At 57.4% G+C, this 53417-nt stretch overlaps 2 protein-coding genes across 4 annotated transcripts; one reads left to right on the forward strand and one right to left on the reverse strand.

The window, feature by feature from the left end:
• Nucleotides 1-493: 493 nt before the first annotated feature.
• ADGRD2 (adhesion G protein-coupled receptor D2) lies at nucleotides 494-28011 on the forward strand. 2 transcript variants are annotated; one of them, XM_040531315.1, is made up of 26 exons: nucleotides 494-531; nucleotides 1644-1817; nucleotides 1904-1967; nucleotides 2843-3073; nucleotides 3819-4472; nucleotides 5103-5201; nucleotides 5690-5775; nucleotides 6133-6411; nucleotides 7662-7773; nucleotides 8352-8486; nucleotides 8623-8743; nucleotides 9302-9407; nucleotides 9687-9742; nucleotides 10848-10974; nucleotides 11087-11190; nucleotides 11377-11479; nucleotides 11746-11899; nucleotides 12693-12826; nucleotides 13466-13581; nucleotides 14934-15054; nucleotides 19780-19821; nucleotides 20035-20088; nucleotides 20455-20599; nucleotides 20897-20955; nucleotides 23622-23652; nucleotides 27217-28011. In XM_040531315.1, the coding sequence occupies exons 2-26, from the start codon at nucleotides 1770-1772 to the stop codon at nucleotides 27222-27224; spliced, it is 3189 nt and encodes a 1062-aa protein (XP_040387249.1). In that variant the 5' UTR covers nucleotides 494-531; nucleotides 1644-1769; the 3' UTR covers nucleotides 27225-28011. The 2 variants fall into 2 exon arrangements, with proteins under 2 accessions (XP_040387249.1, XP_040387248.1); XM_040531314.1 differs by lacking the exon at nucleotides 27217-28011 and having other exon boundaries at nucleotides 23622-23960.
• A 790-nt stretch (nucleotides 28012-28801) lies between these two features.
• Nucleotides 28802-49670, reverse strand: NR5A1 (nuclear receptor subfamily 5 group A member 1). 2 transcript variants are annotated; one of them, XM_040531337.1, is made up of 7 exons: nucleotides 49457-49670; nucleotides 47071-47186; nucleotides 46661-46802; nucleotides 42782-43419; nucleotides 35483-35602; nucleotides 34853-35000; nucleotides 28802-31006 (listed from the first exon to the last, which is right to left on the reverse strand). In XM_040531337.1, exons 2-7 carry the CDS (start codon nucleotides 47170-47172, stop codon nucleotides 30759-30761), a joined length of 1398 nt encoding a protein of 465 aa, XP_040387271.1. In that variant the 5' UTR covers nucleotides 47173-47186; nucleotides 49457-49670; the 3' UTR covers nucleotides 28802-30758. The 2 variants fall into 2 exon arrangements, with proteins under 2 accessions (XP_040387271.1, XP_040387270.1); XM_040531336.1 differs by having other exon boundaries at nucleotides 47071-47189; nucleotides 49457-49669.
• Nucleotides 49671-53417: the final 3747 nt, after the last annotated feature.

Below are 53417 nucleotides of genomic sequence, written 5' to 3' on the forward strand. Positions count from 1 at the left end.
TCCCCCATCACGCAGCGAGGCAGGACCCAGTTTTGGCAGAACTGCAGGGAGCTGCAGGGCCCGGCCGGGAGCTGCCCCGCCGCTTGGCGAGCCCCGGGCGCTGCGTGTGCGCCAGGGCCGCCCCCCAGCTGGCGGCGGTCACCAAGCAGCCCCGAGCAGCTGCCTCCAAGGTCCATTCTTCGGAGGGAGATTTATTGCAGCGAGCAGAGGCACCGGGATGCGATAATTGCCTTCATTCCCGGACGAAGACCCCGGAGAACAAAAGCCAGTTGCCCGTGAATCCGTGGCGTGATTCAAGCATCCGCCGGGAGGGAGGAGTGGGAGCCGAGCGCGGTCGCTGCAGCCCAAGCGACGAAGCGAAGGGGCGCTCGGCAGAGGGCGGCTCAGCCCCGGGGGAGCGCTGCCGGCCCCTGGAGGTGGCCCCGGCCTCCAGCCCCGCCGGCCGCCCCCGGCCCTGGGGGTGCCCGGCCCGCCCGGTGCCGGGGCGGGGGAGCCGCGGAGCGGGGCGGAGGAGACCTGCGGCGGAGCGGGGTGCGGAGCGCGGGGTGCGGGGAGAGGGATGTGGGATGTGGGATGTGAGTTGTGGGATGTAGGGCGCGGGATGAGGGCTGTGGAACGTGGGATGCGGGATGAGGGACGCGGAACGTGGGATGCGAGATGCGGGATGCGTGGCGCGGTGGCCCCGCGGGAGCTTTGCCCCGCAGCTCGCCCGGCTGGCGGCTCGTCCCCCGGCACGGCTCTGCCGGAGCTGGCCGCCTGCATTCCCAGGCTGCTGGCTGCTCCCCCTGCCCCCCTGCCCGGCCCCTGCCCCATTCCCTGCACCTGGGGCTCAGCTCCGCCGAGAAGCGCCCGCCCGTCTGCCCCCGGCGCCCGGTGCCTTCTGCCGGCCGCGGCTCCCTGCAGGCAGCGGCCGGGCGGATGGGAGCCGAGCACTCCCCCAGGGCCTGGAGCTGTGTTCGCTCTTTGTAAAGTCGCTGCTGAGCTTTGGAAGACCCCATTGAGAACGTATTTTGAGTCAGGGCTTCGGAACCCATCTCCTTAGCCCCTTAGCACCCAGTGCTTTGGGATGCACTTTTACTGTCCGCACAGTTTAGGAGTCCCACTGAGAGCACCGGGACTTCTTGCAGCCAGCAGTGTCACTGCCGAGAGATGGCTTTAGGACTTGTTTGCACTGGAGAGCACATTGCCAGTTTCCATGTCTCTTTACATATCCTTATCGATGTCCCCACCAGCTCGTACATGGCTGTACCCTCCAGCTCTCCACCTCATTGCCCCGGCCTGGCGCTGTGGGCTGCTGCGCGGTGTGCTCGGGCGCTGACTGGGCATGCTGGGCTTACTGGTCCGCAGGACCTCTGCTGGTGCTGTGTTCCCTTGGACTTTAAGAGAAATGAGAAAAGCTACCCACGAGTTGGCACTGTTTCACGCTGAAATTTATGATGGCTCTTTTATTAGCTAATGCAGATAAAGAGGCTAACTTGCCTATTAATATCACACATCCATATATGTTTTATGATTAGTTATTCTGTATCCTGGAAACAAATGTTAAATGAGACCTCCAGTTCTTTAAGAACTGAGGCTTGTTTCGGTAGGATAATAGCCAGGATAGGTGATTCAGAGAGCCCTTTTCTCATTTTTGATTTCAGACTTAATGAGGAAAGCAGCCTTGCTCTGAGGACTAGCTTTCTGCAGAATGTTTCTGTCTCTGCAGTGCATCTCTAGTAATATTTTGTTTATTCTAGCAAGGGGTGAAAGCTTACCAGTTGGTCAGCATGTTTAGGAGAGACTCAAGATCTGATTCTTGGTTCTTCAGCTTTCTGGTGAGTTTTACAGCAATTTTAAAAATTTGAATATTTCAGATAATATTAATACTTTGTATGAGTGTTAAAAACCTCTTCTCCGACAGGTTGGTAGTCTGTCCAGGAGTTTCTTAGTCTTTGCAGCCCCTGCTGAGAATCAGACTTCTAAAGGTTAGTGTTCTTATCGGCACTTCTATATTTTTAGTCTATATTGGTTTTAATCTATGTTGTTTTTACAAGCAATATTCAGCACAGAGAAACAATGCATAAAAGGGTGTCCCACTGCAGAAGCAAAAGTAAAGAAACCTTTTCTGATCTCATTTTTTGTGGCTGTTGTATCCGTACAGTAAGTTCTTGCTTGGTTAATGATGAAGTTACTGTCTAAAATCACGAGAGTGCTGCCCAGCTGCTTGCCTTTTCTGCTGTAGCTGCAAACAAGACAGAGATCATCTTGTGCTTGCAAGTTGTATCTGCAAATGTAGAAGCTGGTAGGAGCGGGGAATGGAAAAAAAAAAAAAAAAAAGAGAGAGAGAGAAAATTTGCTTGTCCATATCTGCTTTGAACAAACTACCCAACTACCTTAAGGGCAATCCCTGGGCATACCACAGTGAGGTTTTTCTTTGGAGTTTGGCATGGCTTTGGGTGTCTGGCTGAGCTGCAACTCTAGGCCAGTGATTCAGTTTGTGAGCAGACCCACGGATGTCCTGCATTTTCATTCCAAGATAGTCTGGACGTTTCTGTCACGCTGTGCCCACTGAACATCCCAGGGGCTGAACACAGAAACAAGCACCCGCTTTCCTCTCCCCCGGGGTGCACAGGGTTTGTAAATGCTTTGGGGTGCTGCAAGAAGCTGACCCCTGCCTCGTGTTCAGCGTGGAAGTGGGATGGCAGGGGCTGTGCTGGAGGACGCTGGGTGCTGGTGGGCAAGCCAGCCGGGGAGGGGGCAGCCCGAGAGCTGAAGTGCTGCTTTCTGGAAATTGCTGTGTGTCCTGCAGGCTGGGTGTTGCCCGAGGTACACGCCCTATGCTGTGTGTGTCTTTCTTCAGGCTTTGCTCCTGTCACGATAGAGACCTCAAGACACATGTACGAATATGTGGCCACTGCTTTGGACTGGTGGCATGCAGACAGATACTGTGACCAGCACTTTGCCCAGTTGCTTTTTGAACCCCCAGACAGTGAGCAAGCTTCCTTCAGCCAGCTGCTGCAGTCCCACCACATCAAAGGTTCCCTCTGGCTGAACGACAGGGATGGTGTCCTGCACAAGCCAAAACGGAGACGTGAGTATAAGTGGGTGTGGACTACTTGGAGACATGCTCACTGCTGGATCTTTTTCATCCTGGAAAAGTAATCTGACTGGAAATGTTGCCAGTTGTTTTTTTATTGTCACTGTGGTGATGCCTCCCGTCACAAGCGGGAACTGGCAGCAGGAACACCAGTGACCTGGTACATCAGCAGCCCAGCCACTGTCAAGATTTCGCAATGCGTTGCAACCAAAGGGAGTGGTAAAGGGGCTCATCTGCTCTGTCCTTCTATGCCATCTCCCTGTAAAACAGCTCTGGCTTTGCTCAGCCTTGCCATTTGTGGTCTTCAGTTCTGCAGAGCAGTGATGGTCCTGGAGAGACAGGACCAGGAGAATGGGGTTCCCCAGTAGCAAGGCTCTGCATGGCAGATACCTCAAAGGTCTTATCTGACTGTGCTCCTGGTTGCTATAGCATGGGATGCTTGGGGACATGCAGTTCCTTCCGGATTCATTGTTTGCAGTCCTGTTTACTAGAAACCTACATTTCTGGAAATTATACTTGCTGTAATAACACAACCTTGGCTTTCCTGCCTTCCTGATTCCCTCCAGGCACAGGGGAAGCTGAAGCCTTGCTGCATACACGCAGGATGTTCTCGTGTGCAGGGGCCATGAGTCCTTAGCTCGGGTAGCAGTCCAATGAGAAGGATAGTTTTATTGCAGTGGAAGATGAGCAAGCTTTGGCCATGCTTCTTCTTTATGCTGGCTGAAATTTCTCCTTCTAGGGGACCATGTCGTACCAGTCCTGATGTTCAAAGACAAAACAGACACAAAATACGTGAAGGTGTTTTCTGACTTCCCAGAACTGGCTGCTGTCACAGCCTGTGCCCACCTCCAGTGGGACACCAGGAGCCAGGAGATCGCCACCGTCTTCTCCTATGCCGTGCCAGCTTTTATTAATGAATTCCAGCTCCGTGGCTTTGTCGATGAGGAAGGCTTTGTTCGATTTGCTCTCATTGTCCACGGGCACCATTCCCCATACCTGCCTGTGTTCCGTGCTGATGGACAGTGGCATCACTTCTGCGTGACCTGGCAGCAGGAAAATGGGACCTGGGCCATCTACGCCGATGGCAAAAGGAGGGCGTCTGCCAGCGGTCTGTGTGCTGCGGGGCTGGCTGCCCCCCAGGCCATCTACGGCCAGGGCACTTTCATAATCGGTCAGGATCAAGATTCCCTGGGGGGCACCTTCAGGGCAAAAGAGTCCTTCAGTGGGAACATCACAGACTTGCACATCTGGCAGAAAGTCCTGAGCGCGGAGCAGATTGAGAAAGTTCGGTCGTGCTGGATGGTAGAACAAGAGCTTGTATTTGGGTGGAGCTCAAATGCTCTGGAGGTTGAAAGCACCGTCCAGGAGGTGACCGCACAGTTTCTTTGCCCAGGTAAGTCCTGTGCCCCTTGCTGCTGCAGCTCCCTTCCGCGGTGGGAGGTCAGCACGCAGGGATGGCCCAAGAAACAAGTCCCATCCTCAGCGAGGGAGTTTTGCACGGTTGGTGGGAAGGACCATCTCCTTGTGCGAGAAGATCCAGAGGTGGGCTGGGCAACTTCCAAATCGTATTAGAACCACAGTTGTCACTAAACCCTTGGTCATGGAAGACGCTTACAATGACACTAGCAAAGATAGCTGTTCAGATGCCTGGGGCTAGTGAGACTTTCTCTTCTACCAGGAGAAATGTCTTGTCAGTGATGCTGCTCCCTGGGTTTTGCACACCCAGAGCTTCTGTGCCCTGCTGGGAGGCAGATGCTGCCCCTCAGCCAGGTCGGCTTGGCAATGCTGATAAAACACAAACTCAGGACCTGGCATTGCCACCTCCTCCGATGTTTTCCTGGATGTTGGAAGCAGTCAGAGCCCGGCACAAGCTCTGCTCTGACTGAGCAGTGGGGCTGCTTACAGAGCAGTCTGCAGCTTTTGTCCTCAACAGAGTTCGTGGGTTGCTTGCAGGAAATGAGACCTGTTTGGGCACGGCATGTCCCTGGGGAATGGCGGGCCTTCTCTTTGTGTGTTTCCACAGGGCCTGTTGAGGAATGCCGAGTTTTTGAAGTTGGCAGCAGTGGATTCCGCTACATGCCTTGTTTGCAGTCTTTGCCTTTTATCTGTCGCTACAGAAAGGGTACAGCATCTGTTATTTATTTATTCGTTGGTTCCACAGCTTTCACTCCTGGGGGTCCTAGCTGGGATCACGGTCAGTGATGGGGAGGCCTGGTGTCAGCTCTGAAGAGATGGCATGCAAAATGTGCTGTAGCAGCGACTGCTTCATTTGTATGTGCTCTGATGGGTTATTTTGTTACTCTCTAGTGAAGCTGTGCTTGTACACACCACATGGCTCCTGGATGCAACGCTGAAGGGGGCGTCTCAGTCCAGGCACCTCCAAACTCACTGGCAGGGGGACATGGGGAGGAGGCAGAGAAGAAGGGTTAGACTGTCTCTCCAGATGGGATCTTGTACTAGAAATAAAACACAGCTGCGAGGTCTCCTTGTCCTGACTGTCCTATAAACTCACTCAGCATCCGAGGAGCATTCCCCAGGCTTTGAACAGGGCATATGTTAACCATGCTGCTAGACACCACAGCCATAGATACGCTTTTGTTTTATTCCCAGATGCATATCAGCAACTGAAAAAAGCTCAGCTGGAATCCAGCCACTCGCTTGTCAGCCGTGTGAACGCGCTTGCAGAGAGGACTGTGGTGAGTCCTGCAGGCCCAGCTGCAGCAGCTAGTTGCCCCGGGGCGCTGGCAGCAGCGGGAGCTGTTGGGGTGGGCTTGCTGGCTTCTGCTGGTGTTTGATGTCACTTTGCCAGAAATTATGCCTGTAGCCTCTTCTGGGATGCTGTTGGAGAGTGTGGCCTCAGGTTGTCACCAAGACTGAGGCTGGACAAGAAGTTCAAAATGTCCAGGCAGACCTTCCCCTGAAGGGTGGCTGCCCAGGCAGGTGTCTGCACAGCAGTGAGCAGGGCCTTGCTCACGTCCCCAGCACACTGCGTAGCTGATGAGCAGGCAGAGGTCATGGCTATACACTGACTTAAAATATATTTTCCATGGCAGATCCCTGAGAACATCTTCAGGAGTGATGTCCGAGACATGAACCTCTCTGTCGCTCTTGGTACTCTTGATGTCCTGGCAGCTGTTCTGAGGGAAGGAGAGGCACCGGTGGAGCCCTCAGACCTGCTTGCGGTGCTTCTGTTACTAAAGCAAGTTTCCAATGTGGAAGTCCAGGAGGGAGAGGAGCTGAAGCTATTGGAGCAACTAAGCCAATATTATGTGGAAGTGACGGAGTTAATCCTGGAAGAGCACAATATTGAAACGTGGTCATCAGTCAGCCAGGTAACATGCCACCAGCAGTCTGGCCAGCCCTGTGCCATGTTGGTTCATCTTGCTGTGTGTGCAGTTCCTTGGCCTACAGCACGACCATGGGCTGAAGACCTCTCCTTGCATGGTCCGTGTAGCCTTTCTGGCCATATTCTGGAGCTCAAGTATTTGCAGTGAGCATGGGCACGGAGCCTTTTTGCCAGCTCAGAGAAGGGCTGGCTCCCATGGTCATCTCCACTTTCTTTGAGCTTCTCCACTTTGTGGAGCCTTGGTTTGCAGGACTGCACACAGTCTGCAGATTCCCGTTGCTTAGTAGATTCCTCGCTCCCACGTCCCACTGTCTGGCAGGGCAATGCCTTTCATTTCCAGTTTGTTGCATTTTATGTAGGTGGGCTGCCAAGAAGTTGTCTGTCATCAGACCCCACGCTGTTCAAAACACCGTCAGGCTTTATGTGAGGAATTTTCATTATCCCACCCCCGTTAAGATTTTCCCCACTGCCTTCCTCCCTTCTCACATGGGTCTTTTATGTCTTTTGTACGACCCAAACTCTCCACCTGTCTCGGAAAAATGTGACAGAGTCTGGCCTGGCCAGTGCTCCAGGAACTGAGCCAGGGACATCCAGAGATGAAAGGATGCTGAATAGTTCAGAGTTTACCTCGTCACTTAGAGTGGCTAAACTAAGTAATTGTGGTCTCTGTGGCCACAATTACTCACAGCTTCCTGATGATGGCATAAAAACAGCCTTGGCTCAGATTAGCTGGTGCAGGAGGTGTATCTGCAGAAGGAGAAGGGATTTGTTTTGTTTCCAGGAGGTTTTCGTGGCTGTGTTGTGTACAGGGGTGACACCTGTGCTGCCCAGCACACGCAGGACCTGGAGTGATTGGGCCAGTCACCTGCTACACCTCCAACAGGGAAAACTTTTCCAGGTTGTTCTACAGCTTTGAAAAAATCAGGAGCCAGGCCTAAAATGCATTTTTTTTTTCCAGAAGATTGTTTTATTTGTTGATTTATTTATTTGCTTGCTATTTTAATGACTATTTATAAAGACCATCAAGTTTCCCTTTTTGCCAGTCTCTCCACCGCTGCTGAAGGAACTGGGAACATTTTTCTTTGAAGAAGACAGAGAAAAGCAAAGCAAAAGCATTGAGTCCCAACATCTCTTTTTCTGCCAAACATTAAGCATATAAGAAAACTCCTGTGAGCTGTGAGCAGTGCGAGTTGGCAGTACAGGTGCTGATTCCTCTTGTTCTCTGCACATTTCCAGATTATCAGAGGGCCTATGGCTGTTGTTGAGCTCTGTGACAGAATGGTGTCACTCCTAGCCCCGCTGCTGACCGCAGGGAGGACAAAGATCACAATTCAGCACAGGAATGTTGGTGAGTGGCACTGGTGAACAGCAGGGCAGAGGCAGGCATCTCACAGGGACCCAGCTTAGTCATCCCTCCTGGTTTCCAGCTCATCCCTTGCTAACCCTTACGGCCTCCTCCCCCTTTCCTTTGTGCAGAAGTGTCGCAGTGTGGGAGGCACCTCTCCAACCCCCGTTTTAGTTCAGGACTTCTCTCCTGGGTGTGCCTGAGTCAGTGATGGCTCAGGTTGGACGGATCCCAGCTCCTTTCCGTTCAGCACATGGCATCACTGGCTGCCTACCAGGCATCCTTTTCTTCTGTATCGGGATGGAGGGGAGGCACCTACTGTGTTCCCCTCTCAGTCCACTTCTGCAGGCTTTTATCTGTAAGAACAGAACTTGGGCCACTGTGAGAAAACAAGTGGGTTAAAAGGACTGTAAGGAACCTTTGGGTACAAGAGACAAACTGAGCCCAGATGCAGATGAAAGGGATTTATCTGCTGCTTCTGTCTTGGCTGGGGCTGTAATGTCCTGGTGGCATTGTGCTGTGCAATAGCCCTGGAGGAAGGCTGAACCTTGCTTCAAAACCTGATCTTGCCCCTGCCACAGGGATGGAGGTCAGGAAGCTGGAACTGAGTAGGCCAGAGCTGAGCAGTGAGGCATACCTGATCCAGAGCCCCGAAAAAGACAGGCCTGACCTCATTGAAGTTCCCGAGGAAGAGATGCAAAGGCTGAAAGCCAAAGGTAGGCTGCGAAGCCCATCCCTGGTTGTCCCTGTGGCACTTCCACAACACCTTTAATGAGAGGAAGGGTCCTCACCGTGCCCACTGGCAGTCCGGAGGAGTGCTTGCACCCGTCCCACAGGGCTCTCTCTGCCCAGGTCTCCGCAGGGTCACGGTGAAGAACATGTGGTTTGGCTACGGCTCCCTCCAGCGCTGCCTGACCAGCCACGGCAGCGCCACAGCCTTCCAGGACATGGCTGCCTCCGACAGAGGACAGAAGTGAGTGAAGCAGAACCCCCGTGCCCCGGGCTGGGGTGTTCATTTCGGAGTCCATGCCGAGCCTCTCAGTGCCTCTGCTCTGGGGTCACCTCCACCCTGCTCCATCCCACCCCATTTCCCCTTGCCCCCTGCTCTCCAGGGCGGCCGGACAGCAGCGGGGGGCTCAGCGGTCGGTGCTCTGTGCAAGCAGACACCTGGGCACACCGGGCAGTGCAGTGCTGGGCTCTGCCCGTGTCCCGCGGGCACCGCACCACCTCCCGCTGCCGGGGGCGAGCCGGGGGCTGCGGGGGGCTGCAGCGGGGCTCCGGCCGGCAGAACCGGTGGCTGCCGGAGCCGGGCAGCAGGAGCCGGGCAGCAGAGCCCCGCTGCGCCCCGCGCCCGCTAGGTGGGGGTGGCCGCCCGCACACCGCTGCTCGCTCGGTGCTCGGGGGTCTCCCCTGCCCCGTACCTCTGGAGCAGTGGCCCTGGAGGTCCCCGCCTGCCTTGTGTGTGCCCGGTGTGGTCCTGCCCCCGAGCGTGGCTGTGGCGGGTCCCCGAGCAGCACGCTTTGCCTCGCAGGTACCTGCGCACCGCGGTGGGCACCGCCGTCATTTCGTCCGCTCTGCTCAGCGACGACCAGGAGATAAGCACGTCTGTGCGCTACCGCCTGCAGCACCGCATCGAGGTACCCGGGATAGGGGGCTGGGGAGCCCCGGGGAACCCCCTCCCAGGCCAGTTGTAAAGCCCGAGCCCCCCAGGCCCTGCGGAGACTTTGCCCAAGGGCCCCGGAGCTCTTGGACTAATGCGTGTCCCGTGCCCGGCTCTCACCTTGACTCCTGTTTCCCCACGGAGGCGTTGTCTGGGGCTGACAGCCCGTGCTCTGGTACATTGCAGCCCAGGGAGCGATGTCCATGTGATGTACGTGTAGGGCTGCATAACCTCCTCTTGTCCATCTCTCCTGCAGGATCTGCCCGATAAGCTGCCGGGGCCCATCTGTGCCTTCTGGAACTTCAGCCTCAGGTGCCTTGTTTCTCTTCAGGTCCCCAGATTTACAAACTTTTATTTCCACTGTAAACCAAACATAACAATACAAATATAATGGTAAAAGTAGGGACCTGTAATTCTTTGCATGCTTTGCATGCTGACATCCTCCATCTGATGGAACAGAGCTCTCTCCTGGGAAGATTTCCTTTGGAAAAGTCACTCAAAAGCAAGTGACTTTTAATGAAGTATGTACAACTAAAAAGGAAAGCCTGTTAATTGTGATTGTTGTCTGCAACAAAGAAGGGCTGGGCCGAGATATATAGCACAACAAACACTCAGGGCTCCCATGCCTCATAAATACTGCTTGGCGTTGAGACATGTTTTTGCTGAATGTCACCACAGTGAGAGCACTGAGACTGTGATATATTATGGATTTGCAATTAAGTCATTCAACTGCAAAAGACCTCTTTGGAGTCACAGTCTTGTAATAGGCATGGCTGTGTTTGGGGAAGGTGAGCAGAGCGTGTTTTCGGAGGGAGCTGCTTGCTGCACAAACAGTTCCACCAGCCCTGGTCTGAATGTGATCTTGCCTTGGTACCACACACTCAGAAGGGCAGTGCTGCCCAGTGAGAACAAGCTGAGCCAGTGCAGCCTTGGTCCCTGCATAGGAAATTCAAATCTGGAGCTTTGCTAGCTGCCTGGGCAGCGCCGAGCAGCTGGCCGGCTGCAGACAGGCTGTCCTGCCTTGGAAATCAAGACTCCAGTGGAACTGTGCAGGGTACGTGGCAGCCAAGCTGATGGAGAGGGTTAGACGTCTGGTCCAGGGATGCTGTCAGTGAATGTGCTTAGAAGAAGCTCTTCCCAGAGCTGTGCAGTTACTGAGCTTTGTTTAAAGCAGCAGTGGCTGAACTGTACTTTGTATTACGCACACAGATGCTAGATCTGTTTTCTGATGGATAAGGTAAATAAATGTGCTGAGACAGACCAAACCAAAGTCCACATGAAGACCTGGCTCTGACATCCTCTTGTTCCTCATTTCAACTCTGCTTCTTCTGGGACAATGAACTTCCCTTAGCACCTTGTCTTTGCGTCTTGTGGATGGCAATTTCCACGTGTTTCTTTGTCTTTCGCTGCATGTTAGCCCAGATGCTGGTGGGATGTGGTCGACAGCTGGCTGCTCTGTGGTGACTTCTCTCCCGGACTCCACTGCCTGTTTCTGCAACCACACCACAAACTTTGCAGTGCTGCTGCAAGTGTACGAGATGCAGGTAAGTGAGCAGCCTTTCTCTACTGCTCTGTGGGGTGGGTGCAAGAACTGCAAGCAGCATGTGGCTAATTTGTGGGGGTTTTGTGTCTTTTGTTGCTTCATGATTGGAGCAGAGGACCACCAAGGAGGAGATCACACTACAGACCTTGACTTTTATTGGATGTGGAGTTTCCTTCTGTGCCCTGATTGCTACCTTTATTTTATTCTTGGCAGTTGGGTAAGAAAACTCCAGACACTTGTTGCCTTCTCTGTATTTTTTGTTTGACGTTTTGCTTCCAAACAAGGACACAAACAAGGTACGGTTATGTAGGTGGGTGGGAAGAAGCTGCCCAGTAAGCACTAGGCAGAACTTGTGCACCCTTTAATGTGACTGCAGCTGAGGGCTTCGTGTCTCCTTCCTCAGTGTCCCCAAGAGTGAGCGAACAACTGTGCACAAGAACCTCATCTTTGCCTTAGCTGCAGCAGAAGCTCTGCTCATGTTCAGTGAACTGGCAAAGACCAACCAGGTACGCTCACTGAAAGTATCCCATTTACCCAGCAGGACCAGTTCTGCTAAGTGTTATTGTAAGAGCAAATAGAACAGAAGTTTAATTCCTTCTAATAACATTTTGTTAATTATCTGTAACTTTAAGTAACTTGTAAATGTAAGCAGTTATATCCTGCCCACCCCGCAGCACAATTTGCAGGTTCCTGTCTTCTTCCTGACCACGCTCTGAGAAGTTTCCAGAGGACTACCATTCCTGTAACAGCATGCAATTTCTTTTCTCTCCAGGTGGTGTGTTTCATGGTCACTGCCTTCCTTCATCTCTTCTTCATGGCAGCCTTCTCGTGGATGCTGGTAGAGGGACTTCTCCTGTGGAGCAAAGTGGTAGCAGTCAACATGAGTGAAGACAGGAGAATGAAGTTCTACTATTTGACAGGCTGGGGTATCTACAGCTTCCTCTGCATTAGGAACTCAAAAAAAGTGTCAATTTTTTCTCTAGCAAAAGTTTCAATAGGAGAGATTCCCCCGATAGCGATGCTGAGCCAGACAAATGTTTGGTTCAATTCAATATGAGAGCTGGGAGCCACTGTTCTGTAGAGGCTTTTTTACCCTTATGTGTCAAACTGCCAGTCTTAGAGTGTAAGTTAAAAACATTTCTGTTATTTTTCTAAAACCAAGGGTTCAATTCAAAGAACTAGAGGAGGAAGTTTATGGTAAGTTCTTGTTCTTGGAGATAATTACTACTGTGATGGTAATTAATGTATAAACACGTTGACTAAGCAGCCTTTATTCTGAGTGAGTCCTTTGGGGATGTAGAATAAGCAGAGTTTTGTATCAGAGGAGCCTCTTTAGGTCAGGCCTCTTTTGCTCCTTGCAAAACGCATACCTAGTTGGATGGTGGACAACTGGTCCCAATATTTTGCATTGTTTTACGTCTTTGATTGTTAAAAAAGCATTGTGAGGAGTAAATTGCTTTGATCAGGGCTCAGGACTAGGAATGCTTTATACCTAAGAGAATGATGCTGACAGCATATAAATCTGGTCCTGTAGAGCTGGGACAGATTTCAGCTGCAGTAAATTGATGTTGCACATGGGGTTTAAGAGGCTAAGCTGCCTCATGCTGGAGCGTGTCTGGTCATGGGGGTTTTGAAGCAATTGTCTAGAGCACAGCCGATCTGCCTGGGTCATTCTTGGTTTTCCTGGGTTCTGATTTCCTTTTGTGTGTGTGGTTGCAGGCCTTCCAGCCGTTATCGTGGCTGTGACCCTCGCGACTTCCTTTAACAAGTACGTGGCAGACAGCCGCTGCTGGCTGAACGTTCAGACCAACGTCATCTGGGCCTTTGTCGGGCCGGTTCTCTTCATCCTGGCAGTAAGTGCCGAAACCTTCCTGCAAGGTGTGATTCCCGCATGTCTGGTTTTGGGAAAGCATCGCAGGGTCAGCGGTGGCAGCACTTCTGTAGCTAAGGTGCTTGCTCGCTGGCCCCATTGTCCTCGCTGCTTTTATGGGGGAATTTTTGTTATGCTTTATACATGCTAGCACAATGCAATTACATCTTTTTAACCAAAGCAGCTTTTTGATAGAAAAAAGTGTTTTAAGAAAATTATGCTGCCCTGTTCTTGTATTGGCTGTTGGACTAGGAATGTAGGTAAATGTGTAGGTTGACTGTGACATTGCCTTAATTAAAGGTCTGCTTGTTGTATGGGAACAGCTACCTCCCTGAAGTAGGATCAGTATCACTCCAGAACAGCACAGTAGCAGAAAAAGGTGAAATGCATAAGGGGACTAGAGCTGACACTCAACAATACATTCTGTGGGAGAGGTTTTGAGATAAGTTTTATAGATTTGATACTTGTGCAGATAGCTCTATAAAGTATTTTACTTAAAGCTTTGTCAGGAGTGATGCGTTCTCCCTATGTTCCGAAACTAGTTATTGACTTCCCAGCAGAAAAGGCTCACCACACTGAAGCTCGCAATAGCTCATGGGGTCCACTGGCTCTTTTCTGACAGGTGAATACTTTTGTGCTTTTCCGGGTGGTGATGGTGACTGTTTCCAGCGCTCGCAGGAGATCAAAGATGCTGACGCCCAACAGCAGCCTGGAAAACCAGATCGGAATACAGATTTGGTGAGCAGGGCAGCGGCTGGGTATCCCCACACTGGGTGGTCTGAGCATGAAATGGTGGAATTACTGTTAAGCTGAGCATCTTTGCCTTGGGGGATGCAATGAAAAGCAGTCAGGACAGAAAGGATTTTCTCCTCCACAGTACCTGTGCATCACCCAAAGGCAGTCTCTGCTAGAACAACTACATCACTGAGAACATTAGGCCTCTGAGCTGCCGAGCAGCTTGTTGGCAGACACACAGACATCCTGTAAAACAGAAGCATAGGGAAGTGAGGTGGCAATCTGGGGCATTTCCAGGAACCAAATGACATTAGGTGCCCGGTCTCCTGGAATTTTCTAGAGCTCTGAGCCACAGAAGTGAGTCTTCTCCACTTCACAGAGCACTGCAGTTCAAACTCATCCCTTACTTAGTGCATGCCCATCAGAAGGATGCCAGATGAACCAAGCGCGGGGCGGTCAGGCTGTTTACCATAATAAGAAGCATTTTCTGTATGTGTTTGGGACTTGGTGGATCAAAAGGAGCCCTGGTGGGGGCTACATACATGGGGAAGGAGAAGCAGCATGGACTTCTGTAATCAGTTAATGTAGGGAGACCTCTAAAAAACTGCTGCTTGAGTCACTACTTTATCATCCTCTGTGAATTTTTATTGTTGTTAGCTGGCGCCGGATACCCCTGCTAGACACGCATTGTTCCCCTCTATCATAAATAAATTTTCCCAAATTTACAGAAGCAGAAAGATAGGGCAATGCAGGAGGGCAGGGTGACATCCATATGCTAATAAAACAATTGCAGAAGCCCTGCTTGTAGCAGCGACTTGGGAGAAATAGCTGTCTTCTCATGGCTAATGACGTCAAAGAGCTCCCTTCTTGCTAACTCCCAATGATAAAAATGAGCAGGGCTAGCACATGGGGGGCCAGGAGGTGAAGCGTTTGGTTTTTCTCCTCTAATTTTGTTTGCAAAGAAGTTTGTTTCATAGCTGCCATGTTGGGTGCTGCTTGCACAACACACTGTCTGGTAGGCACTTGCTGGGGGCACAGAGCCGTTTCCCGCATGGAGACAAGGAAAGCTGTCTTCTAACCTGCACGGTGCAGAGCAGAGTGCTCTAAACCCCGCAGTGCTCTGCAACCTCGTGCAGAGCCCCAGGCAGATGGCAGCAAGCCCCTGGCAGTGGTTGCAGGGCCAGGGTGGACACTTGGAAGGCTGGGGCACTTTGCCAGGAGGTGCTGAGCTCGAGCGCACGGGGCACGGCTGAGACCCTGGTGGTGGCTGGGAGAGGGGTGCCAATGGGGTGCCAGTGCGTAGCATTTCGGCTTGGAAATATGCCTAAGTAACTCTGAGCTCTTCTTTGTGACAGGGCCACAGCCAAGCCCATCTTGGTGCTGCTGCCTGTGCTGGGGCTGACATGGGTGTGTGGGGTCCTTGTCCACCTCAGCATCGTCTGGGCCTATGTCTTCATCGTGCTCAACTCCCTCCAGGTGAGTCCTGTGCCATCGGGAGCCTCGCCTCACAGCCAAGCAGGTACCTGCAGCTCCTTGCGCTTCAGTGTAACCCATCTCTCCTGCTAGTTAGGAGTATTTGGCAGTCTTGTGTCTTCCGGTGTGACTCCTGAATGTTGGCATATGTAAGAGTCACTGTTGTTAATACATTCATATTGATAGGGATCTCTGTAGGACAGAAAGTAAGCCTGGTGTGTAAAGCAGTACTTAATATTTGCTTCCAACTTTACTGGTTTCTTCAAAGAGCTTAAAACTTTAAGCAGCCTGTATGTGGTTAAGAGAGCAAAGCAAATGGTAATAGTTACTACAGCCAGGAGCAGTCAGCTCTGCACTGAGGTAGAGCTGTTCCCATGGCCTCAGAATAGGTGAAACTCAGGGACACGGGGTGACAAAATGTCGTAAGGACTTGCTGAAGTCCCAGAACTTGTGCTTGCCACCTGCATTCAAAAGCATCATCCACCTGGTCGGTGAAAGCTTCCAAACCTCGAGAGAAAGCAGCTGTAGATGGAGCTAGAGAAGCACTAAACAGCACTGCTCCTGACATTTGCAGGAGAGACAAATGTCCCCAGGCAGAAGGCAGACTTCTCTGCGGACAGGTAGTTACAGTCAGCAGAGAGCCATGCAGAGGAGAACATGCATGGACGCAGTCCAGCTCCCAGTGCTAAGCCAGCACTGATACAAAAACCATCTGGGTGTACCCACGCAGTCAGTCCTGGGCCTTTCTACCAGATATTCACAGACACATTTTTCAAAGTCCCTTGCCAGGTGCCTGAGGACAAATCTTACTCCGGGGGATCCAATTCAAGAGAGCAATCAGGCACTATCCTCCAAGCCACTGGGATTCAAAGAGTTCTCCACCCCCATCTCCCTTGCTCCTTTGGCTGCAATAGAAAATGGCCCGTGCAGAAGCTTTCGTCTATGGAGCAGGAGAGTTCCAGTGCTTCCCTCTGGCATACTTGGCAGGCTTCGGTGTAACATTGGCCCAGATCTCCAAGGGTGAAAGGCAGGCGTTATCACCATGTGCACAAGATGTGTGGTTGCTCCAAGGCACATTCTGCCTGTGGCTGGCACTGGTCCAGTGGCTGGGTGCTGCTCATGCACATCTGTCAACTCTTGGATGGGGAAATCCTAAGGCCAAAGGGCTGCCTCTGGACATCTCTGCTATTAAGGATACCAGCAGGGTGGCAGGAAGCCTGTGCTGACTGTACTTAAATACAGCCTCAGTTCTCCTTGCCTCCTCATGCCATGCTTGGATTATCAAGCAGCAGAGAACTCCAAGCTCAGTGCTGTGAAGAGATGCTAAAATGAACAGGGCTGAGGACAGCACCAGCATCTTTTTGTTCACAGCAAAACCATTTCTCAGCACAGGCGAACTCCATCAACATCAGCAGAGACAGGCAGATCAGAGTACAGCTTCCCAGCACTATCCTGTCAGTCATTCTGATGCTGAAAGGTCTCTGCCTTGCTTCAGCTTTCATGCTGTAAAATCATGAGCACATGTATCACAGCAGCGGGGTGCTGCTGAGGGTCTCAGGCTGGTTAGCTCTCAGGAGAGCTGCTTTCCAGCAGCACTCAGGGCTGCTCTTCCCTCTGCAACCTGGCAATGGCAAGAGGAACCCCATGACAAGTTCCCTGGTTCAGCGACTGCTAATGCCTCATGATGCTATCCTGACAGTGTCACTTCCCAGACTGCATCTTCCATGGTTCATTCAGCCTTTGACTCATCACTGATGACAGCAGAGAGGCTATATGATGCAGGTGGTTGTAACATGGATGTGAGGCATATGTTTGTTTGTTTTTTTAGAAGGGCAAGAAATATCTTCTGAAATGAATAAATGTGTTCTCTGGATGATATGTCTCCTGAGACCCCCTCTCACAAACCATAGCAATGCCTACCTTGGGTGAGAGAGGAGCAGGGCTGCTGGCGGGATCAGGATTTGTTTTCTTCCCTTGCTTTCGAAGTTACTGCTTCTTTTGTTTTCCTTCTTTCTCCTAACACTTGGTAGGAGCCCTGTCTCTTGTGTGGGCAAACAGTCAAGGGTTTGCCCATGAATGTGCTGTGCTTGTTTGCCTTCTGCTCCTTCATTGCTAAGTTCAGGTCAATTGAAATATTACCCTAGAAAAGAAAGCATGATGCTGGTGGGAAGCCATGGAGTTGAGAGAAAGCAGGGATAAAAGCATCACATTTCAGCTCCTTTGCTGGCTGTCCTATTGAGGACAACTATATATCACCTTGGGATTTCCTTTAAGGCCAGTGTGCTTCTTTATGTGCTGGTGTTGTGTAGGAAAGTTTTGCTGCTGTAGTTGTTTGTTTGTTTGACTGCTTTCTGTTTATCTGCGGAAACTGAAGCCTGTTTTCAAGGTTACTCTGTGCGTCGACACCAAACATGACAACTCCTTCTCCAGCCAGGCAGCACAAGAATTCAGCCCAGTGAGAAGCAGCACTGTGTGGTGCTGGGCCAGGGGAGGCTGCAGTGCTGCTGCCAAAGCCCAACCAAAATAAGTCCCTCACTCTGTCACCAGCATGAGGGGTGACTGGAGGGGACTGGAGCCACCCCAGGGCTCCTTCTTGCTCAGCTCTGCTGATACTGCGAGGGCTTCAGCACCTCTGCCAGTACAGGTGAAACCACCCATTGGTCTTGTCCAGATGAGTCTTGCCAGGCACTGGGCTTTGAAATTCCCATGAGACAGCTGCAGGAAAAAAAAAAATGCTTTTCTGTACAACACTGACTAATTACCCTTGGTTTGGTACCTATGGGCACCCACGGAGCACAAGCAGCAGAGCTGGCTCCCTGATGTCAGCTGGGGACAGTGCTGGCCCGGCCGGCTCGGCCCATCTGAACCAGGCCAACAGAGTGGGAAGGGTCCCCCAGATGGTTGCCAGCTGTGTCTTGGTAGAGGTGGGACAGCCAGAGGTGTTTTGGTGGCTCGGCTGTGGAACACACACACTGCTGCCCTGCCACTGTGGCCTCCTGGGTGCTCCACACTGCCCGGGTGTGCGGCGCCACCGTCCCCTCTGGGGCAGGCCTCAGGCTGGATGTCTTTGTACTAAGAGCTATTTAAAATATCTTCTACTGGTGCAGCAGCTTCTGGGATAGGTCTGGAGGATTGCACAGGACTGTGCTGAGTAGTTATTTCCTAATGATGGCCGCTTGCTGACAAATGTGGGTTTGTCCCCTCCCTTCCCAGGCTACGCGATGCACTGAGCCCTCTCCGGGCTCCTGCAGCGGGAGCGCAGCTGGCTCGGCGTCTCCAAACCCCCACTGAGTGGAGTTGGTGCCATTCGTGATGGAGGTCCCCGAGGAGGATGGCAGCTCTGCTTTGCCCTGGGAGCTGGCGGTGTGGGCAGGAGCAGGGCAGGAGCAGGCAGGAGCGGCTCCTCCAGCACCGCTCCGCGCCATGGCTCTGCTTCCGCCTGCTGCAGCTGGGCCTCCTCTCCTTCCTTGCTCTCCTCCCAGCCGACCTCACCGCTCCCTCCCCCACCCCGCTTTCATACAGAATGATTATTTCAAGGAAGACCTGCCTTGGCAGCCCGACCAGAAATCTGGTCTGGAGGAGTGACCAGCATTGCTGTCTGAAGGACAGGTCATGGCACGGCGCCAGGGTATTGCTACCATTACGCCTGCCAAGAGCTCGCAGATGAAGAGCAAGGCTCATTGAAGACAAGATGGATTACTTTTCTTGCTGCAGCTGATTTATCTAGCTGCGATAACAAACACCCCACAGATATAACATAAATCTGGTGGGCCAGATAGGGCTGCCTTAAGGCCAAAATTGTTGGTCTAGAGCTGTAATTAGCCCCTGGCTGTGGCCTCCAGGTGGTGCTCGCTGCGGGCTGTGCCCATCGCACACCCTGCGTGAGCCGTGAGCGGTCAGTGGGCTCTGACCAAGCTTTGGGCTGTGGCAGAGCATTTGCTTGCATACTGGTTCCCAGTATTTGCATACAGGAGCACTGGTTTGGTGGGAAGGGAGAGGGTGGCCATGGCTGTGCTGCCCAAGCTGTGAGGTCCTGGTCTGGGAAGGGGAAAGCTTTGTCCAGGCTGGGCAAAGCCTCTGGATCTGTACCCTCTAAACTTGCATTGGAGTTTCCTGCTGACATACCGTGGGCTGTCACTGTGTAGGACAGCGGATCTGCCCATGGCATCATGCTGCGTTTTGTGGGAGGGTGGCTCAAGCCCATCTCCCCGGGCTCAGCGGAAAGGGAGGGCTGCTTCCTGGATTTGGGTTCCTCTTCCAACAAATTCCTGGTGGTTTCTGTCTCTGAGATCTGAAGGAGGTGTTTCTGGAGGGATTTTGCATGCACAAGTGAGCAGGAGTGTGGGAGAGCTTGGGGGTGAGGGGAGCAGAGGGGCCAAGCAGGAGATGCCAGCTCTCTGTCCGTCACACGAGAGAGGTGCGGAGCAGCCTCTGCTGAGTGCCCAAACTGTGCTGCTCCTGAGGTGAAACGGGGGGAGAGGAAAAGGAAGAGTGACTGGGGGGTGACCTTCTCTCCTTTGGATTCTCTGTGAAGAGCCTGCTCTCAGGTCTGACTTTAAGAAACTTCCCTCTAGCCCAGCTGTCCCCTGGCTGTGCCATGCCCAGTGTCTGTGCCTCTTCTCCTTAGGTCGCCACCTATTCTAATACTCATCAAGTTCATTTCCTCCTGTGGAAGGTAGCAGCCAAACAGCTGTACATCTCTAACTTCCTGTGCTCTCTCCTTTTCAGGGCGTGTATATATTCCTGGTCTATGCAATCTATAACAGCGAGGTAAGAGATATCCCTGGCTGGGGCTCTGTCACTCTTCAGAGCAAGTGTTTAGTAGCAGTTAAGGGGTAGCTGGGATTGTAGTAGATACAACAGACAGCGTAGCCCAGACTGTGCTTCTGGGACAGCTATTGCTTTTTCTCCATGACTTCCTGGAGGATCTCTTGCTCTGCAAGAGTTGCTGTGGCCCTCTCTAATGTCCTTGCCTTGCTCCAGGTGAGGAATGCCATCCAGAGGATGAAGGACAAGAAGAAAGCACTCTCATTCACAGTAAGTTTGCAAGGAAGCCTTGCTGCCCCCATTTGCTCATCATTTAGCCTCTAGAGGAGGGCCCTAAGTATATATTTGGACTTCTTTGAGGAGATGATGTTGAAAAGAAGTCTTATTTTTCCTCCTTACTTGTCCAATGTAGGAAGAATGGCAGAGACTGAATCCCTTTGTTGCAGTCCTGTTGGACAATGCAGACCCAAAGATCATCTGCCCGGGTTAGAAAGCAGCCTTCAGTACCAGGGTGGGATGGGAGTCCAAGCGCCGGGGGCAGCAGTGCAGATAAAACTAGTCTTCAAAGTTGGACCTGGATCCAGCAAAGACAAGTTGCAGATTTCACTGTCCTGTGTCTCTTCCCTGTCACCACAGAACTGCTCTCATCCCATCAACTACTTATCAAGTCCAAGAAACACGACCTCCTGGGAGACCGGGAAACTGAGTCCTTCTGCAGCTGAGAGTGCCTTGTCAAGCCCTGTGCAGAAAGATCCACCAGTGAAGAACATCACCAACAAAGGTAAAGAGGATTGTCACTGCTGTTGGCGCAGGCTGTGGGATGAGACCACAGTAAAACGTTTTTCCCAAGGCATGAAAGTGGCAGTAGGAAATATTTTTTTAGCTTCTGGAAAGGAAGGTATTGCAGGCTCCAACCTGTTTGTGGGTACGAGGATTTACTTGCAATTATGCAGATAACCTGGTTGGTCCCTTTGCTTCAGTGGAAGATATTTAGGGGGCACAAAGAACTGAGTTCTTGGTAAAGCTTGAATATTTCTGCTCTCTGGTCTCCAAACTCATTGTGCTTCTTCCCCCTTAGGCAACTTTGGAGCCAAAATTCCCATGGGGATTTCATCAATTATGTCACCAGAGAGACCGGTATGTAATGTCTTCTGATATTCTTCCACCTTCACCCATATACAGAGCATAACAGTTATGTAGGAATGGTATATAGCGTTTCTAGCGACGGGCTGGGCCTCGGAACACCTGGTGGTGTTACCAGCCTCTGGCACAAATTCAGTGGTTTATGTTGAGCAAGTCCCAGAAGCTGTCTGACTCATCCATCCTGTTTGTAGACCGAGGATAACGATGATTCCCTCTGTCCCAGGGTGTTACACCACTTGCCAAGTGTTTGTAGTGGACCAGAGACAGTGTGTTATCACAGCGTAGATGCCCTGTTCCTGAGGACCAATCTAGACACGTGGTCTGTCTGGACTGAAACAAAAAAAGGTCTTGATACGAACCCTGAACACGCTCATTTATTAAAATATGTACTGGTTATTAGTAGCATATTCATTTAAGTCGTTTAAATAACTTAAGATATGTGTCTTCATGCCCATAATTGCCACTTCTAGTAATCAAGCCAGATGCAACGGAGTGTTTGCCATCCTCTGCAGGAGCATAGGATGCTGCTCAGGGGGAGGAGAGCGCGGCTGGCTGGCAGGGAGGCTCTCCTGGCAGGGAACTGCCTTGGCTCTGCAGTGCCCGTGGGGGCTTGGCTCGGGAGGCTGTTGCCTGACCTCTTGGGCTGGCCTGGAGCAGGGCAGTCAGCTGAGGGCAATACGGGAGAGCAGGAGAGTGCCTGCAGGGGGGCAGGCGGGGAGGAAGCCCCCAAGCAGCCACTTCCAAGCAGAGAGCTCACCTCTGGCTGCGGGAACCAGCGCTGCCACAGCTTTGTTCCCGGCCGCACCCAGGGCTTGCAGCCCCTCTCCAGGAGGGGGGGCGCATCTGGGGGCTGATTTACAGCAGGGGATATAAATGAACAGAAGGAGCTCGTGAATTTGAGTACGTGAAGCACCGAGCAGCAGTCGTACAGCTCATGGCAAGAGACTCCCCCCAGGGCCAGCAAGTTTAAAAAGGGCAGTGAGGGCTTGTTGTCTGTGCAGCAGCTGAGCTGCATCCATCCAGGGAGGGCAGCCCTGTATTGTTCTGCAGCCATTTCACTCCCCCAGCAGAAGTGAGTCTGACGTAGAGCTCAGCAAGGCATGGCCTAAAGTGGAGAACAATTTAAATTTGACTACTCTGATACCACTTCCATCTCCCACTATTGAAATGATCATCAGTCCTTGTGCACTTGACATACAAGTGCTGTAATTTCCTCAGAATAAAATCCAACACTACTTTCATATAAGTCTCTCACTGAAGGATCTCTCTCTCCCTCTCTAATATTTATCCTTTGAAAACCCGTGTCACATAGACAGCTCTTATTTATCCAATAGATAATACTTCTATAGCTGGCATATCGTTTTGAAGCCACTCAATAAAATCCATATTTTCATCTCCCTTGATTTATATTGCGGTTAATGCCATTCCTCCCTTGTGCTAAACACCGACCAGGATCCGCAGGTGATGCTTTTCTCAGCCAGCCAGCTGCTTGCTGTGTAAACTGGGACCAGGGCTAAGCTCCCTGGCACAAAATGCGAGACGTGGGTTAAAGAGATTAGCCCAGAGGCCTGAGTTTTCTAATGCAGGGAGCATTAGGAGGCAGATTTCCTAAATGCCAAGGCCATGGCATTTCCTAGCAGGCAAAGATAGAAGCCGCTTTCCTCTGCGTGAGGGTCACTTAGGACTTTACTGTATCTTTGCTGCTTAAACATTTCATTTTTAATGGACTTGTTTCCGTGCTAACTAACGCGTATTCAGCAGCCTTCAAAAGGCCGGGCTGGTGCCCGTGTCTGCGGGGGGTGAGGATGGGCACAGTGCCAGTCCCCATGTGAATCCGCACCCCAGTGGCACTGTGCCCACAGGGCCCCCCCCACGAAGCTGAGGTGGCCCCGCGATGCTGAGCAGCCCCGGGGTGCTGGGAGTCCCTGTCCAGAGCCAGGCTCCTCAGTGGCGAGGTGGTGGGTGCCTCCGTGCCCAGGTGGTTCTACCCTCCGCAGGGTAGGCGCTGCTTTCTGTGCTCATTAGTTATATAAGTCAGGGCTGTTTTTCCTGCTCCCTGACTAAATGAGTCATGTAACTCGCTGGAGGAGCTGTGAATTAAGGATGTCACTGGCAGCTGCACAATGGTTGGGATGAAGAGAAGATGCTACTTAAAAACGTTTGAAAACACTTAAAATGACAAAACACTGAGCGAGTGAAGATACAAACACAGACAAGATGTTCTTTGTGTTTCAGCTTTTTTAAATGTTGTTTGGTGATATTTATTGCTGTTGGGCTGGGAGCAGGAATTTCGCACCTCGGAGAGCATTAACCATCACTTAGGCACACGGAGCAGGTTTACGTGTGGTCTCTCCACCAGAGCACAGGCAGAAAGTTCGCTCTGCTGCACGCCTGGATTGTGCTACAGTCTGTAGCAGGCACCCAGGCTGAGAGGAGCATGGGGTTGCAGCAGCAATAAGCAAAGCACCCGGGATCTCTGTAGGGCCGGGATGCAGGCTTTGTGTCCCTGCCTCTGCAGGAGCTCGGCTGGAGGCCAAGGGCAGCGAGGCCGCATAGTGCCCATGGGGGACCTGCCTGGCCCTGGGGGGGTGGCAGAGGGCTCCAGCCACCAAGCGCACAGACTCGTGCCTTCTGTTAACAAATGTTCTCCCCTCTTTCAGGCCGTGGAGCTGACAGCATTCAAATCCTCAGGTAACATTTGCCTACATCATTTCCTTTCATTTTTGTTACTGCTGATACTGCTTTCTCTGGTTGCATCGTGGAGCGTGGATCGGAGGGTGGAGGGCAGGTTATTTTTACTAAGACTTTAGGGAGTGTTTTATTTCCAAACTGCCCTGGTGGCTGCAGTCCTGGCAAGGCTGTTGAGGGATCTACATCCCCCTGAACAGGGCAGCAGCAGGAGCTGAAGAGTGGGCGCATGAAGGCCCTGCTGCGCTGCCTCCCCACAGCACCCAGCTCAGTAACCTGAGCACCCAGCAGCGCACAGCCACACGTGCCTGTCTCACAGCTCCCGCCTGCCTTTCCCCAGGGTCTCGGCAGCTTTCCTGCTGCCTCCACGTGTCTGCAGCTTGCTGCACACCAGCCCCTTGGGCCGCTCGGCAGGCTCTGGAAGGCAGCGGAGATGCAGCGGGTAAGGCAGGCAGCCCTGGCAGGGACCAGCACGCCAGGCTGCCTGGTGAGATTCAGGCTGCTTTCAGGAGCCCCAACAGCTCTCTGCTGCCACGGGGTATTTTAAAACAGCAGCTGCCTCAGCAGGCGCTGGCGGGTGTTAGAAGTGACTTTCTCCCAAAGAAGGGAAGCCGGGGAAGGTGGGGTGTTCAGACAGGGATGGATTTATGAGCTTAAAAGCAGCCATTTAGCTTCTTCTGTTTCAGGTTGTAGAAAGGCCAATGTCACCATGGAGGTGGGTAGAATTGAAAACAGAAATCCCTCCTAAGCCCCAGACCTCTGCTCAACAGCAGCAGTGCCCTGCTCCCTCCCTGACTTCCCTGCCTGGCTTTGGCCAACTCCCCAGTTCCCCTGTGCATGGGTATAGCATATTTTGGTTGTTTGTCGTGTTTTTTTTTAATCCATCACCAATGAGTACTCCAAGCACTCTCGGTGCAGTCACTGGATGGGGTCACTCAAGCAGATAGTGCAGTGAAGAAGCAGCGGGGATGGACTGATATTATTTTTCCTGCATTGTTACATTTTCTTTTGTCAAGGGATGCAGTGCATTAGCAGGTTTCTGATTTTGCTCCACATTAAGTGTCTAAGCAGGGCATGCTTAGACTATTTTCGAGAAGATGCCACCCAGAAGCATTACAGCTTTCCTCCCCACAGTGGACACATGAGCAAGGCAGAAACAGTGGCACCCAGGAATAAATGTGCTGCGGCATTTCAGGCGTAGGAGCAGGGTCACACTCAGCAAGATGGACCCTGAGCACAGGCATTTGTGCTCTGTCCCCCACACTCACCCTCACCTGCTCCTGCATATATTAATGGAGCTGCATTGTAATTAAACTCCAGATGTGTAAAGAGGTGGGTTGTTTAGTTTGTTTTTGTATTCTCAGGTAAGCCCTCAGGATATGTCTAAAAAACCGCAGAGCACTGCACGCACTGAAGGAAGGGTGGGAGTCCCCAGTCCTTCGAAGTGGCTGTGCCTTCTCCAGCGAGTTTAGGAGAACCCAATGGTTTGGGGGCACGCAGGGGGTGCCTGGGTCCCCACTGCTGGACCAGCAGGGCTGGGCTTGGTGCCTCCCCTCTCTCTGGGTCAGCGGCCACACAAAAGCCGTGGAAGCAGTAGGTTGGGGCAGGGCAGCACGTGCGTGCCCACCCTCTCTGCTAGCCTGACAGCAGCTCCGCTCGCACCTGGGGGTGATGGGTGCACCTTGAGGGTGACTGAGAAGATCTCCTTGAGCCAGAAGAGCACTCCTCTGCCACTTGTGTGTATGCAAGCCAGGATTCAGCACAGCGCTGGTGGGCAGATGTGCTGCACTGCACGAGGCACAGGGCTCTAAGACGAGTGCTTCCAGCCATTAAAGAAAGTAAAATAAAAGGCAGCAGTGCCCGGCTGTGGTAATGCCTGGAAGATCCCAGGGCATGTCAGTGTTGCACAGGGTCTTCACAGCTTGTTCAACGGAGCAAAAGACTGCATCTCCCTTAGGAATAACAGCCGTCAGGGGAAGCAAGCGATAAACCTATGTTTGATGGTGGTTGAGAGACAAATAATTTCAATGCAGACACTGCTTCTCTTCTGTTTTGTTTTCTGCCTGGATAGTTTAACAAAAAGAGATGTATTTTGCCCCAAATGTCTTTATTTGAACATTTCCAGCCAGCTCTAATGAAAATTACCACAGTACCAGCAGTAGACTTGCAGGTTATGTGAAGATGGAGGAGAGAAGCCACCCGCCCCACTGCCCACATGGGGAGAGCTCGTGGGCTGGAGGAGCACGGGTGGGAAACTCAGGGCTTACAGGATTCGCTCAGAATCTCTCAGGGAACCTGCACGAGGTCTGGGGTGGGGTCCAGCTCCTCTCTGCCCCGCTCCAGTGCTGTAACTGGTGCTGCCCCTCTGCTGCTCCAATACAGGAGGCAACCGTCGGGTCCGTGGTGGAGACGGGAGCAGGCTCCCAGCTGCACTTTGCAGGCAGATCAAACCCCTGTAAATACCAGGCCAGTTTTAGAAACACAAAAATGAATAGTTTGGCAGCATCGCTGTGGCAAGGAGGTAGGCAAGGGCTGTGCTCTGCCCCCTGCATCCCTCCCCCGCCTCACACCCCCAATATTCGGGCTCCCCCCAAGGACTCAATTCTCTTGGAGAGGCTGCACGTTTTTCACAGTAATGAGCTCCAGCCCAGCTGTACAAAGATGCGCGTTGCACAGAGCACTCTGCCCAGATTCATTACACCCATTATGTAAGAAGGGGATGGCCGGGGGGGTTCACATATTTGTACAAACAATAAGTACCGTCTTCCTTGTCTTGGTGAACAAGAGCTCCAAGAGGCCTCCACATCCTCCATCTCTTCAAGTGATGGCTTCTTTGTTTCCCCACGATAATTTCATTATTCTGTTTGAATACATTTATATGTTGCTAAGCCACACATAGCAACATGGATCTTGTCTCCATGGCCCAGCCTTTCTGTGATCAATACCGAGTATTTCTGCAACTCTCGCAATACCGTGTTCAGTAGGGTTTCTTTTAAAATAATAGGGAAATTATTAATTTCTGTGATTCAAAGATGGTCAGGCACATGGGCACTCAGGGAAATACCGACCCCATGGGGCTGTCCTGCGGTGGGATCCACCATCCCTCCCTGCTGGGCAGAGGGCACCTCATGCCCTAACGGAAGGAAATGCAGCCTGTGCAGAACCAGTGCTCTCTTCCATGGTAGCGTAGGTATTTTTCACCAAATCTCCTTGAAACCTCACTCTTCAGTGCGCTCAGACCTGGCGGTGCCTTGGGCAGTGTGTGCGGTGTGCTCATTCCTGAGCAGGGTGAAGGAAGGGGGCTCCTCGCGGCTGCCCCTGCCCACTGCAGCACCTCCCTGCCCCAGGGCCATGCCCCCACGGCCCCTCCAGGGGCAGGGGAGCCGGAGGCTGGCAGAGCAGTTCTGGTGGGGGCCGGGCTGCCTCTCCTGGACCAGGCAGCCACCCAAGGAAGAGCCAGGCTGGGCTTCGTCCCCACATTACAACCATGGGTGCCCCCTGGCCCTGGGAGGGAGCCTGGCCCCGCTGCTGGCCGGCACAGCTGAGCCCATCTCTCTTTTGCTTTAGGTTTCTAAGAGGCGGTTTCTGGGTGCCACAACACTGTGGTGGCCTTCGAGCAGCCTGGAGGATGGCGGGGCAGAGGAGCTGGCTTCGTGCGGAGGGCCTCGCGTCCAGGCAGAGCTGTTAACCCTGTGCTTCTTCCTAGCAGCATGTGCTGACAAAGCCAAGGCAGGACTGGGGTAGCTGGGGGTCTCACGGGGCCACTGGGCTTCGTCTGATGCTGAAGACACCCTGCACCTCTCTGGGGCTGTGTAGAGCACCCCGCAGTGTGGCTGCTGCCCAGCCCGTGTGGCTTGTCCTTAGGTCCCCGTGGCAGCGTGGCCAAGCCCAACCAGTGGAGCCGTGTGCCCCAAGGCGCTGCTGGTAGCACTCGGCTGCCTGTGTTGGTTGTGCCACCACCAGGGCTGGTTTCTCTCGGATGAGGCGGTGGTGGGAAGCCATGCTGGGGGCTGTGCCCATGCAGGCGAGGACACCGCTTTCCCTGGCCCTGCTCCTGCCTGGGCTGCACTCTGCAGGGGCAGGGCTGAGGATGGGCTGCATGGGAAGCACACGCACCAAGGAAGACAGCGGCTGGCTTCAATGCTTTTCTAAACCAGCTGACTTTAATAGCATCTTCTGCTGTGTTTAGGACGACAAAATATCTCCCTGCTTCTCCCTAGGCTTCCCGTCTGGCTGGCGTCGCTCTCTGCTCCAGCTGGCGTTATGTTCTCCCTCCCTCTCTGCTCTCTGCATCGGACCGTTTTTCCTGTTACTCTCCTAGTGTTTAGAGCACATAAAATGTGTTGTTTTTTTGCTGATTATGATGACAGTAAATGCTGATTTTTAAAGGCAGACTTCTCTCCTTGTACTTTATCCATGGGAATGGTCTCGTGGCCAGGCACGGCAGCACATGGTGGCTTTACGAGGCTGGGTGCAGCGGAGGGCAGTTCCTGACACCTCCTGATCCCGTGTGCTGCCTGCCACGTTACGCCATGTTCCCTGCTCTCAGCACAGCATGTGCTGGTTGGCATGGATTGAATTGCTGTTGGAAACTGCAGCCCTCAGAGCAGCTTTATACTGGCCAAAAGAGCGAGGTCTGAGTGCAGAGCCATCACTTCTGGTGCCTGGCTCCTGGCAGAGCAGCATCTGAGCTGCTGGACCCAGGGAGCCAGCACATGGGGCAGTGCCATGCAGGCCACCAAGCTGGCGGCACAGCTCTGCCTTTGCTGGGATTCTGCTCCCTCCCTCGGTATGTGGCACACCGGCGGCTCTCGGCCACAGTGAGGCCAAGAGCTACAAGAGAATCCTGTGTGTGCCCCTTGCCCCTAAATGCTGTCATCCCTGGGCTCACTTGCAAAACACACTCAGAGTCGCTATGGCAATTCTCAGCAGTGCTTTGCACCAGGTCCTGAGACACCCGTGCCTTCCAGCTGAACCACAGCAGCAGTTCCCTCCTGCAGGGACCCATGTCCCCGTCCCCGCCGAAGGCAGCAGTGCCCCGGGGAAGCTGTGGGATGGAGATACCAGGGGCTGAGCCCTGCCCTGGTACCAGGAGGGGGTGGCACCAGAAAGGACCATTAGAAATACAGTCAAAAAAGACAAAGTCTGCCTTTTTAAATGAACTGCAAAATTTATTACAGTGGTTTGCTCCTGACAAGGAAGTTAATGACCTCCTGCCTGGGAAGGAAAGGTGGGGAGTGAAGAAGGAGAAGGATGAGAGAGAGGAAAGGATGTGAGAAAGAGAAAGACACTTAAGGACACTTTTAATTTTCTGAAAATAAAACATCTTTTACCTCCGAAACCATTTTCTCCAGTTCTTTAAGTTCACAAAAAGAAGAAGGTGAAACTGAACCACAGACTTCAGGAGGAGAATGCACAAACGTTGAAAAGCAGAAACAAACATGCTCTTCTGCATCTAACAAGCTTCCGTGGATGAGCGGCTCTGGGTACAGCAGTCTGCAGCAGCGCTCGCCTGCAGCGTGAGAGCTCCTCAAGGCACCAGCTCTGTGCAGAGCCGTGGCGTACAAGAGTCCCCTCCAAGCAAGGACACCCACCCGCAACGGAGGAGACACCTGAACCCCAGCCAGCGGCACTGAGGGAGCCGCAGTGGAGCTGGCGGGGCCTTGCTGCTGCGGGGGGGGGGGGCCGTGCGCTGGGCACCCGGCCGAGGAGGAGGCGTGGGGCGGGTGGAGGCTGAGCTGGAGACGAAGCAGCTGGAGCCCCCGGCGCTGCCCCGTCGTGCCTGTGAGCCCCCGGCCCAGCCTCTCTCTGCGTGTGGCACCATGCTTGTTGCCACCCAGGGACAAGGCCGTGCTGGTGGGGCTAGGCAGGGAGGGCTCCACCGGGGGTGGCAGGATGGGGCCCTGGAGGCCCAGCTCAGCCCCCGTGAACCACTGGGCTGTTCTTATCACTCCTCACTCTGGTGCTTTGGAGGTGGGCACAGGGGGTGCTGCCGGGGCCTCCAGTTGCACCCCAGGCCCTGGGCACGTGCTGCCATGTGCTGCTGCTGCTGCGGCTGCCCAGTGCCGCAGCACGGGGCCTGACCTGCACGTCCCTCCTGCCCAGCCGCTGTGCCACCTCCACCAGCATCACCTGCGGGCAGGGAGGGCACAGAGCCCACCCCTGGCCTCATCCTGTCCCTTGGCTGCCCAGGCACCAGTGGAGGAGCTGCCCAGTCACAGCGACCCACAGGCCCCCGCAATGCGCCCGGGCCAGAGCTTTCAGCCCTTCCTCCCTGTGTCCACTCCTGCCCTGCTGCCGGGGGGGTCGCAGCAGCAGGGCCATGGGCTCCAGATCCCAGGGACGGGCCCCTGCCCCCAGCACTGACTCTCTTGGAGCATCTGCATGAAGCTTTGCCACCCCAGACACGAGCTGACCTTGGGCACAGGGTGCGCTGCAGCTGCTGAGGGCTGCAAAGCAATGGCTGCTGCCCCCGCATCAGCAGGCACGGAGAAAAACCCAGCTGAGGGCTCAGCAGTGCCCGGCCCCTCCTGTGCTGCTCGGCACCCACCAGGCAGCGACACTGTGGAAGCTCCAGGGCTCTGTTTGCTCCTGCAGAAATCCTCTGCCACCGTGCCAGTGCCTGGGCACACCACGACCCCTGCGAAACCACCACCTGCTGGGGGTTCACCTCGCTTTTTCCCCTGCCCTGTGCATGAGGGGTCCTGAGACAGGGCAGGGCTGGGGGCAGGGAGGGCAGTGGCAAAGAGATGGTGCATAAGGACAGCAGGAGAGGAGCATAAATAGGAGAAAAGCTGGGCTTTACCCTTCCTCACACCACAGAGCCGGGTCGGGCAGGCGGCGTGCTGGGCACCAGGTGTGCAGAGGAGCTGCGGGGCCACGCTGCCGATGGGGCAGTCCAGCAGCCGAGCCCATGGCCCCACAGCCATTAACAGTCCTTACTGTGTATTAAAATAAATCATCTGGGACCTTTCCAATAGTACGGGTTAAATAGCATCACTGAGAAGCACGGGGCAGAGAGGCGGCAGCGGCCACCCCGGGTGCACCTCCTGCCCCGTGGTGCTGCCGTCAGCGCCAGGGCTCTGCCGAGTCCGTGCGCGGGGCCGCACTCAAGTCCGCTTGGCGTGCAGCATCTCGATGAGGAGGTTGTTGCAGGGCACCTCCCCGCTCAGGTGCTTGTGGTACAGGTACTCCTCTGCCTGCATGCTCAGCGCCCGGACCTCTGCCAGCCGCAGCAGCAGCTGGCGAAACTTGTCCGTGGAGTGGGGGTAGTGGCAGACGGTGTACTCCAGCAGCGCCGCGTTGGCCTTCTCCTGAGCGTCCTTAGCCAACGTGTGGTTCTCCAGGTACTTCACATCTGCAAGAGACCGGGGGTGCTGACACAGTGACAAACACAGGCACCTACCCCGCTCTGTATTGGGTGCACTGGGAGGGACCCGCCCCTGTGGGACCAAGGCTGCTGCGGTCACCGCACCCAGTGCCAGCACATGGCACAAGGGGTCCTGCTGTGCTGCCATCAGGCCCCATCCCTGCCCACCTCGCGGGTGCCCCTGCTGCTGCAGAGCCGTGCCCGATCCGCAAGGACCCCACCTTTGGGTGGCCCTGAAGCTGTTGCCCCACCTGAGTGGCTCCTCCACCTCCACACCACGACCGAAGCCGCGGCCGGGGGCAGCACCAGGGACAAGCCCAGCTTGTGGGCTGGGGGCTTTCTGCTTTGGGCACCTGGGGTGACCACCACAGGCCTGCCCTCCCCCTCCAGCCACAGCGTGGGCACTCGGTTCACTGCTGCTGCTCCGTGGCCAAGGCACTGGGTGTCAAGCTGTGTACCGCGGTGCTGCATCAGCAGGTCTAATGGCTTTAGGCGCCGTGCTGCTCCCCATCGGCTGGCTACAGCCAAACACGGATTGTATCGCAGCACCCGCCTCTGGGAGACCTTGTCACAGACATCGGCGCTGAGAGCACTTGGGGCGAGCGGATTTAGCAGCTTTACTGTGCCGCCACGGCTGCGTGGGCAATGGTGCCACCAGCTCCTGGCTCCCAGGCTCAGGTCTGGGTTTGCAGCTCAGGCACAGCCCAGCTGCACGGAGCTCCTGGATCTGGGCATGGGCTTCAACCAAGGCGGTGGCAGGTCTGGGGTCTAGTTCAGGCTTTCGCCCCCCAAAAAGAAGGGAGGTGAACTTGGCTTTTGGGCCAAATGGGCTGTGGCCATGGCCAACGGGCTCGGCAGTGTTCAGGAGGGCAAAGCGGGGTGCTGGTGGTGAGGGGGCCAAGCCCTGGCACAGGCACGGCGGGGAGCGGAGGCACTGCCGGGGGTCCCGGGGGACGCAGCCTCCAGCCCTGCCGGGGCCGGGCTGCGCGGCCGGGCAGGCGCTGCGTGGTGCAGGCACAAGTGCCACGGGTTGTGCCAAGGCACACTTTATCAGATCACCCTTCCCTTTTCACTCCTGCGGCACATTTGCTCCTATTGTGGCCGTCTCCCTTCTACCCAGGGTTGTTGTTATGAAATCTCTTTATCTGCATAAGGTTATTGTGCAAGTCATTAAAAAAAAAGAAGTTATATTGATAAATGTCAAATCTATCCCCTGAGTTGGCTCAACAATAGCTAGTTCTACTCGATGAACTCACCTGGTTCTCTGAAAGACCCTATTCACTGTTTAATTGAATATTTGAATAATCTTTTCATTCCTGCAAGGAATAAAGAATGTTGTCCAAATAACATTGACTCACTTCATTTAGCGACACTGCAGCAGTTGCAAAGACTGTCCTGTGACAAAGCCTCCCATCACACATACAGATATGCCTGGGATTATTTCTATGCCCTCAAGTGTTCTTCCTATTCACAGCTCCTTTTGTTTGGGAGAAGCTGCTGATAAATTGCAAACGCTTAAGGGAATGTGGGCTATAAAAGCCTCTCTTCCTCCCCTCCCCAGGAGTAGCTGCTTCATGAATGTAAGTCATGAAATCGAATGATAGGTCAATCCATTAAGGCTCTATTAAGCCCTTCTGTAGAACAAAGCTAACCTGTGCCGTCCTCATAAATATTGCTATTTTGAGAAGCCCTAATTTTAATTAAATCTCTTTACCTGCTCAGGAGAGAAATCTATTTAGAACTCAAATGGCAGCTCTTGTGAGCAGGGCTTGGCTTTGATTGTGCTATGCCAGAGTGGTAAATGTGGAAATTCTCTTGTTAAAGGCAATTACATCCTGCACATAATACACAATCCCATTCTCTACAGCTGAGCCTGCGAAGGGCAAATTACTCCAAGTGAGCTCTGCAATATGGAGAGAAAAAGTTGGATTTGGGGCAACATGATGTCTGGGAAAACACAGCTATTTTATTCCATGCCTTCCCTGGAAGCCGGTGCTCCAAGGACAAGGAATCCCACGCCATGCTCAGCACAACTTCCACGGGCACAGGCGCTCACCACGTGCCCGGGAGGACGCTGCCGCTACTCGCTGTGACATGCGGTGGGGACAGGGATGGGAAGGGGGGACAGGGACAGGCATGGGGGACAGGGACAAGAATGGGGGACAGGGCAGCGCAGCAGGGACCAGCCTGACCACTGCAGATCCTGCGGGGCAGCGGCTGGGGTGCGGGCCCCACCAGCTTCTTCATTTCCCAGCCCAGGCACTGTTTGTGCCACACTTTATCACTGTTTGAACAGCAAATCCCATATCTAATTTCTCTGGATTTCAAAACAGCTCTAAAGAAAAAGAAAGCCCTGGGAGGAGATGCCGCAGCTGCAGGAGGGAACAGCCATGTGGCTCCAGGCCCTGAGACACCCACCCTGCCCGGGGTGCCGGGATCCCACGGCGAGGGACCCGCTGCTGGCAGGGAAATGTCCACAGCGACCCCCAGGCCAACCACTGGGGAGCTGATTCCCACTGACCACACCACGCCAGGTGCTTCCCCTACCCCACGAATGCAGCAGCAAGGCTGCCCCAGGAGCAGGCTGGAGCAGTAATGCGGCCCCTCCAGCAACAAAGAGGCACAGGAATACCTGGGTGCCCGTACGGTGCAGGAGCACAGCTTGTGGGCTGCTGCATTTGACAGCGGGGCACAGAGCTGCTGGCACCAGCACCGCTCCCCAGGGGGACCGTGTGGCTGCAGAGGGACAGGGCTGGAGCCAGGGATAGAGTTGGGGATGATTTAGGAGATTTGGTTGGGGATGGGGACGGAGATGCCCCAGGCTGGGCTCACGGCCCCAGCTTGGCCCCAGAGCCTGCACTGCGGGGGCCCAGCCAGCCGCCAGCCGTCCCTGGGGCAGCGCCGCTCCCTGCCCCACGCGGGCAGGCGCAATTAGCGGTGGCAGCAGCGGGGTGTGAAGCCAAGGGGCTGCAGCAGCAGAGGTGCGAGCCGGGAGCACGGCAGCCAGATGAGCCCCTCGCTGGCCCTGCCACCGTCCTCACACCGGGGGGTGAGAGCTCCTGCCGGGACGGGGCCGAGCGGACGGTGTCAGCACCGGTAACGAAGGCGGCTAGGACGGAGGTGGCTCCGGCTGGACCCCACGAGCTGCCCTCCTTGGGGCGAAGCTTGTGGGAAAATGCAAAAGGCACCGCACCCCTGCAATGGCTGAGGCGGATGGGGGATGCTCCCGGGGGCGGCAGCGGGGCCGGGGTTGGGGCAGAGCTGCTCTGCAGCCCAGGGATGGGGATGGGTTCTCAGGGCAGCGCCCGCGGCTCCCGCGTATTTTGTCTGGGTGAGGAGGGACCGTGTGAACCTGCCGCGTCGGCCGACCGCAGGCTCCGAGGCAGCGCCTAATCAGGAGAAACGTGCAGCCCCTGGCCGGGGCCCTCTGACGCAAATCCCGGGGGAGATAGGGCCGTCCCCGCGGCCGCCTCTGTCAACACGCCTGTTTTGCAGGGCTGTATCAGCCGGTTGTTTCCCCGCCTGGTGCAGCGAGTGGGTGACCAAAACAGGCTCTGCCTGCGGGCACCTGGGGCTGCAACGTCCTCCGCAGCCACGGCAGAGCAGAAACAGCCTGAGGAACTGCAGAGGCCTCTTGCACAAGGCAGGGCAGCTGAGAGGCTTCAGCCCTTGTTCCCGGTGTCTTGCCAAAAGCCCCTTTGTGCCCATTCCTCCAGCAGCCAGCCCAGCCGCTCCCACCGCCTCCCGCGACGCCTGGTGCGGCCTCACGGTGCTCCAACGGCCACAGCGCTGCCCCTGGCCCCCATGGAGGATCCCTGCCCGCGCCCTGCTCACCGAGGCTGAAGAGGATCAGGAACTTGAGGCAGACGAACTCCTGCCGGTCCACCTGGAGGGAGTGCAGGTGCAGGACCAGCTCCTGCGCCCGCAGCACCAGGGAGTGCAGGATGGAGCCCGCCTGTGCCGCCACCGTCGACAGGTCCACCTGCGGGGAGGGCGCGAGCATCAGCTGCGGCGCCCCGCACCCTCCCCGCCGCGCCCACCAGCTCGCGCCAGCCCATGGCTCCAGCCAAAATTAGGCAGTGTTCCCCACTTCCCCAGTGCTGTTCAGAAATGGGGGCCCCCTGTGGAGCTGCACATTGCTGAGTGCTCGTGCTGCCTCCCCTGCCAGGGTTCTCATACCCGCTCTGTGAATAAACACCCAGCTGTGGATTTTCCCCTGTAGGAAACATTTTGCTGCAGACCCAGGAGCCAACCCCAGGTGCCCACAGGGCAGCGGGATGGGGCCATGCCCTGGGGCCGGGCAGAAGGCTCAGGTCTATCTGCAGAGTGCAGCAAAAACATCATCTTCTGCATAAACAGCCCGCAGCACAAACAAACCGGCCACCCCGCGCCAGGAGGAGCGCAGCCAAAAGTGAGACAAAAATCTCCCTGGCCCCGCAGCCCCAGGGGCAGTCCCACGCTCACCTCCTGGCCGGTGACCAGCAGCACGCTGTGCTCCTTGCCGTGCTGCAGCTGCCGGTAGACGTGGTCGAACACCAGCAGCTCGCTCCAGCAGTTCTGCAGCAGCTTCATCTGGTCGCCCACCTGCAACACAGGCAGAGCCGCGCCGCTGATGCCCCCGCGCACGTGGATGCAGCACAGGAGCCTGGGCTGCAACAGTGCCAGCTCGCTCCCAGCCTGAAGAGGGGACGAGGGCAGCCCCGGTCCCTCCCCACCACCCCAGTGCTGCCTTGTGAGGTCCAGCACCATGCTGCAGCCTGGCAGCACGAGCTGCTCATGGGGCCCGGAGCGTTGTGCTCAGCACAGCAGAGGCACAAGGGATGGTAACACAGGCAGCAGTGTCAAAAACTCCTCTGTTTTCACTGCTCTAGCAGCCAGAAGCTCAGCGGTGAGTCTGGCCAGTAGTGCCATTACATCAAGCAGAGCACGGGTGAGGCCACCTGCCAACAGGATGAGCAGTGCCTTGGCATGGGTACGGCATCACCGTGACATGTTGGAGGCCTGCCAAACCTCCGCCTTCCCCAAAGGCCCACAGGTGAACAGACCCACGGGGCCATTCCCACCCCAGGTTCTCTCCGGGGCCAGGTTTGCCTGCTGGCAGCAGCCAGGGCTGGTGAAGGCTCGCGGCCACAGGGGCATTGCCACCTCCACAGGGAGCCCCACTGCTCCTGGGGACCGGGACTTTGCCCCCACCATCACTGTCTACCAAAAACCACATTTTTTAAGTCTCTGGGATTTCTGTGTTCCCTCACAGACTGCAGCCTACCTGTAAGGCCTTTCCTAAACTCTCACCCACACATCTCTATGTAGAAATTGCAGCCTGCCTACAAACACCCTCCTAGCAAGGGAATGCTTCATCTGATTAATGAAACGTTAATTGCCAACACCTCCCCTCAGCACAGGTCTGGCTCCTGGTTCCCATTTCCTCCTCCCCTGCATGTCACTGGGCTGGACGCCTGTGCCCTGCTCACTGCACTGCCAGTGCCACCTGGGGCAGCTCCATCCCCGCCTGCAGAGGGACCCCAGGGTGGGCGCCTCCAGCAGCAGCTGCACCCCGCAGCGTCCCACGTCCCACGCAGGGCAGTGCAGACCCACCGCCCCGCAGGCATCCCGGGGAGGCTCCACTGTCGGAGGCTTGCCCAGCTGCAGGGAGCCCCCCGCGGAGGGGGAGCGGGGCCGGAGCAGAGGAGGCGAGTGGGGTGGGTGCACAGCCAGCTCGGGGTGCCCGCTGTGCCTCGCCGGTGCTGGCTGCCTCTTATCAGCGCCGCCTTGCCTCCACGCGGCAGGAATCCTGCCGAAGCCGCGCACAAGTCTTTAACAAAATGACTACTGGCCGCATCCCCTCGCCTGGCACCGCGACGGGGGAGTGCGATGCTGCTGTTGCACAAAGGCCCTGTGTCTCCTGCCCGTCCCTGGGATACTTTAAAGCTGCAGAAGCACAGCGCCCGTCCTCCCACCCCGGGCAGGTCTGGGGGAGGCGCAGGGCAGCGCTTTAACCCTGGTGGCTCCCAGCACCCACGCCCTGCCTGCACCTCTACGTACCCCCACACACAGCCACATGCATCTCTGCACGTGTGGTGGTGTGGACACGCAGGGACAGCTACAAGCGTGCACGGCCAGGTTTGCAAAGAAATTTCTGGAAATGCCCCTGTTAAGAGGCTCAGCCCAGGGGGACAAGCTGCCCAGGCCTCCAGGGTCTCCTCGGAAAGCCAGGGGCTGGAGACAGCACCAGCGATAGCTGGGATGAGCCAGCCTAAACGAACAGCTGTGTTTGCCCCGTCCCTGTGCCCATGGGTGCTGCAGGATGTGACCACACTGCTGTCCCGGCCCCGGCAGCAGGGAGGAGGCAGCCACAAAGCCGCCGTCCCCACCGGCAGGCCGAGCGCCGGGGTTTATCATCAATACTTCCCTCCCAGCAAATTCAGCGCCACCAGAAGAGCTCTGCAGGGCCATTGTGCTCGCTGCTTTTAATAGAAGGAAGACAGATGCAGTATCATGGAGCTGGATAATACCATCGTTTGGCTGAAGAGGCTGCAATAAACCGGGGTCGGTAGATTGCAAAAGGAATGGAAGTCGGATGAGAAAGAGCTTTATGGTTCCTGAGCCCGGCACCCCCCACAGGCTGTCTGGACGTATTTCGGAGGTGTGGTGGTGGTTGAACCCCTGTGGCACTGGGGAGGGAGGTGCCTGGCGGTGCAAAACGCCCGCAGCAGCAGGCAGCAGGGCTGCCCCGGCCATGTGCACCCAGCCCAGCACTGCCCGAGCCCCCTAGACCAGAGCCCCACGAAACGCGGGGTTTCAGCTCAGCTGCTGAACAAAGAACTGGGGAAAAGCTCGTTCTGCGTCAAAACAAAATGGAGATTTTCTGCATTCTGAATGACCTCCGGCCCGAAGGCCGGCGGCTGGTGAGTGGCGCAGGGAGCCGGGCTCCCCGCATGGCCGCACGCTCCCAGCCAGCAGCACCAGGCCAGCGCCGAGCCCCCCGCTCGTCTCGTAGTGTTGTTTTGTAACCTCCTTCCTGTGCCTCATTCCTGACCGGGACAAGCTCCAGAAGGGACAGGCTGAGGGTTTTGCTCTAAAAAATGCTTTAAAGAAACTCATCTTTTCCAAAAGGAAACATTTAAACAACCTCGAAACCCCCATTTCTTCCTGTAACAATACTAGCTGGCTTCTCCCAAGCTCTGCAGGCAGTTTCAGCGTGTCGCCTCCACCCCACCCACGGCACACTTCACCCTGAAATGCCCACTGGCCTGCCCCAGCGTGCTGTGTGTGGCCTTCCCGGGAGCTCTATGGGGCCGTGGTGGGATCGAGGCTGGGCTGGGGGAGCTGCATGGAGCCAGCACAGCCCAGCGGTGGCTCCACGGGCCCCAGCGCTGCATGGGGCGCTCAGGGGCATCCTTGCACCTCGCTCCCACCATGGGGGCAGCCTCCCCGGTGCCCCCACTGCAGCCTGCGCTGTGCGGAGGAGGGGGCTCCTAATGGACAGCCCTTCGGCGTCCATCAGTCCTCCCGGCGAGGCGGCACGCACTCATACTCGCCTTTAAAAGTTAAGCAAAGGATCTTCCTCTTTTAATGTCAAGGCTTTTCAACGGAGTGCTTTATCAAGGACCTGATGTAAGCTGTCTTTAAGAGGCTTTTTTTTTTTTTTTTTTAAAGAAAGCATGTAACCCATTCACAAAACGCGGCAGTGAAACGCTCCCCATGCGGGGCAAGCACTCACCTGCTGCCACAGCCGCAGAAAAGGCCTTTCTGAGGAAGGCAGGTCCGCAACCGACAGAAAAATCCATTTCCCTACAATAAATGGGGCTGGGCTGTAAAGGTCCAGGGAGGGGGCAGGCATTAACCTAGCAGCTAAATCCCCATGCTGCTGCATGCACTGACACGGGGCGTCCCCCAGGTACCACTGCCTGCACTCGGGCATCCCTGCAGCGCTGTGACCCCAGCGAGCACCGCCAGCCTCGCCTTGCTCCAAGGTGCTCAGCGGCTCCAGCACACCCATCCAGCACCGGCTGCAGCACGCTGCAGGCCTGAGGAGTGCTCGGACGCCTCCCGACCCAACCGCACCCCAGCGCTGCCCTTGGGGACTTTGCCCAAAACCTGGTGCAGGGCTGGCCCCAGCGGCTCTGTCCCAACGCGGGCACACAGTGAGCACCAGCACCCCGAGCCGCAGCCCGGGCAATTACTGGGTGCGAGCAGGACCTGTCACCTCGGCTGCTGGGAAGTGCGAAAGTGGATTAACCGTCCGCCGGGTGCCGGCAATCAAAACCCCACACAAGTGTAAGGTGTTAATGGTCAGATGCAGGCCCCCTTCCCCCTGCCCAGATACCACTGCCATGGGCAGCTTAAAGCAAAAAAAAAAAAAAAAAAAAACCAAGCCCAGTGCAGCAGGGCTGGGGTGACACCTCCCTGCAGGCAGAGCACACGCTGCGGCCCTGGGCTGCTGCCCTTTGCCCGTGCCAGCAGCAGCCCTCGGCAAGGCGGTGTGGGCATCAGCGTGCTGCGGGAGCGAGGGGCCACACCAGCAGCAGCCAAGGGAAGCAGTCACATTTACCCCAGTGCAGAGGATGCTAAACATTGCTGCAGCATCCACGACCAGAAGGAGATTTTAAATCTGCCAAAAACGCGCTGGCTGTTGGCCAGGAGATGGGGGTCAAGATGACCCATGCGTGCTGAAGGCAGAGGAGCAGCCGACTGCAAATGGCCCAGTGGTGGCTGCGAGATCGCTCACAAGGAGCGAGGGAAATCAGCCCCAAGGACAGCGCTGTGCCCGCTGCCGCAGAAGCCCCTCAGAGTGGTGTTTCCCCCCAGGCTGGTGTTCACCCACGGGTGGGGAGCAGTGAGGAAGGGCTGTGGGGTATCGGTGTCCCCTGTCCCCTGGCCGTGCGCACCCATCTCAGTGAGCCCATCGCAGCAAGCCCGCGTGCCCAGCCGCTGGGGCTCTGACCGGCCTCAGGCTGAAACCACGGCAATTTGTTTAACATTCCTGGCTGCTCATCCCAATCTAAAGGTCATCGCACCCCTGTGTGCATGATATTTATAGATACGTGTAGCAATATCACCTATCTAGACCAGACTGTGCAAGATATTTGTATATAAAAGGAACCTCGAGCAGACACAATGTGAGTGTGCAAGTGTGCGTGTGCATGCACATCTCTCTCTCTCTCTCTCTCTCCATATATATATAAAAAATTACATCTGAAAGGACAAAGTTGCCTGAGACTCACGACCCAACAAAATATATTTCACCCCCGGCCCATATTTTTCTTCCTGAAGAGCTGCTGCAAATCTTCCCTCAGTCCTGACACATCTCATCTAGACTCAGTTAAAGTTCGTATTTATGGGCGTCAGCGCTGACCTCTTCCACCTCCGCCCGCGCGGCCTCGCACCACGGCTCCGCGGCCGGCCCTCGATAAACAAGCGGGCCCCCAAATCCCCCTCTGCCGCGCGGCATTATTAGTCTTGCCTCCGAAGGCCAGCGCAGTCCGTAATTCTCCGCCTGGTGACACAAGATGAACGCGGCGACATCAGTCTCGCGGCGGATTGGCATGGGGACCCTCGTTTGTCAGTGGCAGACTGACAGAATTACTGGCCCTTAAATGAAACGATATATCTGGGAAGTTAAATCTGTTTTCAATCTGGCTGCCCCGCGCCTGCGGGCGGACGTGGCGCGCGAGCTGATGTCAAGGGGCCGTTAGCCCTTCTCCCCCCGTGTCCTTCCCAGGGCGCAGCGGCGGAGCCGGGGGGGCTCTCACCATGTCCCCAGCTCTGGCCCCGGCATCCAGCTGGGAGGAGACAGCAAAGGGTCCGGTTTGCCCGGTGTGCCAGGGTCCCTTGCTGGGATTTTGGTGTGGGAATGAGAATGGGAACGGGACCTGCTGGCTCTGGGGGGACCTGCTCCTGCTCCCCCAGGCAGGGAGCAAAGCCTTGCCCTGGCACCCCCGAGGGTTTGCCCCCTCCAGGCCTGGGCAGAAGCTGTCTGTCTGCAAAACGGCCCCGCAGCATGAGCCCGTGGCCCCAGCACCCCTGGCAGCTGGGAGTGCTTGGGGAGCGGGGGACACTGTACATGGGGGACACAGAAAGGTGACCTGTACCCGCTCCGTGCTCAGCATCGTCCTGGAGCGATGCCGGTGCGTCGCCCTCCCAGCCCGGGCCCCCCAGGAGCCCTCCCCTGGCTGGGGACAGCAGCGGCCGCCTGCACGCGGCCGTTCCCAGGGCCCCGGGGGCTGCGGTGTCCCTGCTCCAGGGAGCTCCGGCCGTGCCGCAGGGACTGCCTGCGTTACGGCCATCGATCCCCGAGGCTGCGGTTTTACACTGTGCTAGTGGGCTTTAGGGCAAAGCCATAAACTCTGCACTAGCAGGAGTTCATTTACCGCACGCTTTTATGCTCCGGGCAGGGGAGGGAGAGGTTCCAGGTGCTGTGGAGCTGCTGCCCCGTCCCACACTCTCCATAAACCACTGCCTCGTGCCAGGGGACACCCGGTGCTGTGCAGGACGGCGCTGGCTGCGGCGTCCACCCGCTGGGCAGCAGGGCTGCACCCCCAGCCCACTCCCACCCCAGGGACGGGGCAGCTCAGGGGGATGTGCCCCGGGGTGCTCTGCTCAGCTCCATCCCTGGGCACCACCAGGATGTGTTCAGGGCACCGGTGGCCCCGGCCAGGTGAGACCTCGTTGCACCATCCCAAGCCCTGCAGGAGGAGGAGCGCCCTCAGAGGTGCATTCACACGGAAGCAGCCTATTTTCGTGGTGCGATCAGGCAGACAATAGAGTTACAAGGCTACACGGCAATGCAGCTGATGGCTGAATTTACACTGTTTACAATATCTCCTGCAAAACAACAGCCACCCTGTTCCCAAAATCCAGGCTGGACACTGATATGATTGAAATAAGCCTGACCCAGCCCCACAATGCGACTTCCTGACAGTGTTTTGGATAGCCAGGGGCTATTTTGAGCAGCGAGGCTCTGCCCTGCAGTATCCATGGGGTGGGCATGGCAAGGAGCATGGCCCTGTCCTGGGCATGGTCCCCGTGGCACTGGGATGGGCGCTGATTTTGGCCAGACCTGGGTAGTGCAGCCTCACACTGCATGCATGGGAAGGCACCTGCCTCTCCCAGCAGTCGCAAGACTCAGCTCTCAGCATTGTGCCAACATTGCAAAATATTCTCCAATTTTTGCAGCAATTTGGGATCTTGGTTCAGCCCAGAACACAAACATAAAATATCTGAGACTGTGGTGAGGCTGGCAGAGGCTGCCCCAGCCCTGCTCATCCCTCTCCTGGCCCCAGTAAGTGTTTGGGGGGCTTGGGAGACGCGAGGGGCAGGCAGGTGGGGTCAGCACCATGCTCCCCAGCGCACGGGCTGCCGGCAGCTGAGGCCGATGCAGAGGAGCTGCCTTCAGCCCAGCCCAGCCCTGGCTCCCTGCTGCTGGCGGGCACCCACCTGACAGCATCGATTTTCCTCCTAAAGGCAGAGGAGAGAATTGTCTCAACTATAATTCCTCAACGTTACATTTTTCAATTATACCTAGAGCCTGACACCGCACTCACTCTGCCGGCGATTGCCTCCACACCTGCCCCCGCCGTGACGCACTGGACACGGCGAGCCCCGCGGTGCCGGCAGGCTTGTGGTCACGGCTATTGCACTCCTGCCAGCACGTCAGGCCCAATCCTGCCTGCTGCAGCACCCCATCCTGCTGGCACTTTAGCCCCGCTCCCCTCACTGCCCACATCCCCATGCCACACCCCTCCCAGTGCCCAGGCCCCCTACCTCCAGCTCCTTGAAGAAGATGCAGCTCCGTGCCCACTCCACGATGGAGAAGAGGGTCTGGTCGGCCATCTTGCACATGAGGCCAAAGGTGCTGAGCTTCTCGTGCCGGCCTTTGCCTTGCTCTTGCTGCAGGCAGGCCAGGATCCGCGCCTTCACCTGGGCCTCGTCGGGCTCCAGCTGCAGCAGCTTCAGGATGACCTCAGGGATGTCGGGGGGGGAGCTGCTGGGGTAGGTCTCTGGGTACATGTAGGGCATGGACTCGTGCGTGTTTGTGTAGTGGTCGGGGTACTCGGACTTGATGGTGCGGCTGGGGAAGGAAGGGTAGTGGTAGCCGGCGAGCGGCGCGTGGCTGGGCACAGTCATTCCCAGGGAGGGCGTCCCGTAGGGGCCGCGCTCATAGTCGACGGGCGTCAGGGCGGCGGGGTTGGGCGGCAGGGTCTTGGACATGGCGTGGATGCTGTGGATGGTGGAGGACAGGCTGTAGTCGTTCTGCACGGGAGACACGATCTGGGGCACGGTCTCCAGCTTGAAGCCGTTGGCACGGATCAGGGCTTTCTTCTGCTGCTTTAAGGCACGGTCCCGCTTGTACATGGGCCCAAACTTGTTTCTGCCTCCGCGCATCCGGTCTGCACGCACGGCTGTGGGGCAGAGGCGGCAGAGGCTGCAGTGAACCCGCGCTGAGGGAGAGCAGCGCGAGGGGGGGCAGACAAATGGGACCGGGGGGCGCTGGGACAGCTGCCCAGAGAGCTGCTGGCAGGGTTGTGCTGTGGGGCTGGGGTCTGCTGTGCCTCAAAACCTCTGGGAATTGCAAGGAAGGAAGAGATACTTGGCTTGAACTACGAAATGCACGGGGCTAGGGGAGGTTGTGCCCTGTGTGGGCTTAGAGCAGAGCCCCAGAAGCCTGGGCAGACAAGGCGGGGGGCCTTGACGCCTGCTTTCATTTTTACAGCCCTCAACCCTGGACCAGCCCCAGGATTTCCTTGTTTCTGCTGAGCCTGGGGCGACACAAACTCTGGCTTGCGTGCACCCAAGCTGCACTCTTCCTGCAACCCTCTCCCCATTTCCAGGGCTCTCAGAGCCCTGCGCACAGCTGTGAGGTGCCCTCAGGCTGCCTGGGGCTCAGCCCAAGCGCCCCGCTCTCGGAGTCGTCCTGATGGCCTGCAGCAAAGCAGACATTCCTGCTGAACCCCGAGGAAACCCAAGAATGTGTCACTGTGCGAGGACACAGGTGCTTCTCTGCAGCACAAGCTCATCCTGGCCCCACGGCCGCCAGCCCACCCGCACAGCCCCAGCTCAGGAGGCCACGAGCTGGACGCCTCGGCAGGCACCAGAGGCGAGCGAGCCAGCGAGCACAGCCCGCGGCTGAGCATGAAAGGGAAAAGCCCCTCAGCTGGCTCGCAGCCTCACTGAGAGCAGGCGGTTCTTGCTTTTGTGTCGCCGCTGTTACCTCTGCCTCTCTTTCACCCATGTGCCCCGCGGATGCTGGAAGCGTGGCCAGACCCCGGAGAGCTCCCAGACTCTCCGCAGGCAGGCTGGAAGGGCGGGAGTGCTGGCCGGGAGCAGCAGCGTTCGCAGGGAGAGCAGGAATGTGCTCCCAGGGGAGCCGCCCTGTGCTTCCTCCCTCATTCTTTATTCATGGAAACAGCATCTCGAGCCACGCGGCCACAGGCATCCTCCGCGACCCGGGATGCCTCAGCTCCCCGGCTCGTGGGAGCCTGCCCCGCATGCAGCTGCCTTGGGCCATGCCTGCCTTCAGGGTCTGCTGCCAGCACCCCTACGGGGCTCCCCGCGGGGACACCCCATCACAGCCCCAGCTGGCACCTGGCTTCCACCACCAGCCCCACACCCTAGGGCACACCGAGAGCCCTCATCTCCTACCCACTCCAAATAATATTTTGGGGTTTATTTCCCCACCAGCATTTCCCCCACCCTTTGAGAAAGGGAGCCCAGGGAGCACATCCCAAGCCCGCCTGCATCCTCCCTGCCCAAAACCTTACCCAGGCAAACACTGGTCACCTCCTTCCATCTCGGACCAAGAACACAAAGAGAGAAGGGGGCTTTCAACCCCCTCCTGCTCCACTTTTCCATTTCAGGACTGCATCCATTTCTAAATACCACCGGATTCACACCGTGGCCATCTCACGGCCGAGAGACTGGAGCAGGGGGAGAGGTGGGCAAAGGGAAGCCCCCAGTCCCCAGCCCCCTGCCCTGGGCCTTTGGCCATGTCACCATCCCCACGGCAGCCCTGCGCCCCCTGCCCCGCGGCTCCCCCGGCCGCAAGCTGCACTGCGGCTTCAGGAGGGGGCCAGTGTCACCACCGTGCTTGTCTCCAAAATTAATCATTCGGGGCTTGCTTTTGTCCTGTGTTGCTGAAACATTCTCCGTGTAGCCTGGCTTCCCTGACCAAAAAATGCAATAACGAAGGCAATGTAGGCTCCAGTTTTTAACACGAGAGTCCCACAGGAATGCTATTTGCCTCTGGGTGCCTCCCTCCCCAGCGAGCTGCTGCAGCTAACAGCAAGAAAATAAACAAAAAGAGGCTGTTTGGAACGAGCCGGCTGTTGATAGCCCGGCCGCTGCCCTCCTAGCCAGGCAAAACACAGGGCCAAATTAGCTCCATGGTGAGCAAGACAAAAACAGCCAAAAATGGGAAACCAAAAGTGCATCTGCCCCCCCAAATGCTGCCTCTGCCTGTCCCTTACAGCCGGCACCTGCCCCACTCCCAAGCCCCTGCCTGACGGGTGCAGTGCTGGGCCAGCTGCTGGCCCGCGCACGGCAGGCTCGAGGTACCAGTAACTCCAGTCCAGGGAGAAGCAGGGAACTGGGATCAGTTTGGAGACAGGGCTGGAAGCTGGACCACGCCGGGAGTTTGCAGGCGCTGATTCTGCAGCCCGATGTTGTGTCTCAGCCCTGCGCCTCCGCCCCAGCAGCGCTCTAACCCCGCTCCCTGAGAAGCGAGCGGCTCGCTCCCTGCAAGTACGCGCAGTACTTTGTGATTAACCCGCACTTCGCCTTGAACTCCCGTGCGGATGCAGCCCTGCCTGGCCAGCCCGGCCAGGTGAGAAGTGTCAGCCCAGCCAGCAAGGCTGTCCCCATCCATCTGCCATAAAATGTGAAGGGTTTCAGGGCAGAAGGGGTTGGGGGGGAGCTGACAACGGCAGGAGTTTTCCTTTCCGCGTTTGCGTTTACTTTTGCTTTGCAATCGCTTGCCAGCGAACTGTGTCCTGGATGTATTTTGCTGGCCTGTGCTAAGCGTTGCAGAGACCACAACAACAGATGCGGGGATGTTAGGGCCCGACTCGAACATCTCAGTCAGGATCAGCTTCTCTGACACGAGCGAGGTGACAACAGTGGGGGATGTAATTGCACTCCCCGAGAGTCAGGCAGCTGAGAAATCTGTTATACTAAATGTCACCAAGAGCAAAAATATAATTTGTGGTGGGTCTCACGTAGTTTTATTGTGAGTCTCATAATATTTAACGTTTTCCTTAAGTCTCAGCTTCTGGAATTATGTGATTAAGGAAAACAATAATTTCTCTGCTATTTCCCAACCGTTCTGCCAGCAAAGAAAAAATCCTGGAAAGTTGAAGCCCCAGCAGCCAAAACCCCCGGAGAAACAAAACAAAAACAAAGGAACGAAAAGCAGAAGGCAAGGCGAAAAAAACGAATTTTTGTTTAACTTGGGGAGGAAAAACGGAACCGGAGCAGCCCCGGCGATTACCGGCCCGGGGGGCGCGGCGGCGGCCGGGGACAGCGCGACCGCCGCGGGGGGAGCGCGCAGGGCGAGCACCGAGCCCGGAGCCCCCCGGGCCGTCCCGATCCGTCCCGTCCCGACCCGTCCCGTCCCGTCCCGAGCCGACCCGTCCCGTTTGCGCCTACCTTCCAGGCGCATCCCCACGGTGAGGCACTTCTGGAAGCGGCAGTAGGGGCAGCGCTTCCGCTGGGTCTTGTCGATCTTGCAGTTCTGGCTCTCGGTGCAGGTGTAGTGCTTGTTGTTCTGCACCGTCCTCTTGAAGAAGCCCTGCGGCGGGCAGCGGCGGCGATGCGGCGGGCACCGGCCCCAAGCCCCCGGAGCCCCCCGCCCTGCCCCGAGCCCCCCGCCCGCCGCCGGGGCTCCCGTCGCGGCCGCGCTCCCGTGCCGCCTCCCGGCGAGCTGCCGCTAACGAAAGCGGGCGAGGGGCGGCCCGCGGGGGCCCCGCAGCCCCGGCCCCGGCCGTGCCCCCCCCTGCAGCCCCGGCCCCGGCCGTGCCTCCCCCCCCCGCAGCCCCCTGCCCGCTGCCCGCTCCTACCTTGCAGCTCTCGCAGGTGAGCAGCCCGTAGTGGTACCCCGAGACCTTGTCCCCGCAGACCGGACACAGCTCGTCCAGGTCCTCATCATAGGAATAGTCCATCCCCGCCGGCGGCCCTGCTGCGGGACACGGCGGCGGCTCAGCGGGACGGGGCCGGGGGGACGGGCACCGGGCGGCCCCGAGCCCTGCGCCGGGAGCGGGAGCGGGAGCGCGGCGCGGCGGAGAGCGAGCGGCAGGTGCCGGCGCCGGAGCCCTTTATAGCGCCTGGAAGAGCAGCTCCATGCTGGTGCGGGCGAGCGGCCAGCCCCCCGGGGGCTGGGGAACCTCCTCTGGGAGAGCGGGCGGCTGGCGGCTGGGGACGGGCTGGGGAGGAGGGACCTGGCAGCCCGGGGGCGCGGGGACGCGGGCACGGCCCGGCACGGCCCGGCCACGGCCCCCCGGGTGCGGCGGCCCCGACGGCGGCGGCCCCGGGGCAGGAGGAGATGGGAGCCGAGCCCCCGGGCTGGGGCCGCACCAAGGGGCCAAGAGCCGCCCGCGTCGCCTGGGCCCGGGGCGCGGTGCCCCGCAGCACCCACGGCAAGCAGGAGCCCCCCGAGCCCCCAGTCCCCCAAGGCCTGCCAGAGCGGGCCCGTTACCCCCACGGCTGCCGGTGGAGCCCCAAGAAAGCTGCGTGAGGAGCGCTGGGGCGTGCGGCACCTCCGGCACCTCCCCTGGGGCCACCGGCGATGGTAACGGCATGGACGTGGCGCCAGCCGGACAGTCACCGCTCACTGCCGCTGTTCAATTCCCTGCTTCACTTTTAGGCACTGAAACACTCCCCGAGAGATCGGCGCAGAGCACGTCCCCGCCGTCAGCTGGGTTTCGTTCTGTCTGGGGAAGTTTCCTGCTCGCAGGCGAGCGCGGCCGCCTCCAGCCTCCCTGCCCCGTCCAGCTGAGGGGCGACCGGAGAAGCGGCTGCACAGGGCTTGGTGAGCCGCCCCCTGCCCCTGCCCACGCAGGGCAGAGCAGGCAGCACGGGCGCTGCCTCCAGCTCTCGGTGGGGATGAAGGAGCTGCTGCTGCTCAAACGGAGCTCAGCACTCATACGCGGCTCACATGTGGCCTGTCCCGCTCCCAGCCGTGGGCCTCGCGCAGGCACACATGGGTTCAGCCCGGCTGGGGGCTCCTCCTGGCCAGCAACCAGGGTCAAACCGAGCCCAAAAACACAGCAAGGGGTGAGTCTGGGTGCAGCAAAGCTGTGCCTGGCCTGGCACTGCATCACCCCAGGCAGGAGGAGCCTCCTGCTCCCAGGCCGGCCAGGCACATGCCCCAGTCCGGGTGCTTGGCCACGGTTAGCTCGAGGCTCCCTCGCTGAGCCAGGCAGGGGAGCTCAACCCATCCCCTTGGAGCCAGCCCGTTCTCATTGAGAGACGCTTCCTGGCTGCCCAGCTCGGCGCCATGAAGGGCCCACGGGGGACAGAGCCACAATTTGAGGCGTTTTGACGCCCAAGGGAGCCGCAGGGAGGGCGCAGGCCTCGAGGCTCGGCTCACCCCGCACATCCCACCCCACACATCCCATTCCATGCAGCTCATCCCCCACAGCTCGCCCCATACGGCTCGTCCCGCACACCCGTCGCGGCCCACGGGTGCCCCAGGGAGGAAGCGGTGCTGGCAGGGATGTGCGGCAAACAGGAAGCGGGCTCGGCAGAGGATCGCTCCAGAGCCACCAGGAATCGAGCCCAGACTAAGAATAGCAGCAGGCAGCCCCTGGCGCGGGCTGGTTTGGCCGGGAAGGAGCGCGTCTACCGCTCGCAGAGCCCCCTGGCCGCAGCCCCCACGCTCACTGTGAGCTCCAGGGGAGCTGCCGGGAGCCGCAGAGCTTTGGCTGCCGCTGGGGAGAGGAGCCCAGGAGGGGCCGGGGGGCCCGGCTGCCCCCACACTTGCTCCGGGGTGCGGGGGCTGCCTGTGTTTGAGGGGACTGCGACAGAGCTGGGGTGGCCAGGAACCCCCAGCTCACCACCCCTTGCACTCCCAGAGCCCCTCAGTGGCCTTCGCTCGCCACCCCCTTGCCCCACGGCTGGATCTGGCATTTCTGGGCAGCAGCAAGGCCAAAGGGCTGAGGCCATGGCGGGACCTCGCTCTGCTGCCCTTGGGGCCCAAAGCAGGGCCAGACAATCCTGGGTGTCCCTGGGTGTCCCCACGCCCAGCTGATGCTGGTGCCTCCATCCCCACGTCCGCTCATGGGGATGGGACGGGAAGCGAAGGCCCACGCACGGCTCCTGCTTCCTCGCCAAGTGTCCCCAGCCTCCACCATGCCAGAGAGACCCCCCCCCCCCCACGAACCAGGGCACGGGCAGGGAACAGGCAGGTCAGGGTGGCTGCGGGTGTCCCCACTGGCAAATACTCACCGCGACACGGCGCTGCGCCCCGCTGCACACGGGGTGGGGGGTTGCAGGAGAACTTCGCTCGCACCTCCGGCGAGCAGCCCCAGCCCAAGGAGCCTCCACGGGTGCCGGGTACCGCTGCCCCCTCCGGAGTGGGCTGGGGGATTTATAGGGCCCGCGTCCGCTGGGGAGGTGTCGGGGCTCTGGCTGCGCGCACAGCGCCCGGTGCAGGACACCAGCCAATCTCCTCCCCGTGGGGGCCAGGCTCAGCCGAGGTGGACCAACTTAGTTGCCTTATTGGTTTCTGTGGCCACGTGACCATGCAGAAAAACATCATAATTAAGCTACAAAATGCTGCCCATAAACTAGCATTAGAAAGTGACAGGGGAGATAAGTGGGACCTCTGCAGCAGATAAAGCACCAGGAGAGAGGAACTCCGGCGGGAGGCAGGGGGCACGGGTGGGCAGGGGCGAGCACACCAGCGCCTGCGCCCACGCCAGGGCCACACTGATTTATGGCCGCGGCGGGAGGGAGGGGGCCATGGGGCGGCCACGCCAGGTCAGGCTGTGGGGCAGGACGCCTCGGGAGGAGCAGGATCCGCGGGACGCACAAACCCAGCACCGGGGACCAGCGGCCGAGGCCTCCCCAGCCCTCAAAGGAACCTGGGCCACCCAGGCCAGCACCCACAGTGGCCGGGACAGGCACGGAGCCCAGCTGCCCACTTGGGGTGCATGGGAAGTGTGCTCAGGGACAAGGCGTTGGGGCAGCAAATTCCCCGCCACGTGGATTTCCCACCTCCTGCACAGCGCCGGACACAGTCCTGACCTGCGGGCACTGTGGCGGCCCCAGGGCTCTGGTTTCCATCTCCCTGTGAGGGCAGCGAGGCGAGGCCCCAGCTGAGAGGCCGCTCATGACGCCTCCCTCCTGCCAGGGCAGGAATTTGCTCTTTCTTCTACCCCGAGGCCCCGTTATCCATCACCCCTGCGTCTCCCCACGTGCCTGTGCACAGAGCCCTGCTGGTGGCTCATCCCAGCACCACAGCCCCGAGGACTTTGTGCTGCGGCCCCAGCGGGTACCGGGGCAGCAGGACCCAGGCTCAGGGCCACGGGATGGGCGTCACCCCACAGGGACAGGCCCCAGCTCACGGCCTCACCGCAGGAGGGAGTGGGTTGCCCGCGGCACGGGGCCGTGGGGAAGGAGCGGGAGCCACGAGCTGTGCAGCCCCGGTTGTTTTTTCCTTGCTGTGCAGCTGAAGAGAGGAGAAAAGTAACGAAAACACAGCTCTGTAGAAGAGCCAGGCCTGGAGAGGCAGCTTCCGCCCCGATCCCAAGCAATTATCAGCCGAATGCCAGATGTTCCGATGCAATGCCAATGTCAGGGAAAATAAATCTTTGGCAGGTTCAAGGTCCCTGCTGGGCCGGCACACAGCGGCTCGCGGCTCAGCTCCGCGCGAGGCGGGGACGGAGCAGCGCGGGGCGGCCGCACCACTTCCTCCCGCCGGGCATTGTTCCCCCGGGAAGCCCCGGCCTCATGCCGGCCACTTGCTATTTTTGAAGCTAGGTGTTTTCAGGGGTAAATACGTCCCTGCTGGCCTTGGGCACCTTCCTTTGCACAGGCCCTCGCCAAGGCCATGGCCAGCTCCTGCGGCGGGCGCACGGTCAGTGCTAGTTCTCTGGGCAGCGCGGTGGGGCCGCACGGAAGGGCAGGCTGGGGAGGCGCGGGTTGGGGCAGCCACAGGGGACCAGGCAGTGAGCCAGCTCCTGGCGAGGTGGGCACGTGGGGCTCTGGCACTGGGGATGCCCAGCTTTGCCTGCAATGAGGGCGCCAGCTCCAACACCAGGGCGCTTCGCAGCAGTGTCACCCACCACTTGCCCAGGCTACTGCTCTCCTTCCCGTCCCGGTGCTGGGCTTGCTCTAGGACACAGGACAGGCAGTGCCTGGGGGCACCCTGTGTACCCCCGCAGCAAGTGCCCATTCAGGCAGCAGCAGCCGGGCATGCAGAGCCCGTGCCAAAGGCTGTGCACAGCCCCGGGGGTGCCTGGGGACAGGCAGAGGTGCAGAGTGGGGCAAGGGCTCAGTGGCAGAGGGACGAGCTGGTGCCAGCACTCAGGAGGGGACAGGGGCCCTGTGCTCCCAGCGACACAGGCCCCCAGGGAGGTGCTGGGAAGTGGGGCCAGCTGCCGCTGGGTGCCTGGACCCAAAGGCCCTGCAGCAGCTTTGGTGGGGGCGTCCCCAACAGCTGCGGGCACAGAGGAGGCACCGCCACCCCTGGCCACGCAGTGACGCCATCCCCATCGTGGCTGAGGGACTGGCACAGCCTCTGCTTTGTGCTGCCGATGGGGCCAAGCCCTGCCATGGCCATCGCCAACCCCACCTGTTGTCACCAAAGCCCCGGCCATCACCACAGGGCCAGCACGGCCACAGCCGAGCCCGCGGGGCCGCACCACCCGCCGCGGGACGCAGCCGTGCTTTGGCTCCTTGCTGGTGCGCAGCCTTGATGCTCGGCAAAGCATATCTCCTTCTCGGATGTTATCTTCATCCACTCAGCTTATCTGCGGCGGGGCAGCCCTCCTGCCTGCGCCACGTTCCCGGAGCGTGCCTGCAGCAGGTGTGGTCAGCACTACTGTTGGCCAGAGCCGCCTGCCTGCACCGCCGGCTGCCCACAGTCCCTGACTCCGGGGCCCGTGGCGATAACATGCGCGCGGCGAGGACTTTGGCGATAGCGTTCCCGATGACATTACCTTGTCCCCCGCATTCTTCCGATGCCACGCACGCCTTTACTCGGGGGTGCGGGCAGGCCCGGCGCATGGCGGTGTGTGCAGATGGTGTGCAGGCAGCGCTGGTGGTCTCCTCCCGGGGGGACTCATTGACATATCAGTCACATAGTTCTGCATAATTGGGACTTGGATGCAGCCTCTCTTTATGTTTCCTCTTGGCAGTTGCCAACAACATGAAGCACTCCTGGGTCAAAATGACAGCCTTTTGTTTACTATTCCTGCTTATGTGCCTCATTTTCTTCAAGGATAAGAGCTCTTTATAGGAATCTTTATTGTGATGAGGTTAGCAGAGAGAAAGATTTCTCTCCAGCTTTCTCTCTCTCTTTCACAGCTGATTAGCAGGGTCGGCCTGCGGGGAGAGCAATGTGGAGCTGGAACCCAGTGCCCACCTCGGGGTCCCGCCGGCCACGAGCCGCCCCGGCCCCGGCGCAGTCCTGTCCCGACAGCGAGGCCGGGAGCAGCGCAGCCCCAGCAGGGCCCTGGGCACTGGCAGGGGAAGCGGCAGCAGGAGCTTGCTGGGGTCGCAGACCTCTCACCATGCTGCTGCTGTCCCGGCCATGGAGGCCCGTCCTTCGTCTGACCTCTGCGTGGTCAGCCCTGCCAGAAACGCCAGCAGCCATTCGTGCGCCGGGCAAACGGAGAGGTGAGGTACTCAGACTGGTCCAGTAAACGCAGCCCCACTGGCCCACTGCACGCAATGGGCTGGTGTCCAGGTCTGAACGCCAGGGGCAGTGGCTGAGCAAAACGTGAGGGCAAGGCAAGCGAGAGCAGTTGGTGACACGGTGGGGAGCTCACACAGGGGATGTGGCCGGTGACAGGCACGAACGGAGGTCCGTCCGCAGCCTGAAGCCTGGCGGAGGCTCCCGAGGACCACCCCAGCAGATCTTTGCTCATCGATGGGTCAAGCCATGGCAGCACCACCGCACATGTGGGGGCCCAGCCTCACCTCACAGCCCTGCCCCAGCCCCTGGCCGAGGGGTGATGCTCCTGGGAACTGCACCTCTTTTTAAGAGGAAGGCAGCTTATCCTTGAAAGTTACTTTGCGAAGGTCAAGAGTGGGACTGTGACAGAACAGCCTGACAAACACATCTCCCAAAGTCCTTGGGCCCGATAATGTATGTCCCATGCAATGTTGACACTAGTGATCCACCAAAGATCAGGTTAACAAGTTTGACGTTAGTGACAGTGTGATTTGTTCCGCGCTGGCT

The sequence above is a fragment of the Cygnus olor genome, chromosome 19 (genome assembly GCF_009769625.2).
Source record: "Cygnus olor isolate bCygOlo1 chromosome 19, bCygOlo1.pri.v2, whole genome shotgun sequence".
Lineage (NCBI taxonomy): Eukaryota > Metazoa > Chordata > Aves > Anseriformes > Anatidae > Cygnus > Cygnus olor.

Coding starts and splice junctions, on each gene's coding strand:
- NR5A1 (XM_040531337.1), bottom strand. CDS start 47,172: ATGGACTATTCCTATGATGAGGACCTGGACGAGCTGTGTCCGGTCTGC. Junction 35,603..42,781: donor TCTTCTTCAAGGAGCTGGAG/GTAGGGGGCCTG, acceptor CCTGTGTTGCAG/GTGGGCGACCAGATGAAGCT. Junction 31,007..34,852: donor CCTGATCCTCTTCAGCCTCG/GTGAGCAGGGCG, acceptor GGTCTCTTGCAG/ATGTGAAGTACCTGGAGAAC.
- ADGRD2 (XM_040531314.1), top strand. CDS start 1,770: ATGTTTAGGAGAGACTCAAGATCTGATTCTTGGTTCTTCAGCTTTCTG. Junction 5,776..6,132: donor CGCTTGCAGAGAGGACTGTG/GTGAGTCCTGCA, acceptor TTTCCATGGCAG/ATCCCTGAGAACATCTTCAG. Junction 15,055..19,779: donor TCGTGCTCAACTCCCTCCAG/GTGAGTCCTGTG, acceptor TCTCCTTTTCAG/GGCGTGTATATATTCCTGGT.